The sequence below is a fragment of the Ruditapes philippinarum genome, unplaced genomic scaffold (assembly GCF_026571515.1).
Source record: "Ruditapes philippinarum isolate M1 unplaced genomic scaffold, ASM2657151v2 ctg1316_1_1_1_1, whole genome shotgun sequence".
NCBI classification, from domain to species: domain Eukaryota; kingdom Metazoa; phylum Mollusca; class Bivalvia; order Venerida; family Veneridae; genus Ruditapes; species Ruditapes philippinarum.
In genome coordinates this window covers 191,961-264,049 of record NW_026858836.1, presented here as the reverse complement: position 1 = coordinate 264,049, position 72,089 = coordinate 191,961, and the positions used below count along the sequence as shown (strand labels likewise).

Genomic DNA, 72,089 nt, shown 5'->3' with positions numbered 1-72,089 from the left:
TCTATAATTTCAATATTGTATCATCAAAGGTCTAATGAAATCATACGGTAGTGTAAACACAGCTTGACGTATAACATGAATATACCGGTAATGATATAAACACCTTTCTGCCGGCTTTGAAGTTTCTAAAAGTTTAATTATCAGTGTTTGATTCGGTCTGGTAGATACCGTGGGTGTCTAAGTAATAGAAAGAGCACCGAAACACGAGGCTATCTGAATTGTACGAGGGGGCGTAGCCCCCGAGTATAAATCAGATGGCCGAGTGTTTTGGTGTTCTTTCTCTTTTGTATCATAGTCAAACATAAAAACACGTTCCCTGTGGTCACAATTTTAAACCCCGGGAAAAAGTAACCAATGATCGAGCATCTGGATATGATATTTCTGCCGCTTTCCCTTTCTCTGCCGTCACAATATGTAAACCCCAGCAAAAATGAGCCAATCAACGGGCATGATCTGGAGTGCGGGTAACTGATACCTGCACTCCAGTTACCGCACTGTGCATGTATATGTATACGATTTAACTCTGACACTTTTTCAACAGAAAGGTCCCCAAACTATGATACAAGTGCCCATCTACACCTATCCAAGTCTTGAATGCAAGTATCATATTCTCTTGTATTGGATAGTGTAGACACCCTACTTGAATGAGTTTTAAAGAGAAATTATGTGACATTCAAGAAGATAATTCCTTGCAAGAAAGTTAGAACACGTTCTATTTTTCTACAAGTTTTTGGCTGTCAAGACACTGATAACACCGGTTTGACACAAAACATGTGCCCCGAAGGTGTGATAGTGTTGTTTTTTTTTTATTATTTTCTGACTTTTTTGTTACTGATTCAGTGTTCATGATCTGTAAATTTTTAATAAATGTATAAAATATCTTGGTCAGAGGATCATATCAATAAACTGATACACAGAAGAGCAAAAAAAAAAAAGTTTTTCAAGTAGTCAAAATAGAATTTAAATGATTTTGTTCATTTAGTGAATAACTTTCATCAAATAAAGAACTTGCATCAATTTATCAGCTCAAAAAATATTTTTCTCACATTTTCCATTATTTTGTAAAGAATGTACACATTTCAATTTCATTTACTCCATTGTTTTTAGCTAATTGCATCATTTTCCCGCTTTTTTATTCACATATTTTACAGAAACATGATAGCATTGCAAAGACAAAGGTATAAATCCTGGACAATCTTAATTAGACATTCCAGTAAAAATTGTGCCTGATTAAATATTGAAAGGGCCATTTATTTAGCTTATCTTAATGTGACATGTAAGAAACTTGAATAGGTGTAGACACGGCCTAAGAACAAAACGGCTTAAGTGAAAACGTGCACGACTCCATTTAGTACGTGATGCGATATTATATAAATTCCAAAGAAAAAACTATGCAAGAAATATCTTGAAAAGTTTAAAGGTAATTGAAAATTGTTATTAAGTTTTGTTGTATGTAATGAAAGGGTAACAGCCGACTGAAGGAATTCCGTTTTTCTCGATTTTACTCCATCCATGTAAATTAAAACAACAACAACAACAACAACAACAAAAAAACATTATGACTACTACAACGAATCAAATAAAAAATTGTATGCAATGGGCAATACATTTTCCTTTGATACCGTTTTACATTTAGATAATTCTCTTAATTCATGTTAACTGTTTTATTCTTTTTTTCATGACTTTGATGATGTGTTGTTGTGCAAATTAAAAACACAAGGTAATGCATTATTTCTGTCAACCATAATTTCCAGAAACCTTTCATGGAAAACACAATTATCTCAAGAAAAACACATAAAGCTTAAATTTTCGTCTCAAATATTAGAAAAAGCCACACCATTTAATTTGTATTAAGTGTCAAATAATTACACATTTCATTACAAAATTGAATTTTTCTTCTATAATGTTTTCAGATCAACAAAAAACGGAAAAGAGATTGTGCTAGCGTTTTTAAAAATTGCCGGTCGAACGAGGAAAGGCATTTTGTAATTGTAAAATGAATAGACCTAGGTATAATTGTGTTTATTCATGAGAGAAAATAAGGGGTGCAAAATCTCCCACGCCCCGTAGCCCCGACTCAAGCAGTTCTTATCCTCAAAACTAAAATATTGGAATTAATGATCCCGAAGGACCAGATAAATATCAGAAGCAATATACAGGGCACGTTTTTGCAGCTGCCTCACAGAACATGACTACCACTTGTGTGAATATATCAATCTGAAAAGGGGAGATCCCTTTATAAGAGCAATGCCACAATTTATTTTTCGGCCGAAGGCCGTCTGATTTCACCTTGCCTTCCACTAAAATTAACAGTAAAGAAATGAATAAGACATAATTTTTATTGGTCATTTTAACACTAATAGCGATTGATACTTTAGAAGAGCTTCCGTTATAGGTAGAGGTCTGTTCGATTTCGCGAAGGCAAGAAGTGTTGGAAAGAGATATAAGAATAAATATAAAAACACAATAACGATATTTTCTAGATGTTTCTAACAGCTTTTCAATATATACATGAAATTAAATATGACAGATCGCATTTTGATACTTTTGCGTTCAATTGGGTTTCTCTTCCAAGCTGTTCTAGTCATTATATTCTCTTCTCGAACCGGGCATAAGACGATTGAAACGAACTTTCGACTTATTTACAGTTGCAAAATTATCTGTGGAATTAGTGTACAGTATCTACTAAATCTTTGTTTTAAAATAAATTCCTATTCAAATCAAATTCTATTTTGATTAAAATCAAATAATGTAAGTAATATTGTTTAAATCTAAGATGACAATTAATGGGGAAAACATTGCGGGTAAAAATGCATTGAAATAAAACTATTGAGGACGAATAAAATGTTCCGTTTGCGGTTAGCATAGTTAGTAGTAGCTTATCCTATGCAAGTTAACACGTTTGACTTCGGCCGAGTATCTTTTTAAAGATACTTCTTGTTTCTTATTTTTTCGTTAATTAACAATATTCTGTCACATTGAATAATTTTGTATGAATTGCAGTGACAATATTTTTCATTGACGAATATATAATTTACACAGCATACAATAATATGTTTGCGAATTTATAACTGACGTAACAAAGTTTCATGAAAGTGTTCGTTATGTATTTTAAAGAAAGTATCAGTAGTGTTGCTTTAATATTACTATTAAGTAATATTATCTGTAAAAGGTATTCCTGATTTTAACTTAATATTAATAAATGTTAATGCTTGACGCTAAAAGATCACATGATTGTATTATATGTTATTTTGGTTTTGGAGTGATATATGTGGATATATTACCTGCTAAGATTTTATATCACCCGAGCCGTCAGGCGAGGGTGATATTTTATCTTGGCAGGTAATATATCCACATATATCACTCCAAAACCAAAATAATAATTTTATTACCATCCCCTGCCGAGTTTAGACGATTTTTTAAAAAATCATTGCTGGTTCAAATGAAACGTCGAAATAAGATTCCCTTTAGGGTACCTCTGCATCACAACATGACGTCACATAAATACATGACGTATTTTCCCGTACCTAACGAATGTAAACAAGAGAAAAGGAGTAGTCTATTGAACGCACTTTTTTGTAATTAATATCAAGCTTTCACAAGGTCATATTTGTTTTCAATACTGATGGGAATATGTATCATTACTCTACTTTGGTAAATATTTATCATTTGACAGTTAAAAAGTGCTTGTAAATCGGAATTTACACCGCGTAAAACCGAACCGTACGCGCATCACCTCAGCGCATGTTGTTTACAACGTTGGGTACCCAACGGGGAAATTTAGTGTGTATATTACCCGTCTGGCTCGGTTATATCAATTTATTTCGGGTGATCAATATCCAATCAAAAAGGCGGAAAAAATCTGGAAGGGTAATAAATCTTTATACTTATTTATGTTATTACATCGATTACAAGGAGTTCGTATAGTAAGCTCAAGTTGGCCACAGTCAAAAAATGATCAACAAAATAATGCAAATTATCTTAATAAAGAGAGTTGAGAGAATAAAGAATGTAAATTTGGCATAATAATGCTCATCTCTTTTAAACATTTTTATACACGCACACATTTTCATTTACCGAGGAAGAACACCGTTCTAATTATTTAATTTCTTATTTATTTACTTCTTAACTATTTATATTGTCAAGACTTAAAAACCGCTTAACATGGTTCTACGGGTGAACGAGTGTTGTGCTTCTGTGGTAGATTAATTTTGACAAACCGATATTAATGTCGATAATATTTTCAGGGTTGTAAGACGACACGAACAATAAACAGATATTTTGTTTTGTTTGTTTCATTTTTACGCCTTTTCCCAACAGTATTTCAGTCATATAGGCGGGTAGTTTCCTGTAGAGTTATACCAGTACTAGACTACCTTACTCCGCGCTAAACTACCAAAGCATCTCGGGGCGTCCGTGGCCGAGTGGTTGAGGTCGTTGACTTCAAACGACTTGCCCCTCATAATTATTATTACAATTTCTTACTTATACGTGTCAACTGAATCACCGAGCTTGCAATATGTTCAGTAATGTAGTTGAAGACGTTCTTAAGGGATAACGTTTTACTCTGTTTCAAAGTTGGAAACAATATAGCCGAAACTTTTCGTAAGAAATATTTTTAAAGGCTTAAAAAAAGAAGTCATTTCCATGCTATTATAAGTCCATCCATTCCATATATCCTTAAAGATCGTAGTAAACAAACAACGATTACCACTATTATTAAATATCAGATATTCCATGCAATGAATTAGCAATAAGTTGTCTTTTAACTAAAAGTGATAAAAAACTGAACAAAATGACATTTCCGTACAAAAAAGCTACACATCGGACCTTTTTGCTTAGCCTAATCAAATGTCCGTACACGTTTGAGAAAATACATTTTTTCTACATGTATTTGGTTCGTTTAAGGATCATTGTTTGATTATATATCCGACATGCAATAAGGAAATTCTCGAATAGTTTCTTTTATGCTTAAATAATGTGATTTATAAGTTATGTTGAATATTTCACGGATCGGCCTTGTAACAATTTATTTGAAGAGACAATCTAAGACATTCCGTTTGTTGCATTAACATTTCGTGCTATCAATGTCAGTTCTCTATCTTAACATGAAAAGCTTAACATTTTTCATTTTGTACACGTTTATGTCAAACTGTATTGTTCGGAATGATGACAATTTAAGGTAGTCAAGACAAGAAACAACTTATACATTGCAAGTTATTTATGGAATTGTCATTGTAAATGATATGAGAAACAATTCTGTTATACATATACATGTATATCTATATTGTCATTCTTCTTAAGTTATAAAGGTAAATCGCAGGCAAAGTAAGAACTAACCTTTTTGCCTTATCTTAACATGATTAAATTGTTATTAAAGTTTATTATATAATTACAACCTTGTATCATCAAAGGTTTAAATGGAATATATGAAATAACATTCTCTTGCATGACTTGACTCACTGTACATAACAAGAATGAGCATTTAATGGTAGTAAACATTTTCCGCGCCGACTAAGAAGAAAATAATGTTCAATTACTTATATATAATTCGGTCTAGTATGATAAGTGCGCGCAAATCGAAACGAAAGTGCAAAAATTACAAAACTTAAACGCTTGTTAGAACAAGAGGTGGTTTTAACTCAGTTTCAAGAAAAGAACGAAATTGTTAAAGTTGCTTTTTAAGTAATTGATCTTTATATTTTCTTTTCTAGTTAATAGAAATACCAGGTTTAAAATATTCGAATAACTAGTACATTTATTTACTTACTAGCAACAGCACAATTAAGCTGTATCAAACCGTTACAGATGTAAATAATTTAAATATAAATTAACTTACGATTTGAATTGTTTAATCTGATAATCATAATTTCTTTCAAAATTCATATGTTTAAGATCCCTTTGAAATTATTTATATATAAAAGTACTAATTCTTTTGTCAAATGGTTGTGCCTTTTCATTTTTATACGAACATTACAATTATTGAATTTGCTAGTCATTCGTATTTTACAATGTGAGCAATTACACAGCCTACATATTACTTTTGTATAAAATACATCTATCAATAAATTTCTGTAATTCATTGCTCTGGATAACAACATTGATAACCGATTACTGAATTATGAACATTGTTAAGGAAAGCTGTATTTAGTGCAAGAAACACATAAAAAATACAAGCTGAGCATTTAAAAGAATCTGGTATGAAACGTTAAACTAGTTAAACTAGTAAGAAGGTAAGAAAGAAGTGTATAAATACAAAAGTTAATGTAAATGAATACTGTCATATGACCATTGTTAAGAAACAATATAGTAGTTTGGGATGGTTGGTTCCTGGGAATAAATGATATCTGAAGAAAATAGGTGTACAATGACAGCCCTTCTGTCACGTGACATACAATATTATTCATATGGCAATATTGCAGTTTAGAACTGATTGTACAATTCAGGGACAATTACTTGCCTTGGAAATGGAATACAGAACAGACAATGCACATCGTGCATCGATATACACCTCAACTGATTCCAAGTTGTTCACAGATAATCAAAACACTTTCAAATATTTGACGACAGTAATATTACAACAACATTATAAGATCTACCGTGAACGACAAACGATAAACATGTATGATCATTGCCTTTTCGCTCATTTTGTTGTTTGTTAAATTTTAGTAATGAAACAAAATGTTTTTAAATGTTGTAATATGTATATCTAATTAAGATTATTGGTTTTACTTTTGAAACGGTATGCTAGTTTGCTTTCCTGTCCACTGCATTTAAACAAAAACATACCAAAAAGACAACAAAAGGTCTCCATAACAAACAGCAATATACATGTAAATTGAAATAAAGATAAAGCTGTTACTCAATCGGAACATAATTATTTATACAATTTCAACCTTCTTTACTAAATGGAATTGATATTCGAAATTGTGTATAAATTCGAAATTTTGATGAAAACAAAATAATGCATTGTTTCAGGGAACAAGTAATGCGCATTAAAGGAACACATCAATGGTAAATTTATTTGAGATAGCATTCATAGTAACGGAGTTAATGAGAAATTAATGTTATTAAAACACACACGGTTTGTATTACGGTCTTTACTATTGTTAATCAGGAAATTGTCACACTCTCATTAAACGACAATATCGAGGATGTAAATTGGATGTAATTCTTATATGATAGATTAAAAACTAGGCCAAACTCTTCTACAGCGTTTTAAATCTGTATACGTACTTCATGTTTATAACAACTGTTGAAAGGAAATTTCACTTTATTTAGATAATATGTATTACCCATATGAAAGTGCAAAATAAACAAAGGTGCGGAAGCAATCATGATAATAGCCAACAAATGAAATGGACCGCATAAATAAATGTTAAATGGTATTAAATTGCAAGCCTGTTTTTAATATAATAAAAGACTTAATACAATTATAGGTCTGTTAAAATGCTATAACTACATTTTGCCAAACAAAAATTGTTTTGTTGTGATAAATGCTTCCGATGGATCACTTCGTTTCCAGATTTTTTTAAACTTCACAACAGCAGGTGTCAAGTTGCTGTGTGGCAGCTGTAAAGAGTTACCCCGTACTTCACTTAAGTGTTATTACATTTTTCTGGTCCTTCGGGGGGGGGGATAATTGATGCCAGCACCATTAAACGTTGAGAATTAAGTACAGCTCAAGCCGGTGCTAGGGGGTGTGAAGGATGATGCACTTTTCATTATCCCTCATTTACAGACTCAATCAAACTAAGTCTGCAATTTTCATATAATTTTGTTGTGATTAATGCTTCCGAGGATCACTTTTTTCCAGATTTTTGTTTTTTTGTAAAATGAATCTTACTATTATAACTATTTGAGAAAATCGTAATTTTGATCCTAAAATGTATTATTTAAATATTTATAGATACTTACACATTAATGGCAATCAAGGTTGACACTAATTCAGGGACTCAATTAAGCTCATGGTCTCAGATATTAAATAAAAGATCAAATTATTTTCAGATTGATTATAATTATTGTTTTGTAAATAAGATTAATATCATTCAAAGGATTTTTCATAATTATTATTTATAAAGAAGTTTTGAGATGACAAAAGAGAATGCGAATACTTTTCCTTTGAAGCATTATTAAAGAAGAAGAAAAACGTTTCATTAAAAGACATTTGACATCGTTTTCTTTCGTTAACATTACACACCTTTCCTATTTCTATTTTCCGTTAACAACAATTTTAGAACAGATGCCACATGTGTCGTTCAATTATCAGAAATAGTTATTATTCAAATTTAAGGCATTACTTTACCATTCAGAACAGGGGCCACATATGTTGTATAGTCATTAGAAAGAGTTATTGTCCCAATTTTAATGCGTTATGTTACCATGACACAAAGTAAGAATTCAACTTCAGGAGATTAAGTAAATTTTGAAGTGTTACAAATATTTTACAGAGGATATTTCAACACAAGAGAATATGGGTGTTAAAAATTCGTCTATTTTAATCTTTGAGTAACTGTTATATATTGTGTGTTTAGCGATCTTTGTTGCACATGTTCCATCTTTATTTCATAGATTTGTGTATGCTTATAATGGAAGTACAATGTTAGTTCTTTTGCAAGTCCATTGTATCCGCAAACAAATCATTGTGATTTACACAGCACTTGTTCTGGTTACTTCACACCTGAACAAGCACCAAAGTGTGCTTCCTGTAATCTGAGATGGCTTTTTATTGTGATCGTCACGGTATCATTGGCATCTGTAGGTTTAATTAGGAAATGTTCAATTATTTGTTTGAAAAATGTATCTATACGCAAAATAATTGTTTCGTTTGTTCCAGAAAAAGAAAATTATTGACGGAAGGAAAGGTAGTGCTACGAGTCAAATGTTGATTAAATGTAATGAAATGACCATTTCAGCATTAGTTATTAGTACAAAATCAATTCTATGTTTGATTTGAACAATTGACATCAGCTGCGTTGCATTTAAGACTTTATTTTAAAAGGCAATTATCATTTCTTGCTTAAAAGACACCTAACACGGTCTTGTGAATTTTATAATGACTTACAATTTAAAATGCGTGCTTAGAAACTTTTATTTTTTTGAACACAATTTATTTGAATTAAATGTATCATCAATATGTGTTGTGCACCTACTCAAATAAAGCGGGAATATGATGCGCTTAACCTAAATCAAAGTGCTCTTAAACGCAATATATAGCCTTCAAAGGCGAAAGAAAAGCTTGATGATTTCAAAATTGACATCAAAATTTTAAATTTAACTCAAATCAATGTCGAACAAGAAACTTTATCTTATGTCCGCTGACCTTAAAAATGTAAAACACAAAAAGGAAACAAGACTTATAAATCAAACATGCAACAATTCTTTATAACTATAGGTGCTAATAAGGCAAAATGTGTGTATCATATGTCTTGTTTGAATCATTGAAAATTGTCTCGCAGTGCTTTCGACAATTTATAACATGACGATGGAAGTAGTCACCGAAGAATTACTAAAATTGCTAACAGCTCTTAATTCTCTATTTTTTTAAAATAAGATTGATATTCTGAAAATTTAAAGTTTTTAATAAAGATCCCATAGGGCAAGAACATTTCTCGTTCAATATTTGCAATTATCATTGTGATAGTGGTAAGAACGCTTAAGGCTGTAAAATGACAGAACGGAGTCTACACCATATTATATAATGTTTGTGCTGTTGATGTTCTGTTGGTAATTTAGCACTACATTGAATAACAACGCTATATTCAGTATAGTATAATTACGCATATATTGCTTGAAGTAGATTAATAAAAGTGAAAAGTAATGTTAAAATCTAGCCAAATATTTATAGATAATTATAATGAGAATCGCTTGTATATTCATTTGAGTTGCGGTATAATAAATAAGTTCATTTTCATTATTTGCTTGGAGAAATAAATGACATTAGAAACATATAAATCTTTCATTTCTCTTTCCTCTCATTAACCATAGAATGGAAACACTCTGACCTAATTTGTTTCTGATGTCAAATAAATTCCTTGTAAAGGACAACAATGACGCCCTTTATGGGTTATATAAAAGCCGGAGTACTTCCAATTCTAGTAAATGAGTGGAAAAGATATCTATGTTATTCATTTCTCCAATCAAATTATCGGTCAATATGGATGACACATCTCAAATGCATTGTCCTTCAAGACATTTGTCTAATACAAATAGTTTATTTGCTGCTATCAAAGAAAAGTATTCTTATTTTGAAAAAAGAAGATAAGCAAATTGAAAGTTCCACGGTCCTTGGTTGTTAATTGATTAATCCTAAAATGGATAGGTATTAGATTAGATAATAATTTTAAAGTCAACTGAACAATTCAAACGATGACTCAAACTTCGGAAATAATAACACTTGCTTTTATTTAGGTACAATACGAAACCATATCTCTTACCGGAATAAACTATGTATAAGTTGTAAGTCTTGAAATATTTTTCCAAAATTATTTTCCTAATTTTTATGGCACATTGAAATCAAAGTACGTTTTGAAAGTTAAGAAAGTAGGAATTTTCACTAATACATGTATGCAATAACGTTTTTTTACACGTTTTAGGGAAATTACATTATAAAATTTTGTGAATCGTTGTTAAGAAATAGGAATTTTACTATATGCATAACGTTTTACATTTAGAAGTTAATTAAAATTTGTGAATGATATATAACATGTATGCGTTAATTATTTGCGTTATGAAATAAAACAAAACATGCCTAACTATTACGTTGTCACATACGTATGGAATCCAAAAAAGTTCTCTAAATACATATTACAGAACTACTTCCTTATTCTTTGAATTACATTTACAAACACTGTATGTAACAATATGTTTAAACTAGTATTTAGAGTAAGGGCCACAGATGTCGTTTAGATATTTGAATGGGACTGGATTACTTGTTTGGTGTTAAGTTTCAAATTATAACAAAAATAAAGATATTTTTGGAGTGTGACTTATATTTTACAGGCATGCTTAAACAATTGTAGGTCTTCGATATTCATTAGTACTTTTATTGATGTTGTGTAAAACGCTCATCATTTAAACGTGTCATAAATTTGACACCCCCAACAGTCTTACTGAATTTTTAGATCTTTAACTTTTTTCTTTTTATTCCATTTTATATATGAGGTGGTTTGTTCCTAGGAGACGTTTTTTTATCAGTAATACTGTCCGTCACAACAACTGTATCATCTTTGGTATTTTTTTATCTGCAGGTTTACGTCAAATTGATTTAAGATTGAGTTGAATTCTAAAACCGTTAAGCACTGACAAAATAATTAGATAGAAACGATTTGTTGAAAGCTGATAATGATTTTGCGGCTTTCAGTCTGGAAATTGATTTCTGAATTTGATTGCTTATAAAAACCTGGTGTTGTTTATTAACAAGATCTTTTTCTTTTGCCCTAACAAGCCCGTAAAAAAATATCTGATAAATAAATGAGAACGGCAAGGTATTATTCAATATATAATTATTGTTGTTTGCCGTGTTATTTTTGTGCATTTTTATTGTTGAATATAGCACAAATGGCCGTAATAACAACAGCAAGAAATAAAATTAAGCGTTTGCTTGTCAGTAATAAACACTTGCACAACTGTGATGCTTTATTGTCATAACAAACACTGATCTTCATGTCTTAAAGGCCCATTATGCCCCAGAAATGCTTTAAATGTTATTTTTCAAGAGTTTATTTTTTTTATGTCCTGTTATAATTGCAAGAAGTTTACTTATTATCCAAAGGCCAAGTTCCTGAAACATCTTTTGCTTCTGTTGCTTTTATTTAATTGGTATAGTAACAGTGATTTGGAATTTTGTATTGAAGTCAAAGTACTACTTTGTGAACATTCTGCTACTTAAATGTCAAATAATTTTACATTCATGGATACTTTTTCCAGGCGAGTAGTATTTAACATGCTCTAAAACTATTATTTAAACACATTAAAACTCCTGTTTGTCCTTTCTAAATATGGAAAAATGTCGTTTCTGGGGCATAATATGCCTAATAATTATTGAAACTCGCTCTTCAATAACCCATTTTGAATTCAAATACACATTCATTGTTACCTCATTATTTTCCTTTTCTAAACACATTGTCTTACCAATTACCACAACAATTGAAGCATATATATCATGATTAATTTTCACACATTTGCAAAAGTTTCATGCATACTGATTTATTTCTAATAAAATTAATTAAAACAGGTATATCACTATATCATGTAATATATACATATTAAGCTTACATATATTGACCACTACTCATTTAAACGAAACGTACTTTTGAAAAAGAAAGAGGTATAGTTATATTTATCATTTTAAAAGTGCTCTATGATTAATTCTTATGTAACTGTATGTTTATGTGAATAAAAACTCGGAATCAGAATAACTTATTTGATTTCTTTTAATCACGATTATAAATCTGATGTTGAAAGACCTAACGTTGAAGCAACGAAGTGTCATTCTGAAAATTGAACAAGCATTTTAACTAAATTTTACGTCACCAATGTCTCATGGGTATCTAGAGAGTCAGCAAAATGCTTTAAATATCATTTGTCTGGTTATATACCAATACGCAAATAGATTTCATTGTTTTATGGACGGAAGGCATAGCAAAATGTACTTTAATTAAAGGTTAAAAGAGGTTATGGATTGTTTCTTTTTTCATTTGGAATATTTTAATCTTGTATCTACCTTATAGTTCAATTTAAACAAAATAAAACTTGTATTTCGAAGTTATATAAATTTAACATTGAAAAACGCTTTGTTTTGTTTGCTTTCAGAATTGTTCTAATCCATTCCCTGACTGAGTAGACACATTTTGGTAAAAACATGAAAGACATTGTTAATCATTGCACCCCTCATCTGATCAACTGACCAAATTCCCCCTCCTTTCTTCGCCATTGTGCCTTGTCACGCTCTACTGGATGGCTCACCGATGTGGCTTGGTCATGTCGTTGGATGCGTCTTATCATTCCTCTTAGTGGCGGTTTAAAGACTTCGGACAAGAAAAGAAAACAATATATATTTATTTTCTGTTTATAGTACTAAAGGCATCTTTTTAGTTTATAGATATTGGATTACCGGATAATTGTTTAAATATAGAAGTTTTTAGCTGAATTTAGTGCAGCACTCAGGTATTCTTGTAAGTTATATCGAGCCCTGATACACGTGCTGGTTTAATCACCTTGTTTAATCAATCATCTTTTTAATCATGATCTTATGTGGCAACATATCTCACTAATCTTATTAAATTATGTACCCGCTAGGACAGTCACATTGCACTGTCATTTAATCACCATGTCACACACCATGTATATTCGCGTACCTTTTAAGTCTAACAACATGTTCTATGATGCAAGTTCTCGGTCATCTATCTATTTACATTCATGAATTCACCCATTCACTCACTGTTAAAAGCCATGTTATGTATATATCGGGACACCCATCTTGCAAAAGCATGTGTTCAACCTCTCGTTCCTCTTTTGAACACACCACATTGTACATAATTTCTAACTCGACCATTAACCTTGTACAATCATGTACTCGTTCGGTCAAACATTTGTAGAAAACAGAACTCAAATTTCACTCAGCCTGAAAAAATAGAGAAAGGAAGAATCCCTAAAGAAAGCCCAACACGTCATTCGGTTTGATTGAGCCTGTTCATGGACGGTACTGTCAAGTGCAAACTACCGTCCACGCCCCCTAGCACCGGCTTAAGCAGAATTCAAAATTTAAACATGAAATGGTAAAATTCTGAATTAAGAAACATCCGCAGATGTGTTCATACGGCGGTTATCATGGAACCTTCAATGTGACACAGTAGTGCCATTCCATGAAAAGCGGCGTATGGTCCCCAAGTAATAAAAAGCGTGTGCCCTAAACGAGAAAACAATGGGCGGAACTAAACAAAATGGAATTTTGAAAGGGGATCAGAGGTTATGAAGCCTGCATATCACAGATAAGACGTCAAAAGACAAAGTTAAAAAGTCTACTACAAATGATTTTTATGCTATAACATTTATATAGTAAATAATTGTAGTCTAAGATGACTTTTTTGTATCTGTAATGTTCTGATATAAAAAACGTCTCTTATAGATCTTATTTTACCGGTCATATATGTTTTACTAGATTAAATTTTATACTCGTAATTTATACTAATACTAATGCGGCAATGTGTAATGATAGTTTGGAAGGGAAGGGAGTACAAAGAGCTGTTATTTATAATAACTTGATAAGATGACTCCTGAAGTCTTCATTTAAACAGTTTTGAAGATAATAGTCCCAGAAAGTTCTTCGCACTCTAGCAATTTATGACATGAAACGTAGAAATTCAAAACTCATATTTTTCTTATATTTTGTTTACTTATTTCTAACTTTTTTAACAGTTTAATGCCAAAGGAACGCCTTTGAGTATAATTCGAATCTATTAGGAATTCTATTTACCTCTTATTTATTTCGATGGGCTTTTGTTCACCCATATTCAATATGTTATAAAACCAAACTTAACCAAGTCATAAATTGCGTGACAAACATATCTCATGACGAAATGGAAGTGTGCAAATTGTATCACAAAATTAAATTATCGTGCTCATTTACTCCCTTGAAAAGTTTAACGGCACTTATGAGGCTTCTGTTTATATAATGACCTTACAAAAGCATGTCCTACATTTGAGATAATTTGTATTCAATAGAAGGAACATATTATTGTCAGTGTTTTGTTTATTCGTATTCAACTTTACAGCACAATTTGGCACATCGACCTAAGATTTTCTGATGTTATTGCAAATATAGTCATTTTCAACTCAGAAAATGTATACTTCATTGTTTTTTCCGTATTCGACCTTCCGTTTTGCCCTATAAGTTACGTCATTAACAAGGTTTCGTCGCGTTATCAATACGTTTCCCCATAGATAAAACATCACCCATTTGTTTTGTTTAAGTTCTTTACGCATTTGGCAGAAGGTATATAGTAACTGAGAATCTTACAAAAACAACATAAGTAAACAATTTTAGTTGTAAAAAGATGTGTCATTCATTTGTTTGCGGGAATGTAACTTCTTACAATAAACTGACTAGAATAACTCACATTTGCCATATTTCAAATAGTAGTAATAATAACTTAATATATGATAAAAGATATACGTAATTCAATTTCGATATGAATGTATTTGTTTTCGAAAGACGAAAGAACCAACACAACAACAACAAATAAAATAAAAGTAAAAAACAACAACAACAAAAGCGAGTTGTATTTCTAACGCAAATAAAATAAAATAGACACGTCAAGTTTTCATTTATGTTCAATAAAAATGCATAGGTATTTTCTGTTCATTTAAAATTTCATTGTTAATGCATACTTCCTATGAATATTTCTAGTGGCATATTACGGAAATGCTGCTACGGCATATCCCATGTACCCATTGCATTATGAAAGTTTAGATTTTGTGATACTTTTCAAGCATTCTGTATCTTTCTGTGAGGTAGTAAGTCGATTGGTGTTGTCGCACATATGTTAAGTGATTATTCTTTGGGCTGCTATTATTTCATTCGTAGGTAACATTCTTTTGTAAAAAGAGTGTGGGATTGTTAGCTTATTTTTTTTATTGATTATATAAGTTTGAAGCACAGTTAATATTAATTCTATCACTTAAATTCTGACAGAATTAAACAAGTAAACGTGTTAAAAATCATTTGTATTATTACTTTTTATGGTCAGGAAATATTTTTAATTTGCAAAGTTTCTTGAATTTCGCCTGATTATTCTATATAATAAACTATTCATTATATTTCGAAGAATTTTACATCATTTAATCACGATGAATATAATACTTTAATGACCTCATTTTTTATTATATTATTATATTTTAGTAATAACTTCCACTCACCAGTCAGTTTAAAAGTGAAGGTTATTAGAAAAGTTCGCATTTCATTTTTGGAGCGTGTTCTCTTTTATCCTTCAGCTAGTTATGTCGTCATACATATTTGAAAAAGTGGACGAAATGCTTATAAGACTTCAAATGCAAAATATTGATGTGCATGCAATGTCAATTGTCAATGTTAAACCAGAAACAGAAAGAGTTAATTTCTAATTTTTGATGACTGTTATTCTTCTTAGAAATGAAATATGCACAAAAGCAACAATCATGATAAATTAAACCTTATCGTGATATAAATAAAATGCAACAATATTTTTGTTGGTTAAATTAATTGCATCCTAGTTTGGCCAACATTTTATATTATCCATGACGTTAACAGCATTGGTGGAAGTAGTCACCGAAAAATAGCTAAGCCTGCTTACGGCTCTTTACTATCAAATTTTTTATAGTATTGAAATTTTGAAAACTTGTTTTCAAAGAAGTACCTTGAGGGTATTTGTTTTCAAAGAAATTAAGGGCAGGAACATCATTATTGTGATAATTGTAAGGAAGCTCAAGGCTAATGATTCACTCTACGATTAATTACAAACCTTACGTTAATATATCTACTATCAGGATAATGCAAATAAATTTCTCGAATTCTGAAAGGCTTAAAAACTATGTATTAACCTTGAAGAACTGAAGCACGCATAAATTACAACATAGTACTGCTTAACTACGTGTGTAAATAAAATAAATTATAATTGCGTACTGTTCTTAATATCATATATTTCGATTCAAATGTCATTAATTCAAAACAATAGTTTCACAGCTATGATCACTTTCTACTTGATTTATGTTTTATTGCGCAACGTTCGCATAGTCAATGGAATTGTACTTTATTTCATTAACAACTTTGCCGCCGGAAAAGTTTGCTTTAATAGAGAAAGATTCTCCGTTTATAATGAATTGATTAATGTAAAAAGTAAACTAAAATCTCCGTTAAAGATTTCAAATTTGGTTGGTGAAATACATCACTGGAATAGGGAAAAAACGAAAACATTTTCCACGGAATACTAATTTGAATTGTAATTATAATTAAGTCCATTTTTATTATTTGATCGGGGAAATAATTGACATAAGAAAACATATAAAGATTTTATTTGTCTTTCATGTCATTAACAAGAAAATGGGGACACTCTGACCTAATTTGTTCATGACGTCAAAGAAGTACGTTGTAATGACAAAAATGAAACCTTGAAAGGAATATATTCAAGTCAGAGTTTCTCCAAATTCTAGTTAATGAGAGGATAGAAATATAATATCTTTATATGTTCCCGATTGTCATTCATTTTGTTATCCAAAATGGGAAAAAATTAGTTAGTTAGAAAAAAACGTCTTTGGGATTTTTTTTGGCAAACATTTTGTTTAGAATAATTTTCGTCGTCATGAGTAAAATCTCTTTTTTATGTTTTTTTTTTCTCTTTTTTTGTCTTTTTAAAAATTTCTGCAATAAAAATATTTGTAAATATATCATGTAGCTGTTATAGTTTGCTCGGTGTTTAATTTAATAAACTTCTATATAACTATACAACACCTGTCTGCTATATGCACAAGATAAATAAGGGAATCCCATTCTTAAATCTTCAGTATTGTGAATCGTTATGAAAACACGTTATTTATATGACACTGTATGATGAAACTCAAAAATACTTATACACTTGTTTCAGTTTGCTTATATTTTAACGTGTTAAAAGGTGAATAAAAATGCAATGCGTTATAAAATGAAACAATCAGACCTATCTATTTACACATGGTCTCTTCTCATACGTATATAATCCATATAGCACTATAAATCCATTTTATGGAACTACTCTCTTATTCTTTGGGTTACATTTACACACCCTCTGTAAAAGTATATGATTAAAGAAATATTTAGAGACAGGGTCACAGCTGTCGTTTAGATATTTGAATGAGATAGGAATACTTGTTTGATGTTAAGTAGCCATTTATAACACAAATATATTTTTTATGAAGTGTCACTTATATTTTACAGGCATACTTAAACGATTTAAGGTCTTCAATATTAATTTAGTATTTTTTATTTATATTGTGTTGAAGGTTTATCATTTAAACGTGACATTAGTTTAACACCCCCGGCAGTGTTATTGTATCTTTAGACTGTTCATTTCTGTGGATGTGTGTGTTTTTTTAAAAAATCATTTTTAGTGATGTTTGCATATATGAGATGGTTCGCTCTAAGACACATTTTGATCTGTAATTAGGTCCGTCACTATATTACCATTTATAATTTTTCTAACTTTAGGTTCACGTAATGGTCGATATGATATTGTATTCTAAACCCGTTTAGCACTAATAATAAAATTAAAAAGAAACAATTTGTTTAAAATGTTTTTGCGGCTTCCGGTCAGGAAATTGCTTTCTGCAGTTTTAAAAAAACGTGATGTTCTTTTATTCTTTTGATTCTGCCCTTACAAGCCCTTAAATATACAATTCGAACAATAAATGAGACCAACAAGATAACATTCAATAAATAATTTATTGTTTGCCATGATATTTTTGCATTTCTATTATTGAAAATAGCACAACTCCAGTGATAACAACAGCAAGAAACGAAAGTAAGCGTCCGCATGTCGGGAATGAACACTTAAATACACAACTCAGATGTTTTATTTCTTCCTGCCTTGATCACTATTTCAAGTTTTCTTCTTCTTCGTTTACTAGGTTTCAAAACAAATTTTTACTCATAATTTGGTCTTTGTAATAATTTACATTTCATCACAATTCAATTATATATAATAAATTTTTATATTTGATACATTTTAGCGAATTTGCAACACTGGCATAGAATACCGATTTACATTTATTTCTTATACAATCAATTTAAACTGGAACATCAAACCATCATAAAATATAATACATGCAAGGCTAGAAATCTTGACCACGGAGAATTTCACGAAATGATATTTTTTAAAGAAAGGAGTAAACAATTTTTTTTATTAATATCTTAACGTGCTTAGAGTTTTATCTCTTACCTTTAGTATAAACGCAGTGTGAAGGATTTGTTCAACACAAAACTTCAAAGCGGCATAGCTTTTTGATTTTTTTAAGCATGGTCGTAAATCTGCTGTAGAACAGACAAAGTGTTCAAGAAAGTTGAGCCAGCAATTTAACTATGTTCACCAGAGTCTCTTGGGTTTCTATAGAGTCAGCAAAATGCTTTCAATACAATTTGTTTTGTTATATATCGATAATTACGCAGATAAATGTCTTTGTTTTTTGACGAAAGGCATAGCAATAGTACATTATTTGGTTTAAATAGTCTATTGGACTTTTGGTACAATATAATCTTAGATTTGCCTTGTTAACATTACGCAAAATGACATATTTTAGCATATTTTAGCATTTTCTCTACGTCACATAAACTAAATATTATTAAACAATTTTCTCAGACAAACAGACACGTTTTGGTAAAATTATGAGAGACCAAGAGTACATGTAATTCCTGGCATGAACTGTAATAATTTAAAAGTCACAATGCTCTGCTTCTTGTTGGTGGTCATCTGTCGCTGGGTTTTGGTGAATAATGGCATTACATAAAATATTTCATCATTTCATTATTTTGTTCATCCAACCTCCAATAATTATGTTGATTTATACGACTGCTATAAAATCAAATTGAACCGTGTCATAAATTGCGTGACAAATGATTCACCTAACGTATCAGGAAATGTTCAAATTGTATTTCCACATAAATCAAATTCTCGTGCTCATTTACTCATTTGACAAGTTTAATGACACATATAAGACTTCTGCTGTTCACATAATAACCTTAAAATAAGTAAATTGTGGATTTACTTTCAATTCAATGTAATGAAAAGATTCTGGTAAGGGTTTTGATTGTTCGTAATACAACTTTTCAGAACACTTTTGCAAATCACCCTAAAAGCCGCAAGGATTATAAGAACCTGAAAATCTTTCAATGTAAAAATGCATAAAGAGAGTTGGAATATGAATTAATCTTATTAATATCGGTATTCTTTTGACTGAAATCTCCAAAAACATCTACTCCCATATTCCAGAAAATCAAAGTTGTTATATATAACTATACGTTTTCTGATAAAAATTGGTCATTTTCAAGACATACATACGACAACAATGTTTTTACGTACTTACGTTTTGTTTTGCACGTTTTCGTCATAAATAGGGCATTGTCGTTGTGTTCTAGGGGAAAATATCCCTTTTGTTTTGGTAGGATTTCGTTTTTCTATTTTATTGCCACATCAGTGTTATTTCTGCCGTGTGGACGCCGTAAAAAGTCACACCGTACATATTTTTTTTAGCAAAGATGTTATATTTTTGATCATTGAAGATCGTTAATACGACATTATTGTATGTACATGTTTGTGGTATTTAAGTTCCTTCTATTTGACATTTTTCAACTTGGGTTGTTCCAGTATTCCTACTTGAATACTGTATAATCACTCTTAGGATATGCCGTCTGCTTTTTAAATTTGTCTTTTGACGTCTGATCTTTTATATGCAGGCTTCATAACCTCAGACCCCCTTTCAAAATTCTGTTTTGTTTAGTTCCGCCCATTGTTATATGGCAATCGCGTTCTTTTACTTGGGGACAATACGCCGCTTTTCATGGAATATCACGAAAGTGTCACATTGAAGGTTCCATGATAACCGCAATATGAACACATCCGTGGATGTTTCTAAATTCAAAATTTCACCATTTTCGTGTTTAAATATTGAATTCTTCTTAGCTGGTGCTAGGGGGCATGGACGGTACACTTGCACTTTCCAGTACTATGAATAAGGCCTGCAACATTTCAATTTCTCGTTTTGGGCGATCTTTAGGGATTCCTTTTTCTCTATTTTGTTTACGTGTGTCTGAAAAAACCATAAGTGAGCAACTACAGTTACGTTGATTGCCGGCACGTGGGAGTACAACTCATATTATCAACCCTGTAGAATATTTTATATTTACAATATAATATGTCTTATACATGCATGTAGTTCTTATTTGTAGAATAAATACGTTTCTGCCCTAGTATGACAAAATAGCAAACAAGAGAACCATACATGCACGTACATTTTGAAACAGACGACAGATTCTATTTTAATGCGAATATTTTGAAGTAATAGATGTGTCATATTTTTATTATTGTTTGATTAAAGTGCTCAACTGTTTCCTGAATTGTATTAGTTTCATTGTTAATGCATGCTACCCATGACATTTTCTGGTGACATATTACGGAAATGCTGCTGCGACATATGCCATCCATTTGTTTACACAATGAGCTATGAAAGTAAGAAGATTTTTGACACTAATTTTGTCGATTATCCTGGAACATTTTGTAAAACTTAAATGGACAGGCAGTACGCACTATGTAATGTCGTATGCATGTTAATAGTTTGTTCTTAGGCTTCCATCCATTTATGTATGATATATTATATTCTTTTGTTGTACGATTCTAGGATTGATTGGTTATTTTTCGTTACTATTTGATAATATTTGAGCAAATGTAATTGTAATTAAATTACTTGAACCAGACACTGTCAAACAATCATTGGTTTTTACAAACGTTTTCGTTATGAATATATCACAATTTTTTATTGCTAGAATATTTGTTATTTTGCAGAAAATATAACCTGCGTCCTTACAATTCGCCTAATTATACAGTATAATTTGTTACTCATTACATTCCACAGGATTTTAAAGTCACTGAATCACGATGATTGTGATAATTTCATTTTGTAACGTTATTTTCTTGGGTATATTTATTAACTTTACTTCCCCTGTACAATATAATAGTGCAACTTACGTTATTGGGTAATTGGTAAGAGTAATAAAACATTTTGAATCAATTGCCGGTACTGTATCAAAGGCCCCAATAAACAAAATATATACATAGGCATAACCTGACGCAAATATAATTAGTTATAAAGATTTATCACAGGTTATATGGCCCTATATAAACTGTTGTTTGAAATATAACCCGAGCCGCTAGGCAATGGTTGTATTGCAAATAACCGTTGATATATGGTCATATAACCTGTCAAAAATCTTGATTACTTATAATATTTGCGTCAAGTTCTACCTATGTACATATTGCAGAATATCTATAACGGATTTATAATACAGCAAACATCCTTTTTCAGAAAATGTCAGATTTCTTCATAAATTGACAGCAGCCGTGTATATAAAACTACACAAAAGGCACGATTATCCAATGAAAAGTGAGTTTACAAACGTGCAGTATTATAATAAATGACATAACATGTTTAATCCATTTATTCTTGAAAGGCTGCAATAAAAGTGTTGTTTTATTAGTTCTCAAAGTTCGTATTTCATTTCCAGATTGTGTCCTCTTTTATACTTCAGCTAGTTATGTCGTTATAGCTATTTTAGTTCAACAGTTATAACCGAAAGATCTACGTTCAAAGTAACACTTTTATAGGGAAATAACTTGCGTGATGGCTACGTCGTTTCGAAAAATATAGTGTTTTAACATGTACTTTTGTTACATTGAAATCAAAGGTAAAATATAAATGTATATATTTATTAACACATTTAAGAGGAAAGAGTCCAGCTCTGTTTATAAGGTTAAACAAAAAATACAGAAGAAACATTAAATCAATACGCAATAACAATATAATTATACCCATCGCTTAAGAAATATCTTTTTTAATATCAAATTATCACAATGGCCTATTAACAAACACTTAGGTGCTATACAAACCAACGTTGTGGCATGTTATGTGGTTTTGTGGTATTTGTCTTCTAAATCGAATATATTTGCAATAACAAGTTTGGTAAATATTTCAGAAATAAAATTTGCCACAGATCGAGTATTTAGCCTGAGAAACTCATTTTAATATCATTGAAACAATTTTGAATATTCATAAAACTCCTGCTATAAAAGATTTTGTACTCACAAAAAGCTTAATTCATTGGTTTATATTTGAAAATAATACAAAATATATATCTATGATAATTATATAAATCTGTTGTGTGTTATCTGATTAAAATTCATCATTTATTTGTATTATAATTATTCTTAACTGCATTATATCTGGAGAAAACATAATCAAATTGAAATATAGTAAAGCTGTAATTGAATGTAATGTAACAAATTAATATATATCAACTATTCAAATATGTAACTTGTTATATGTGGCACTTTCAATTCCGAGTGATGATGTTACATTATAATTTGGCTTGTAGGAAAATTAAAGATTGTACTCTCAGTATACGTTGCATCTGAATTTATAGTTCTGAATTATTTCTCAAAATTTTTTCATGTTATATTATTTTATAATAATACACAGGTACTGCTTTTCCCGCCTAACATTTGTCGTGATCCTCGAGGTAATGTTATGCTAGGAAGAGGATCGGTGTCGCCCCAAATTGGAAGCGAGCTAAAGTCATCGTCTGGTTCCTTTATCCTTTTCAATTTGGTACCGATCAGGAAAAACGTTGTCATCTTCCCTTTGCCTTTAACGTCTATTTCGCCACGGCAACGAAATAGATACTCCTTAGAGTCTTGTATGTTCCTAAAAATAGAACCCAACACATATTTCTTATACGCTAGGGAATAATTTTCTTTTTTGTTTGATTTTAATTAAATAAAAAGTGATTTAAAAATCAAATAAAATAACTAGTACAGTGCTGTTTCATTTAGCTTGTTATTTCATATAAAATGTTTATCTTGTTGTTTTTATAAAAAATATCACTCACTTAAAAGCAGAGCACGCTATTTCTTCTCATTATCATGCGCGTCTTCTTTTCTTGCTCACAGTATAAAACCAACTACTGCCATTTTATGTATATATCAATGAAATATATGAAATATGTTTATATAAGTAGTAGATTACTTACTTAAACGTCGTTGGACTGACATGTATACGCCCAGGAGCACCGTGACTCTCCATACGTGAAGCCGTATTAACGGTGTCTCCGAATAAACAATAACGCGGCATCTTTTGCCCAACTACGCCTGCAACTACTGGCCCTGTGTGGATACCCACTCGAATCTAAAAGGAAATACACTTAAAGTCATTTTAAGTAATATATCTATTACAGTTAAGGTTAATCTTGTTAATGAACAAGGGGAACGCATACATAAGCCAATAACTCACTCGATCATTTGAAATAAGTGGATTTTTTCTTTAAAATACAAAAAAGAATCCATACACGCATGTATGATTACTGGATTATTTGAAATAAGTGTTTATTTCTTTAAAAATACAAAAAAGAAAACCAATACACGCCAGTTGAAATGAAGAACAAAATCACAAATGTATTTCAACAAAAGCAATTTCAATACATATACAACAAAATCACACCTGTAGTGGTTTTCCAGTTGCAGGAGATTTGACCAGTGCCGCTTCGGCCACCATATCCATTGCAAAGTTTGCAACTGGTTGCGCATGCGTAGTTGTTTTGATTGGTACCCCGCTTACAATCATATATGCGTCGCCAATAGTTTCTACCTAAAACGGACAAGAAATGTGTCATATAAAGTTATTATCATCTTATGAGTAAACCAAACACATGATAAATTATAACTGAAGAATATAAGAAAATCAAAAAGATTGTCGGTGTTCTTTTGGTTATTGCGTTGCCCTAATATTGCCGGGATTCTGTGCGTTCCCTGAACATTACTCATACTCTCATTATAATACCAATATAAATATGCTGAATATATTAAGATAACGATGAATGTGTCCAATGAAATGTTTACCTTATATACCCCATGTTCAGTAGATTTTGCGTCAAATCGATTGTACAGATCATTGAGCATTTGAACTATTGATATAGCCGGACATGCAGAGGCTATATTTGTGAACGTAACTATATCACTAAATAGAACTGTCACTTGCTCGAACTTCTCTGAAGAGAAGAAAATAAAAAATACGAGGTCAATGATAAAATAGTTAATTTAATAGATAAAGATGTCAAAGCAAAGATTCACCTGCCAGAGCGAAATGCATGGCAAAAAGTTGAACGGGCATACTGGAACAAAACATAGAATTAATAACCCAATCTTATTATGTTGCTCCTATAACTTTTAATCTTGAATTGAAAGAAGAAATCATTATTTTTAAATAAATTTTATGTAATGTTTTGGACAAAGTGATAGTTTACTTGTGTTTGGAACTAATCGACTAAGGGCTTTTTCTGATAATTACATATCGTGTATCTATCTTTTTTGGACGTAAAATGCTTGTTGTAAATGTGTACCTGCAGCCACAGGTCTTCCATTCTTTAACTCGATTGCAACTTTTTCTGGTAACATTTGATATAATAAAGAATCTGTCTTCTTCTTTTCCTCTTCTAGAGCTTTTGATGTCTTTCTCAATTCTATCGTAGTTTCATCTAGACGTTTACTAAAACAGGATAAAAGACAATTTAAATGTCGTTCGAAGTGAATTCTAAAATAATACCAAAGGCCGTTGCAAAATATAATCAGTATAATAGCAGGGTAGCGCATAAACTAAAAGGTATGCTGTTACGCAATCAATACTTTATGCTTTGGGTTAAGAGTTAGGCATACTATTCTCAAACAAAGGAAATGTGATAAAAACCAATTTAATATAAAGATGATAACGTGGACATCGCACGTTCATTTAAAATAAATAATAGTCTCCATACATTCAGAAAATAACAAATTAAAAATTAAAACATATTATCACCATTTTTAAGTACTCCAATAATACCTTACTTAAACGAAAACAACAATTATTATGTTCCTGCTTTACTAATTATCAAGAGTTTGCATGAATTAATAGATTAAAGCATATGTTTACAGCTTAAATCCTATAATTCATAGTTTTATGTTGATAGAATATAATGAAATATTTCTAAAGACATACAATCTTATCTTTAGGTTAAATTCTGTTATTACAGAAATATTGAAATTTAGTTTTTGTTATTGAATATGTCTTATTGCAACTGAATTCTATCTTTAATATATATTTATCAAAAAGGGTATTATAGAAATAATAAGTATTTATAATACAAGTATATCTTTAAACTAATTTCTAGAATTATTAAATGTTTCAATCCTGACGTCTTCACATATTATTATCTTTTTGTTAGATATAAACTTTTATTAAATGCCAAGTTTAGGTAAATGAAATCAAATTATGCTATTCCAATGATAAATTAAGAATGTCTCTTCGGATTGACCTAGACAGTATAATATAGTGCAAATAAACCAAAATCAATTGACATTGACATGGGACAAGAGTCTTACGCAATGTCAATTTCTGCAATTCTCTGTTGGTTAAGTAACACCAATTCTCTTGTGACATCATAAAGTGGAATATCAGCTAGGTAAACATTCATCTCCATCAGCTCTGTCAGACTTGATAACCGTGGAGAACTAATGAATATCATATGTTTAATGTCATCAAGCCACATCATCTGACCTAAAATAAAAGCAAAATACCTTTTGAAAATGACCATTGAAAATTCGGCTTATATTCAGTTCTTCCATGTTAATTTTACAGGAAGTCAAACTGTTTTCAGACGGTCTTCGGTCGAAAAAAATATTGATATTTTGTAACATTTTGATTTTTTTAAATTACATGCCAGTAAAACATTGCGACTTTTATTACATGTATGTTATTTATTGTTTCACAGAAATGTGTTTGTCTATATGGAACGCATCAATGTGACGTGAACAATACCAGGTTTGTCCTAACGCAAGCAACATTCCAAACGTGTCAGTCTCCATGTTTCACAAATATCTATGTTATAGCACAATTAATGCAAAGTACAAGTCTAGCTTTTGTTAATATGACAAGTCTAATTTTGTGGTTATACCGGTATATGTCACAGAAGAAAAGGTTATAAATTTATGAAGTGTAAGTCATATTTTTGTGGCCCATTGAATATTCTATTCTGAAAATATGAAAGTCTGCAACATTTGGTTTTGACTTTATATAATGTCCTTTACAAGAAGTGAAAGATATATATTGTAGGGTCAAATATGATAATTACCTTTTAATATCAACGAATGTTGTGCATCCCCATTCTTAAGTACCTTTTTGCTAGGCACTTTGACCTTGAGCATAAATACTGCATTGATGAACATTCTTATATTTATCACAGACATTTTCATCCTAGGATGAGTTAGCTCAAATATATCACACATATCTTGGTCATTAATTTGTATACGTAATAATCTCTGTATCATCATTCCACATTGCTTGATTGACAAGTTGTGATCAAAGATTATATGATATGGAAAAGCATTACAAAATTGTTCAGCACTTATAGAGAACTCAGATGGAAATGATGGTTTGAATTCTGTTAGAGATTTAGTATCGTCTTGTCTCGTAAGAACTACACGAAATGTAACGTGTTCCTGTGTTTTTCCACCGGAAATTACTTCCTGAGATTTTTCAACGACGCTGATTTCAGCTTCCTGATTGTACAGGTCTCTAGCAACTGCCCGAACAAGCCCTGGAAATATCGAAACGAGAAATAAATGGGAAGAACAATTTCTTATTTCTTTAAATGATCTTTATCATGAAATTCATGCATTTTTATGAATACAAATGCACAGTAATATCAATATGGTCCCTTATATAAAGAAAATTGGATATGATTTCAAGTGTCTACGAAATGAATTTTAGATTAATAAGCTGCGTGAACAAGAGAGAAGTTTTTATCGTAGACTTCTTTCTCTTAAGATAAATTTACCTATTTGTATTGGATCTCTGTTCAGACATGTTCAGACATGTTCTGTTCGTTTGTTTACTTTTGCGACAAAGAAGAGATTATTTACATACAGTCTTGTTTTTGTAATGAAAGAAAATAGAAAGAGAAATTTCAGCATTACCTAAAACAATTGGATAGAGCCCAGGTCTTATTGTATAATAATGTAATGACAAACTTCCGTCTTCGTTTGTTTCACATCTGAAAGATAAACATCAGGCATTTAGGTTGTATTATGTTTTTATTACGATAGCTTTTGTTACTACTTACATGGCTCTGGAACGGTCATCTGTATCACTCAAACACATTGCAATAATAAATATGACAACGACATTTTAAAACTGTAAAAACAATCAAAGGTATATATAATGCCAATGTAACTTCAGATCTAATCTAGTTATGACTAAGTTACAAAATAGAGAAAAATAGAATCCCTAAAGAACGCACACAACGACAAAATTGTAAATGTTTCAGACTCGGTTTGTTTGAGCCTGTTCGGACGGCGCTGGAAAGTGCATGTTAACGTCATCTCCCCACAGCACCGACTAAAGCAGAATACGACATTTACATTGAAATGGAACAAGACTACGTGTATTAGTGTTTCGGTTCTGAATTCCTCGAAAGTCGAGAGAAAAAAGTAAGAATTGTGCAGAAAACCACTCGATTTGTTGGTAAAAAACACTTAAGCAAATATAAATCAACTTCGTTATACAATAAACCCCTAGAAATATCCAATTAGCAAGCAACGAAGTGATTTTCCTGAAAATTGTCCTGTAATTAAAATTTGCTCGACACGGTCTCATGGGCATCCTAAGAGTAAATCAAATTCTCCAAACAGCGTTTGTTTGTTTAATGTATCTGCACGCAAATAAATGATTCTTACACATCATAATCTTATTGATCTGAAGACGGATCGAAATACCATTGTTGTTTTAATAGCAGTGTAATCTAATCCTAAATTAAATCGAGAAAGCAAATTGCTATGGCCGATATATTTCAATATAACGTCCCTAATATAAACAATATACGTTTGAAGATTTTAGAGTTCACATCGCGTCACCTTGGCGCAAAAAGTACTGTAACTGACATTTTTGAAATTTTACAGGAGACACAAAAAACTGATTTGTTCATTTTGAGTAAAGCCTTTTAATTCCAGACAATAATGTTAAAATATCATTAATAAGTATTATTAAATTGGTTTTAAACATTACAATTATTCATTTATGGATAAAAAGTAATTAGACATTCTTCTACACTTACATGACTTTTTGCACTGTGATTTTAAATGCAAAAAGTGATGTAAGTGCACTTACCATAGTTTTTGCACTAACTTTAATTTTAAGTATCGAAGTTACTGCATTGCATAGACATTGAAAGATGTTTATTACAAACAAATTAATTGTAAGGTTTGTTTAAAATAGGTCATTGTGGATTATGAACCACATTTAATACATTAAACATATGAAAGGAAGTTTAAAAACTGAATATTTTGAAAATTAATTTTAAACAGTAACAGTAAATCCAAAGCAGTTTTTTTTAATTTCAAAGTAAATGTAAGCATTAATCACAACAAAATTACATGAAAACTGCAGACTCACTTGATTAAGTCTGTACATGAGCAATAACGAAAAGTGCAACATCCTTCACGCCCCCTAGCACCGACTTAAGCTGTACTCAATTTTCAACACTTAAAAGTACTGGAATCAATGATTACAGAGGACCAGAAAAAACATAACAACACTGAAGTGAAGTACGTGACAACTTATTAACCATGGTTTTTACTGTTGTCATTTTCTAATGGTACAGTTTATTTATGTATTTGTTATAAAAAGGGGCATTTAGAGATCTATATATCATAATATCTATGTCTCAATAATATCCAACCATCACAGGGATGTAGACTTTGAGATTTTGGATAAAACCACTAGGAATCGAACATTTTGGTTGGATGTAGTCGAGATTTTGGATGAACCTGCTAAGAATCCTAAACTTTTCTTGTCCAACATATCCCAGTGAGATCCTTTTATATTATATCTCATGAACAGACTTTAATTTTTATAAATAATTTTGTTTTCATTGCTTCTTCTTTTCAAATTTTGATATATTGAGTTCAAATTGTCTTATTTCCTGCCACCAACCTTTAAACAATTTATACGCCATATCACTATCATTGTTTAATAGCTTTGATTTTATATAAAAATTCAGACTAATTTTTGTGACATAATGTAGTTTGGGTCTTTGAAAATTGAGATTTTCTGTTAATTAAAGTGTTTTAACATGCACGACATAGAGAATGAACTGAGTCATTCTAATTTTTGATAATAGACCCCGTTCTATATGTATGAATGTATGGGAGTTGTAGATGCACCACATTAGACTTAACATACTAGCAATTATGGTTTTGACCAATATATTATTGAAACAGATTACATGTCTTTGTCTGCCATGTTTTTATAGAAATTAAAATAGAAAAGATAAACCAATGTTACCAACTGTTTCTTTCCAGGGCTATAAACAGTGAAATTGCAGTTACATTTTTATAATACAGTTGTCCTAATATAATGCAATAAGAATGTAAATCTTTTAAGCAAGTTTTTTCTTAATTTTTATAATAAATAATTGAGTAAACAATTGAAAAAAAAAATTACTTAGAGCTGTCATCAATAGAAATGATATTGATGTGTATCGTTGATAATTGTTGATCAGTACACATTTTAGAAAATCGATAATTTTGATTTAATAATTTAATGTCTAGAAATTATGAAAATTCAACCAAAACAATATACAGAAGCATATTTCATGGCAGTGATGACAAAAAATTGTTAGCAAATATAATGCAATAGGCATTTGTTTGAAACAGGACACATTTATGAAAAGACCATGTTTTTACTGAAAGAATTTAAGCAATTATGGAAAAGTAGTACGTAATTATCAATATATTTGTGTATCATCAAAATTTTTTCATCAATTTGTTTTTCCACCGAATCAATAACAGCTCTTATATTACTTGAATCATTTAAAAATATCAACAAAATTTGAATACTGAAATATTCCTAGCTATATTGTTTGTTGTTAAATTAAAATGAAACATTTTCTTTAAATGTTAGTTTCCTAAAGTAGATTTATATATAAAATTTGTATTTTAGAAATAATTTTGCTATTTAATAATGCAGTAGTGAAATATTTTAATGCAGTTACAATACTTTTTGCATCAAATTATTTTCAACTTATCTGTATAAACATTGGCGCAAAAACTCATGTAAGTGTACTTACTGTAGTTTTTGCACCAACAAATTCTGAAGCTGCACTTACATTTTTTATTTTTATGCCAAAAAAGTCATTTTTTATCAAAATTCAGCTTCTAAACTTCAGAGACTGGTGAAAGTTTGTATTTCTAACCAAATAATGACAAAAAGTGATTTTCTCAAAAAATGTCAGTTACATTACTTTTTGCTCCAAGGTGACGATCGGTGATCGCGCTATTCAATCTGGAAAATGTAATTACAATTTTAAGTAGCAGTAATATAAGGTGAAAAAATTATGTCAAGTTTGAGTGCCTATTTCAGTTATTATGCTTTTCTGTCTGTAATTATTCTTTAACTGGCTAATCAGATATTGAAGTCACATTTTTATGCATTCCATAAAAATTGTACGGTGAAACACGGTTAAAGCGGGCTCGTCGGAACCTTGACATTTTGTACGCTGAATGGTCAATATAAAGAATAGATGTTATATGAACAACCACTATATACTATATAGCATATAATGTTTTATGGCTATAGCACAATCAACACAAATTACAGAATGATGTAAGAGCGATACCTGAAAGAAGGTGCAACGATATTTTTGTAGGTAAGCGCTAGCAGGGCATGTAATGAGTCTAAGTTCTGTATAAACGATTTAAAATTTCCACCAAGAGTCTTCAACATCTTATCGTATCCATGACGGAGACAATACTGAAGAAAATAGTCCCCAAAAATTTCTAGGACTGCTGGTAGTTCAACACCTGAAAATAAAATTACACTTACATTTAACAAGCAAAAATTAGTCTACAAATGCTAACATATTTCAAGAATTACATCTTTTAACGAGTAAACCATATTTTCTTCGTTTATTCAAAATAGGCAGAATAAAAACTCGAATGTCGTGCAACACTATTAAATTGAAAATGTTACAGGTTAGGGTTGATTGAGTCTGTTCATAGATGGCACTGTTAATTGCAAGCTACCCCTTATAGCACCGGCTTAAGCATAACTCAAAAATAAAATACCAAACATGCAAGTAAGTCGTCTAAATGTGATAAAACTATATAAGAAAACTTTATGCTTAATATTAGATTAACGGACATTTTATTTTTGAACTATTTGTTTAAAAGTTATATGATATTTTTGCAATAAAACTTAACTGCATTTTCACTATATTTTGTCACATTCCTAACGTTTAAATAGTTATGGGTGGCGGCGAGTGGCTAATGCGTCGGACTAGTAATGTAAGGATTGCTGGCCGCATGGGTTCAAACCCCGTCAGGGGCAAGCCGTTGTTCCCTTAGTGAGCAAGAAACTTTACACTTATTGCTTAGTACTGGTTGGTTCCAGGAGAGTGTACATGTATCAATAAGCTTATAGCTTCCAACACACTCGAATTAAAATAATCTTATATAAACTAAATACCTAACGTTTCACAAACTGCTCCTATGAGTTTAAATGTTACAGGATCTTCGTATCTATGGAAGACAAGAAAATGATCATGCTCGTCTAAACCAGACTTCTCCCTAAAATTTCAAAAATAAACATGATATTATATATTGAGCAAGTTATAAAGTTGTAAACTGGTTATTTTCACACAATTTATTTAGGTGCGCTTATCACTGTCTGAAGATTTTTTCCCTACTTTTTATTTCAATATTTTTTTTGAAACGCATATAATGTTTTTGAAGGTGATTTTCAAAAGCTGGATTTCTGTATCTGGCATCAGTCCAATAATTTTCCATTTTGATTATAAATCAAAATTATAGCTGGTATTATAATGGGTAGTTCGGTGAACGATTTAAAAGTCACATCATGCCTCAGAAATCAATACTTTCTTATTGTACATAAATGTCATACATTTTTAATAATGCTTTGGTAATGGATTAAGAGCATGAAGTTCGTTAAACGACTCAGACAATAGGGCAATACTTGCAGAAATGCGTCGTAAACGTAGGAAAATGTAAACACAGTAGTATTTTGGCTTCCATACAAAATACTAAATCACTGTAATTACATCGATTGCAAAGAGCGAAAGAAAGCAAAGGATAATCCTCATATGGTCAATGAGTAATTTCTAGAAACTGTAAACAGATACCAAATATTCGAAGGTTTTTTTTAAGAATTAAAATTATGGCATTACAGGAGATAACTGGGCCTTTAAAGAATCATATTCTACATGTATATTAATTGTACATTTATGTTTTCGTAAAACGTATTAACTTCGGAAAGTGAAACAAGCTCTGTACTGGTATCAATCTGACTTACAGCACGGTTTTCCAAGCTTCTGCACCAAATTTCTCCTCCACTAATTCACGAACACACACGTGTATCTGTCCGTACTGAAAGGAAATGAAAAAAATAGATGCCTTTACTTATTACATAACATACAAAATGATTTAGATCATTTAAAAATGTCTCAACAATTAAATTTCTTCGGCCTATACATAAGTTAATTACGTTGACCTTAAAGATGCTTACATTATGGGATCTATTTCACCTTAATTATTTAACAAATCAAATCAACCACAAATAAAATACAAACACACACTAATAATCACATATCGTCATTTACGGCTCCCTGATAAATATAAGACCTTACTTGCAGGGTCTACATAAATGTGGGAGCCTATTCCGTACCACGCATACCTGATGTGTTTTAACAAGGTAAATGTTGGTGCACAGGCTGCAGAATTAATGCATGTATGCAAAAGTGGGTAGGTATATACCCAATATAAGTTATTTTTATTTGGGTGTACTTATACACAATTAGTCAATCAAAATAAAGACACAATCTATATACAGTGTAGATGTTAAATAGAGAAAAAAAAAGAATCCCTTATAAAGTCCAAAACGGCAAAAATAGAAAGATGCACTTGTCTACCATGCATTTGTTCTACATTAAGACTTCATAAATGCCTATATATATACGCTTTCTATGTCTTGATAAATTTAAGTAAATTATAAAGTATATTACAGAACATTTTAGCAGGTTATGTACATACGTGTATTGTCAAAATATACAGTTAGTCTTCGCGATATCACACGTAAAATTATGTTGATATAATTTTATTCAATGATAAAGAAAAAAGAATTACATACAGCTGAATGGAATTGTTATTTGTGTTACTAAGCTTGCTTTCCCGTACGTGCCTTGAATTATCAAAGTGTTTCACAAAATCAAATTATTTTCCTCATTTACTTTTTTGATGACCATTATGTAAAAGTCTTACAAATAAGACATCTGCTATTTGTGTAAATAACCTAATCAACCCTTAGACAAAACCTCCCCATAGGCCAGTGTCGACCAAGACCTTTCAATATTCCGTCTGTGCATGTTTAGAAATTTTCACAAAATGTTTGAATGGTTTTGTCAAGAATAATGTTAAGATATTTAGCGTGAAAGGGGTTAAATGCAGTCATGTAGTATTCAAAAACACTAATCATGAGCTATTGCACATTGCCTTTTTTACATGGTTCACACGGTTTTTCATATAAACATAGTCGTTTAAAGTATTTGTTCCGGTTAACTATAAATATGTGCAACTCTATCTGTGTAATTGATACCAAGTAAGTTTTAGTATATCAAACGGTTTTGGAAATAAACGAATCAAATATTTTAAGACTTAACATTCATCAAATGAATAAAAAAAATTAAACAAACTTCCCCTATGCTCTGTTTGGGAGAATGGTAGCTGTAAAATACTGATTCTAATTATTTCGAATCTTTGTCGCTTTCTTCTTGCTGTTATTTCGTTAATGTTTATAGAAAGCACATTTGTTTTAATATTTTATATAAAGCTTAATGTCAAGTGTAATCAACATGGTTATGTACAGTTGAAAACTCCATTGTTTTGTTTTTGGTTTAAATAATATTTATTTCATTTTTTCCATATTTACATAAATACATAAATAGCATTCATGAGTGAGTAGAAAGCTTAAAGCTTATATTAAACTCTCTTGTTTTTTGAATTCAGGAACGAAGACGCCTTGTCAGAGTCGGTGATTGCATAAAATTTGAAGATATCAACCAGGACTACTAGGTTAGGAAGTCCCAAATTTTAACATAAAAATGCTATAATAGAGCTACCATGCATATGAATGATAAAAACTAGTCTCAAATTTAACTTGATGTGTGAGTGAGATTGATAAAAATGAATTCAGATATCAAACGTACAATAATTTCAAGACGTAATAACCTTAAAATTTAGTGTACACATGCTTGTAAAATGCATTATATTTTGATAAGAAATAAAAATTCTAATGTAAAATTGCATCGTTCTATCAAGAAACCGAAACTAGTAACATTGAATGACAGACAGTAAATCAACTTACCATTTCAAAAATCCTTAGTCCGCAGCGTTCGGAAGCAGCTTACATAATTCCTCAAGTAATATAACAAAAATTCGTTTAAATCAAGACATTTGCAAATACAATTATCACTTCTCTTTAGTCATAGAACTGGTACAAGAATATAAAGTATTGGACACAGAAATACTAGTCATCGTCAAACTTATACCCAACTCTCAGTTATATTTCAGTAGTATTATCCAATAGGTATCAGCAATGAATTTTGTTCTAAGCAAAAGCCTCCTTCCATATACTTAGTATTCACGTATTTAAAGTAGATACCTCACAATAGTGAAATTACTTATTCGGTGAAGCTCTTTTTGACACTAACATAGTCGTTTGTTGGCATACTAAAGGATGAATCTATGTCGGAACATGTTCCTGAAAAGATAAGAAATATTGGTATATTATATTTATTTAAAGTAAATATTGAAGATGAAAAGATTTGCTTTAATATAAATTGATATAATATTTTAATAAAAAGGGCTGCCACTTTATCCATACAGTAGTGAGTACTGTATAACTTTTATTAATATATTTAGTATATTTCAGTTAAACGAGTATATCATTTTAAAATAGTTTTAATTAAATGTACCACATATTTCCGCACTAAAAGTAATTAAAAATATTTCAAACTTTTACTCTCTACAACTTAAGTTTTTCACAAACCGTTTGTATCATCTAAGCATACGAACCAAACTTTCGCAGGACATAAATAATTTATTTTCAAATGGTTGATGAATCTAACTCTAATCATAAAAACTGTTACTTTACGTTCGTTGTGAATGGTAGTTTCCAATATAATATTGAGTAGCGAATGTCCTATAACAAAGCATTGGCGTAACAATAACTTTACAGCTTCACTAAAATGAACATAATTCTCTATTTTGACCGTAACGCTGCGTTTTATTACTCATTGCTGATTATTTACTTTGAATAGACGTACAGTCTTACATTTTTCTACCATAGCAATTTATGTGACACAATGCGCTGCTTGCGGAATTGTATATACACTTCACTTAAGAAGCTGTCGATATAAAAAGCGCAAAACGACATGATCAAACATTATTATTTAAACTATAACTTTTTATGACTATAATATGAGTTATATCAAACAATTGAAATAAATTGTCTAATGTTTTATCAATACTTTTAATCTTATTATATAAAATACATTAAATTTATGTTAATATAAAATATATTTTTTTATCCTAATATAGATATATTTTCTTAGGACTCATAGCAAATAAGTTAGGATACTGATCTTTATTTGTTTTGTTTAAAATGGCAAAGATGTCAACTACAATCATGCGAATTGATGTTGAATGAAAACATGATCTTTTGACCCTTAACTAATGATCTTTTGTTACATTTGGTGCAGAAAATTACCGCAAAGAGGATTACGAAATGTTAAAAGTCTTATTATTACAAAGTTAATTAGATTATGTTAGACAAATACTGATATAATCTTTCCTCCTATTGATTTTGTACTTTCTTTTTAACAATATTACCCCAATTTTGGGAAACAAACTTTTAAATATTTTTTCAGCGGGGTTTTTTTCCCTTCCCAAAACCTAAGAAGCATAAAATGTCGGGCATTTTAACTTTAAAAGCATATTATATGGGGCAACTTCACGAAAAATAAAACCCCCCAAAATAATTGTATGCGTCTTTTTCTTATCTGAAAGCAAACATTCTGTTTTAAAACATTCTTTTTCCTTTCTTGTATTCACACTCCCAAATTTTTATTTCCCCTCAGGGGTTTAAACAGTCAATTTTTGTTTGAAAACCGTACAAATTCCAAAACTTACTTCATGTTATTTTTTCTTTCATTTTAATCTTTTGTTTTTTCCCCAAACCCGGTAGGGGTTAAAAGACTAATATCGCAAAATCTTTTGGTGGACTTGAGAATTGTATCTCCAAATAAAACAGACTAAATTAAAACCCAAAAAGAAATTAAAAATATATGGTTTTCTGCCGCCCAATTAAATTTCCGGATTTATTAGTTACGGGGGGGGTGGGGGTTGGGGTTCCAAAATTTATTTGTGTTTTTAAACAACATTTTCCCAAAATTCATCTTTTTTTCAAAAAAATTTTGGGGAAATTTTCTTAAATTATTGGGTTTAAAATTTTAAATAAGTCCAGCTAATGTTTTAAATCAGAAATTAAAATGTTAGTCACAAGAAAATCAAATATTGTTTTCTTAATTTTATTTCCAAATAACTCAAGACAGAAAACTATTAATGCGTCAGATGGTATTTAGAATTGTATGAAAACAAATAACAGATCTATTTTAAACAACTTCGGGAATGTTTTATGTGCAATTAGAAGTTTGCCTTAAAATATAGATTACGAAGAAAACGTTGTGCAATTTATAAACAAATCAAAGCAAATATATTCCAACCAAATAAGCACCGACTCATGATGAGATGAGATAAAATTCTTAATTGTAAATGTTTTACTTTAATTTAGAATATTCTCTATTCTCCTATTTGTACTTAAACTCCTCTTGAATAAGCATTGAATACGTTTTCTTTGCTGACATACAAATAGATTGAGTTTAACTTATTAGTATAAAGACACTAAGATAAAAAGATGAAAGTATTAAAATTGTTTTCATTTAATGCTTTATAACTATATTTTAATGTTGACATTAAATCTACATCTTGAAAAAACAAATTTATATTCAACTATAAATATTTTCATAGATCGTCAGATAAAATCTATCACAAAGAGAAACGTTTCATCGTTTTGTTGTTGCTTAAACTGTCCTTCTGGAAAAGAATTCTTTAAAGGTTTGATTTTATGTACTTATCATTTTTATTATTTCATGATAAGTTCATTAGTATATTGTATTATGATATAAACAGTTGATTCAAGTGCATGGTGAATAATTGTCTTAATGGATTGCTCACATGAAAAGTTGAAGAAAGATTTTAATGTGATAAAATGAAATATATTATATATATTTCATTTTATCACATTAAAATCTTTCTTCAACTTTTCATGTGAGCAATATTTAAAAATGCAATATTCCTTTACGATAGTTTTATATGATGAGAAGATTTATTACTTTTTTCATATCAACTTTCGGTATTTGTCGGTAGAATATAGAAACATATTGATTATTGATGAAGTTGAAAATTACTTAGCGCTCTTTTATATAACTGCTGCTTATTCAATAAGTGCAGTTTAATGACACGTAAATGACTTAATTAGTTGAACTGGTGCAAAATGTAGGCCTTGCTTGAGTTTTGCTTTTTAAGTTTTGCAAATGACATTTCTATTTCTTCCGTAAATTCTTTTTATAAGAGATTCCATGTGTGTAGAAACAATTAACATGTATAAGTATAAAAAGCATAGCAAGAAATAAATATTATTTAAAGTGTACCAAGATAAAAGTTTCATTTCTTTGTATTTCTTTAACACACTGAAATTGTGAAATGAAATGTAATGAACTAATTTATTGGATAAATTTCACAAAATGTGACCAATTTTAGTTTCCTCCTGGTGATTTTCGAATAATTAATGTATCTAATTTGTTCGTAAAAACAAGAAAATTTATAAAGCAAGAAATTAGAAAATATATTAAGCAATTAAAATTTTCATTCGTAGCATAGAAAGTGTATCGGGATTAAGCAATAATCACTTTAGAAAAAATATCTACGTAGTTTTAATAAACTTAATAATATATGAACATAGTTGTGTCTATTAAAATGTCTCCAGTATAATGTAAGACCGTTAAATCTTTATGCTCACAATTGTTATCCAAATTATTTGTCTAAATGTAGAACTAACTAAATTTTATCATATAACTCACACACTACAGCTTAGTGACTACAGCTTAGTGTTAGGTTCGCAATTTTAAATGATTTTGTGATGTCGTATATATTATCGGGTTCATATTATTATATACAATGACATTATAATTTAATGTCGGTTATGTTAAGTGTTGAATGCTTATTACAAAACGTAAAATCCCACCTCTCCCTTACAAATGTGTTTTTACAGATTCTTGGATATCAAATTTATCTAAAATCTTTAAAATGTGAACAGGCAAAAATTCCCTGGATAAAAGGACAACAGACAAAGTTCCATAAACAAACATAAAAATATCGTTTTATGGAATAATTCTATTCTACATGTTTCGTTTAATGAAATGCATGATAGAGTCATTTTTTTTACATTTGAGTACTTTACAAACAAAGTAACTTTCTTTAGTAATTCAAAGTAGTTGGACAGAATCGTGTTTATATGTACTAGTTAACATTATTTTGATTAACCAGTCAAAGGAACAAAGGTAGACAAAATAATTATAGACCAATTTCAGTACTTCCCCTTATATCTAAAATAATTGAAAAAACATTTATCAGACCACTTAAAGCTCTATTTAGAAACAAACAATTTACTTTACACTGCTCAATCAGGTTTCAGGGCACATCATTCATGTGAGACAGCTCTTACAAATATAATTGATAATTGGATCAGTGCTCTGAATGACGGCAAACTTGTCGTAACTGTTTTTCTAGACTTATCAAAAGCCTTTGATTTAGGAAACCACCAAATTCTTCTAGAAAAACTACCTTTCTATAATTTCTCTTCACATGCTATTAACTAGATAAGATCTTATCTATCAGACAGGTCACAAAAAGTAAATGTGTCTGGTGTTTTATCTGAACCAGCTGAAGTCGTCTCAGGAGTGCCTCAGGGCTCAGTCCTTTAGCCCCTACTATTTTTGATATACATTAATGACATCCATCTTCATGTTAAACAGTCAACTACTGATATGTTCGCAGACGACACTTCCCTAACTTCTACTGGAAGTACTTTAAAGGAAATGAATGATAATCTTCAAACAGATCTTGATAGTGTTAGCACATGGTGTAGGCAAAATGCAATGATATTAAATGCACAAAAAACTAAGGCCATAAATTTCTCTATAAAAATAAAATACTAAATAAAAAAATACTGCTTCATCTACTCTGCACCTTTACAACAAAGACACTGAGGAGTCCATGTTGACAAAAATCTTAAATGGAAAACACAAATTCAAAATATTATTAAAAAATGCAATTCACAGCTCTATTTGCTTCTCAGAAACTGATATGTTCGCAGACGACACTTCCCTAACTTCTACTGGAAGTACTTTAAAGGAAATGAATGATAATCTTCAAACAGATCTTGATAGTGTTAGCACATGGTGTAGGCAAAATGCAATGATATTAAATGCACAAAAAAACTAAGGCCATAAATTTCTCTATAAAAAATACTAAATAAAAAAATACTGCTTCATCTACTCTGCAGCTTTACAACAAAGACACTGAGGAGTCCATGTTGACAAAAATCTTAAATGGAAAACACAAATTCAAAATATTATTAAAAAATGCAATTCACAGCTCTATTTGCTTCTCAGAATCAAACAGTACCTTGATCTCCATTCAAGAAAATGCTTATATTCTGCCACATATTGACTACTGTTGCACTATTTGGGGAAACTGCAGTAGTGAATTACTTTCACAAATTGTCAACTTTCAAAAAAGAGCTGCAAGAATTATTTTAGACAAAAATTTTGATACCCCATCAAATGTTTTACTTAAAGAATTAAACTGGGTGTCTTTTGACAAAAGAATTATGTATAAAAAGGCAATCCTCATGTATAAATCTATAAATGAACCATCCTTTCCTGTTTATATGAAAAATAAATTCCAAACAGTAAATGACAAACATGACTTTAACTTAAGATCTATACAGAATGGAAAACTAACTGTACCTAAGCCAAAAACATAATTTTTTAGAAAATCATTTAATTACTCTGGGTCTGTGGTATGGAACAACATACCAATAAATGTTCGAAATTCTGATACCCTGAGGAAATTTCAAGCCTCCTATATCCAATGGCAATTTTCTTACTAATTGTTTGTACATATTGTTTCCAAAAACAATAATTTAATGTATAATATAAAAAGTATAATAAAAACTGTTATTAGAACAGCCCTATAAATGTCAAATTCTTCAACGTTGATCTACTTTTTTGTACTTTCCATGCTGAAATTATGAAAATGTCACTTCTCTATGTAAGAAAAAAAAATGTTTACTTATTTATTGTATTGATATGATGTTTATAATGTACATATTTATGTTGTCTAAATGTTGATTGTGATTGTATTTCATGTTGTTTTGTATATACTGAGGCCCGCATGGAAGATCGGGAAACTGAATGTGTTAGCCTCATTAAATAAAGTCGTTACTTACTTACTTACTTACTGTTACTGACGTTTTTCCATATAGTTGTGTAAGATTGTAAGCGGATAAATCAGGGATAGACCATAATTAATACTGTTTAATTAGTAGGAGATGTACAATAAATTAATTCTAACATGACTTGCAAGTTCGAGGAATACACAAAGTAGAAATGTATACATGCACTACGTTATGAACACTGCGGGCTGTGCTTGTACATAATGTGATTGAATGTAAATCAGAACCGTAGAAAAACTTACCCAACATCATATTATGATATGTGTCGTTTGAATACATGTATATTCAAATATTAAATATACATTAAATTACTATAAACCGAAATCAAATAAGTTTATGTCTCTGATTTAACAAACCACTGATATACAACATTAACTAACATTATATTTTTGCCAAGAATAAATATTGATAAAATTTTGTCAAAACCAAGCGTTTGTTGATAATTTATATTGCTATGAAACTTTTTTTAACCGATACCGAAATACCAGTCTATGCTTAAGATAAGATTTTGTTTCGCATTTAACAAATGCTCAAGAAATTCTCTTGAATTCTTATATAAACATTTTTTTCTGTTATCTGTTATTTTTCCAAACATTTGCATTTGAAACATAAAAAGCCATAATTTAATAAGCATTGTTGAATATATAAATAAATTGTAATGAAGATGAACGTGTGTGAGTAATTCGTCCGAGATAATTCGTTTCTATAATTGATCTGCGAAATTTCGAGGATTCCAATAATATTTGATACTGTCGTCTTTAACTAAAGCACAGAACGACATGATTTGTACATTAAGAATAATACTATATTGCAAGTGTATGAAATGGTAGCGAGACTTAGAACGTTTAAACTAGATACATGTACCAATGTGACACATCATAAATATTCCCGTAACTTAAGTCACTGATTTAAATGTTTCATAGTTTAAATTTTTAGTTTTACCTTTTTGGCACTAAATATATAGAATCTATCGGAGTGAATCAGTGCCTTATAACGAACCTGTGAAATATGAAATCAAGCATTGACTAAAGTTAATTGAAAATAGATAGACATATTACACTCAAATCGCAAAAAAAATCTATCAAAACCTTGATTATTCAAAATAAATATATCATATTATTCTATTTTACTACCATTACTAAAGTGTTTAGTCCTCAGACTTTATATATTTTATCAGACTAAGGTGTTAAAACAATGTTTCAGTGACTCATTGAAATTACATATTGCATAAAATAAACGTTTAACGTATACCATTACAACTAAATGGAATAGGAGTTATAAAGATAAAAAAATCAATAGAAAATAATGCCAGTTGCAATAACAATTTCATCATAACCGCAGGTGATGTATCGAACATTTTGCTTCATTTAGATAATAGTAATGATTAAATGGATATTAAAAATATGATAGATTCTTCAATGAACCATTCTCTGTGATGTATGTTTGAAATGGTATACCGATAAATTTATACAAACTTATGTTTAGGGATTTTCTTTCAAATGGCACAATTTTTAATTTTTCTTATGTAACATTTCTCATTCTTTACCTGTTAAAAGTCTTATTGTCATATTAAAAAATGTATGTTTTTTGATAAATAAGTAGTGTTTGAATGTTTGGAGAAGCTACATTTATAACTATATTTGAATTATGATATAAACTACATTTCTGGTTACATCTTAGAAAGCATGTACCGTAACGACTAAATTCAAAATTTAGTATAAATACAATATTCAAAATTTAGTATAAATACAATATTCAAAATTTAGTATAAATACAATATTTAAAATTCAGTATAAATACAATATTTCGACAAAAATATTTGATTATACATGAAACATACAAGTCATGTACCCTTATCGAAGTAATTTGCAACGGTCAGTGTATACATACACTTAAACGTCAGTGTCGCTATATTTTTCTGGTCCTTCAGGATCATTGACCCCAGCAATTTTAAGTGTTGAAAATTTTGTTCCGCTTAAGCCTGTGCTAAAGGAGTGATGAACGTTGCATTTTTTACTATCCCTCATGTACAGACTCAATCAAACCAAGTCTGCAATTTTCATGTAATTTTGTTGTGATTAATGCTTCTGAGAGATGACACATTCTCCAGATTTTTATATTTTTACAGTCTAATTATCTCATTATACCAATCAAATGAACGGTTTCATAACTACAATAACAAGCTGTAATTTTTGTTTATTAAATACTGATATTTAACATATAAAATCTATTCAGTTGTTTGTATATCGAATGTATGAACTTTGACAATTTGTTGAAAACAAGTAAATAAGAATGTTAAAAGATAGATTTAAAAATCACATAAAGAAATATTGACATTAAAATCTGAATGTGGTCTTCACCTAAATAAATGTTTGTGTAAAGTAAATACTGAATTTATCAATTAACTATGAAAATTACTTTAACCGTAATTGCCCTCTGAAAATATTTACATTCGATAAAATAACAAATATTGCTGATTTACAAGTGTATTAAAGTTTTAAACCTTCGTGTATATTAATTGTAGGTGAAATATGGAAGTTTATTTGGAAATTACTTAGTTTAAATTGAAATAATTTACGCTAACATAGTAAAACTAAAACAACTTCGCAGATTCTTCATTTTTAAGTTGATCTGAATTTAAGAGATGAAATTACCTGATGAAACAGTTTGCAAATTTTAATGAATATTAAATAGATGATTAAACTAAATCATAACAAGTCACTTCTCTTCAAAGTGGATTAATTATTTTTTATATTACACAGAGCGTCTGAAATATATTTGCATGATTATTTGATTCAGTGCAAGTTCGAAAAATAAATTTCACGAGACAATACTTCTATAATTATTGATATGAATATTTGATGTTTTTATGATTTCAATATAATTTAATGTTATATTATTCAAAACGAACCAAACTTTAATTTTCTCCATGCCTTTTGATGGCGTTCTTAATGACGTCAACATAAATTGAAGTCGTCATAACATTTATGTTGAAAAAAACCTTAAAGTGGTAAAGACTTTGTAACCTCGCACTTGTTTTCCTTTTTGCACTTTTCATGTCCTTTTTGCACTTTTCATGTCCTTTTTGCACTTTTCATGCTTTTGTTGCACCTTTCATGTCCATTTAATGACGGACTGTTTTTCTGCTTTATTTTCTATTTGCGGATTTAGGTGTATGCATTTTATCCGCATTTAAATATAGTCCCTCATTGAAACTACATATGGTAACTTCACTATATTAGTCATAGTCTAAGTCATAATAAACTATACATTGATATTTCAGTATTCTACAAAGTCTAGTTATTGTTTCAACATATATCAAGGTTACAGAGTAAACTGTTACAGATATTAACCACTGTAATAATTTGCATAACAATACATAACTTTGCAGGTTTTTTATAAAGAGACATAACACTAAGTGTATGAATATTTGGGAAAAAAATGTAGCTATTATAAAGGGCATTTTGATGTATAAATACAAACAAGAAAATAAATTGATAGAAATCCATAGAATAAACATGTAATTAAAGACCAATAAATGCAATTTTCTGCTGATTTTTTACTCTAAGTTGATAATATAAACTTGAAAAAGATAAAAAAGATAAGTATTTTTTAGGAATGAAAATAAATCGTTTTTGAAACGAGTAAATTTTGTCTGATTTAAAATTATATCGTTGTTGTCAATGTATAAGGTATACTTGTAAGTTTGTAAGTTTTTACACAACGTGAAAGAAAATACGTTATAACTAAATATTTGTTTCGCAGCCAAATTGTAATGTGACACTTCTTTGACATAATTCCACCGTGTATTATCGTTATCAATCAACGTAGCAGCTTTATGTTATTCCCTGCGGTCTGGAGACCGCAGGGTATTGGTACGCGTTTAACTTTTGAGGCATGGAGGAGCACGTGACCTGTTTTCGGTACATGGAGGAGCATGTGATCGGTAAACCGTATATGATTGGTTAATTGACCTTTTCGAAAACCCAGCTAAATACCGTTTGCCGGTACGTTACGGATTTACCTGTAGGGAATTAGTCCGAATTATTCCTACGAGGGTTGTTCGGGAAGTTCTGAGAATTATTTTATAGCACACGTTGTAGTCTGGTTAGCGTAAATATAAATATATACGCATTTATTTCAATATATACTGTACAGTATCTGAAAATATCATCATCATACACACAGAAACTAAAACATAATAAAAATAGTAAATAACCATATAACAAACACTCGGAGCACGCCGGATTTAGCTCAATACAGGATTGGAGCAGTACCTCTAGACGCTTGCAGAAATCATGATCACAAAATAGACAAATATAGTTTTTTTCGCATATTTTTACATTTTTCCTTCATTATCGCACTTAATTCGGTGTGATAAGATGAATTAGACCTGTTTTAGTTCATTCCGTTGGGTAAAAAGGCAAGATTTTAGCATTTTATCATTCAAGCGCCTTGTCCGGTATATACCGGAATACGGTATTTAGTGTGGTGCTCCAATCCTTTTTTTAGTCACAGCCGAGCACGCCGACGTCATTTGCAACGTTATGCGACGTTAAGGTCCATCGATCGTCGCACTTTTTCAAGGTAGTCACCTGCAATTTCGATGCATTTCCTGTGTCGGCTGATCCACTTATTGTATGCTTCCACGTAACAGCTATCGGTAAAGGACGAGACTATAGCTTGCGTATGCTTAACAAGATCGTCAGCTGAGTCAAAGCGTTTTCCACGCAGCTGTGATTTGAGCTCCGGGAACACACGGAAGTCCATCGGAGCGAGGTCCGGGCTGTATGGAGGGTTTCTTCCTTCCTTAAAACGAGCATGCCATCTATACACTGTAGCCGGACTGCATTTCTTGTATTTTCCTGTAGAATTGATCATTTTCATTGTTTCTGTGGAAGACTTTCCAGCGCAACACAAATTTTCACGATGCTTCGCAATTCAACGTCACCTATCGACGTCATGTGGTTTACTCAGTGGCTCTGGGCAACAACTTTAAAACAATGTTGATCCGTTGAGAATTTAAATAACGTTATGATATTTTCAGGAAATGACGTTATGACGTTCCGCTGCTGACCAGCGTTTTCGCGCATTTTTTACGTTATCAAAATTACGAAATATTATTAGTGTAGCGCGTTATACCTTTCTTTAGAGTCGGACTGCTCCGGTGCGGCGTTAAAGTGTTGCTATGGTTACTGCTATTTCCGGCTATTGCCGTCTGATTCTATTCAATTTTTAGGAATAGTTCCGTGATATGCTAATCTTAGTATGTGCAAAATATTACGTCTTAGAAACAAAAAATATAGGAGATATGACAAAATTCCCAGAACTTTCCGAACAACCCTCGTACATGTAATTGAGAACAAAAAACTATTACGTGATATTTCAAATTTTCTATAATTATTTTACCGTTTAAGGTGGAAAAACTTGAATGATGCGTTTGAAAATTATCAATGTTTCTTTAATAACTATCTCAAATTTTACAAACAATAAATTGTTGATACTGAAAATCTACACAATTAAAATATTCGTAGTGTATGGAGATAGAGATATTTTCTGCGTAAACTGGTGTGTTTACTTTATTTATTTTTTGCTCGGAATTATTCATAAAATGGTCGGCCTATTTAATCATTTTCTTAAAGCTGCATGCCTCCAGATGAGTCAAAATATTTCAATAAATTCAAACTTGAGAAATATGTACTACGATTTTGGGAAAAGTAATATGATTCAAGATTCAAGTAATATTTTACATGTTATGTGCGGTTAATGACTGATTTTTTGAATATTTACAACTATATTTCTACTGCGTTACTAACGCAGTAAGGGCTCTTTATGCATATTTTGACAACTTTTTGGTAATTTACGTTGGTAATAAGTTTCATTGATAATGTGCAAATTGCTTCATTTTGGTTATTTTTACAATATTATACATTCAAATACATTTTCAAAATTTTCATGAAAATTAGCGTGAATCTGGAGGCTGCTTTAAAAAGAAATAATTGTTTTATGTTCGACCTTCTCCGGTCTTCAACGGTCACCAGTTTCCAAAGACATTCTTTTATATTGATCGATTATTGTCAACTATATTCCTGATACAAACATTTTATCCCCCCCCCCCTCCCCGCAAATATTGTTGAAAATAGTTAAATGAAATATCTTTATACTTATCATTAAAATGTTCACCGCAGGAAACCATTTTACTTGTACAGTTACTGACGTTATACAACAAGAATATTCATAGTCTTCTAGGTTAAATCTTAGCATGTCCTTATGAGATATGACTAGTTTATCACCTCCTGTGCGGTCATTCTGCATATTTGCACCATGCAAACGTAAACACAAGCAATAAAAGTAGCTTATTCCTTCGTACATTAACCCTTGCATCAGCATTGTATCTGTGTTATAATAAAAACAGTTTTGAGTTCTATTGAAATTTGATAATAACTTTGCATCCTGACGAAGTAAATAGATTTAACTTCATTCATTACAAGTAACAAATAATTCTCACCCATGATTTACATGACGCAATCGTAAGGTTAAGTACATGTGATAAATAGAATATTATATTCGTGTAGATTCAATCCTCTATATAATTCATATTTATCGATTATTTTGCTAGGATTATAATATACGTTACTTAAGCCGTATAAAGCATAAAACATTGCTAATCCTTATAAATGAAATAATTGTTAATACTTTTGAGATGTAATCTCCATCATGTCTCATATTATGCCACTGAGAAAGAAATGTTTGTAATGTTCATCTACCTATAAAATCTTTTTAACTAATAATAAGTTTCGTACCAAATAATAAACAATCTCCGCGAAGGTCAAATCGAGATGATCATTTAATTACCTTTTTACATACATTTTAAAAGTAATATCAATATCAATTACTGTTACGCAAAAGTAAATCTAGCATATTATTTGAATGAGCTTGAGTGTGCAAAATGATTTATGTACGAAACACCGATTGCATGAATTCACGACTTCAACTTCACGTATTCGTGATTTCAACTTCACAAATTTACGATTTCAACTTCTCGAATTGAATTGGTGAAGTTCAGATCGTGAATCTGCGAAATTAAACTCGAGAAGTTTAAATCGTAAATTAATGACGTAAAATCGTTAAATCGTGTAAATAAGTTCGAATCATGAACTCAAGAAGTTTAAATCGTGAAATCTGTATGTTGAAAACGTGAATATACAAAGTTAAAATTGTGAATTCACGAAGATGAAATCGGGATTTCATAAAATAGAAATTTCGCCGCCGGTCTGTCGTATTAATGCAAACTAAATGAATAAAAACACCTGCTGCTACAGTTGAATAACTATAACATAAAAAAATGTGTATTAAACATACATCTGTTTAGTTTGAACATGAATAGTTAATATCTAATAAATACTACACAGCACTGGAAGGTCACTTTAATGCTATGATGTCCGAAGTACAGAGTGATATTTCTTATATTACATACACTTTTTCAGAACATAATGGTAAAGTTGGAAATCATATTACTTTAATAACATTTTAATTTTTTGTAAAATGTACTAACAAATGATGACAGCTTATATTACGTTCGTTTTTTATAAATATTCCTCGCGGTTACACGCCTCTAAATTCTAGCGATCCGACAAAAACCGCTCAGATGGTGACTATACCGTTGACGTCATCGTGAATATCATACTTTTTAAAGACCTGCGGACACTTATATAAATAAAGAATATAAGGTATAATATATCAGAATAGTATAGTATTGAGGACACACAGTATGTGACTGATCATAAAATAAGCCTGATAAGAAAAAAAATAAAGGGAAATAACTTAAAAATATTATAAGAGAGTTATGATTCCTTAGCAATGCACCTCTTCCTAATGAGATATAACCACATATGAAGTTTTGAGTTTTTCACTAATCTAGTTGTAGATTTACGTCCAAGTGATAAAATGACGAAGAGACAGACGGATGAAATTAAAGAAGAAAATCTGGATGAACAATGCCATATTTATAGCTCTTCCGCTTTTTAATGGAATAACATGTCAGTGAAAATATGTCATTTTTACGGAAATACTAAGTACCGCGGTAGTACCCAAGGGCACCACTCAACTTCACATTTTTGTTTCTACTTTGATAAAAGGTTTTGCCTTCGGTACTTAACTTTATTATCTCTATTAATATTTAAATCAATTATCTTCACTTGTGTATTCGTACTCCCGGAAAACAAGGCAATGCTGTACCATTTATTCAAAATGCTGTAATTTTATATTGTATGGTATTTGTTGATATCATGTTATCCCTGTTAGATAAACATTTGAAATGAAGAACAAGTTTCTCCGACTGCTTGACTAATTGAATATATTGGAAATCCATGACACATTGTTGGTCAAATGAAATGAACCGTGTCATGAAAAACCAATATAATGGGTTTGCGACCAGCATGGATCCAGACCAGCCTGCGCATCCGCCCAGTCTGATCAGGATCCATACTGTTCGCTTACCAACCCTATTACAAGTAAAGAAACTGATAGCGAACAGCATGGATCCTGATCAGACTGCGCGGATCAAATGTTGTTTTGACTTGTTTAGAGGAATTTAATTTAATTAAATGTTGTGCTTATTACACGGCAATATAAAGACGCTTATAAATGGTTAAAAAACCCGGAAACCTTCCGGAACGCCCCAAAACAGCAAAATTTAAAGTACTAGTACTGCTGGCTCGGTTTAATTCACTTATAACGTCATTTGTTCTCGTTCTGAACATGCGCTAACCTTTTCCTGTGCTGACAGTTAAATAACAATTTGCAAACTGCATTTTTACACTGGGATAATACAAAGTCACTGGTTAACATAGTTTATGTAAGAACACATAATAATTGTGATGCTGTTGTGAGCAGTTGACAAGTGAATTGTGCAGAGATCAGTCAAAATATAATGACATGAATACTGTTCATTCTTTCTAAAGTTTGATTTTACGCTTAAATAGCGTTTCAATATTTCTGTCGGCAATAAATGCTTTAGCTGGCATTATAATCCGTTTACTTCTACAATTAAAATTGTATAAAAACATGAAATAAATTTCACAAAACACGCAATATATATGCTTACAATGTAGGTGCTGGAAGTTTCAGTACATTGTTCTTACACTACTGTCTATTCTAGTAAAGTGCTAATCTATAAAACATTTTAAACAGGCATCAAGAGTTGCAATTATATTATCCAACCGATATTCATAATAATCCTTACCTATATATTCGATTATAAAGTAAATAGGGATTTAATAAACATAATTTAAAATGCTATAATGCTCATTTAAGGGTATATAGTGAGTGAATAGATGAGAATCAAAATAAGTTTCCTTTTTGTCATTATTCGTTTCAATTTTATAATTTAATTCGCATGAGCTTTAAATAACTCACATGATCCAAGTATCCATCGAAATTAACCTGTAGCGTTCAATTTATAAAAAGGAGTCGGACGTTTTTTTTATATGTTAGATAGATATAATTTATCCTAAACATTTTGTACTATCAACTTTGGTCAATCACCATATAACTATATTTGTGATACATCTGAAATTTAATACTGTAATGGATGAGCTACAATATATATATAAGGACACGTGGAATTTGTAAGAACATAAATGATCTCTATTGACAAAAAACCATATTAGGTCTCGTACCTCAGCGATCAAATTTTGATAAACTTTTATACATTTTTCAATTAATATTTAATGTCTCAAATGGGTTTTGCAATTATAGTTTAATTGAAAAAAGTGATATATTAACACCTTGATTGTTAACAATAAATGGCGGAATATTAATGTTTACATAAGAATGAATTTCATTCTATAGTGCCAGTCAACATATTGAATTGTACAACCCTCTTTACTATGTCGTCATTGATCCATGGATTGAAGATTAAATTACGTAATACAGGATTTCAAACTATGAAATGCTAAAGATAAAATGACAATTTAATCATAGTTTTACTTGAAGCTGAAAGTGTATAAATGTTATCACTAATTCAATATATTTGGTTTAATTGATTGATATTTATCTAAGTGCATGAAGATGTCAATTTTTCTGTTTGATTTATTGCATAGACATGCTTTGAAGTTAAATGAAGTATAGACAAAGTTTATTGTTATACAATTATTGTCTAGGTGCTAAACTTGATGAGGCAAAAGATGGGTAAATGGAATCATCTTCTCTTGAGAAAAATATGGCAATTTATTACAATTAGAGCAAAGCAGTTAAAAAGTAATACCTATAAAAGGAAAGGTCTCACGAGAGAAAAGAAATCAAAAATTAAAATATTGAAAATTGCAGAGTCAGTTTAATAGTTGTCAGCTTTTTTAAAGACTTTCAGAATGTATATAAGTACACTGCACCTACTGTTTGCTTTGATTTCACTGACACAGATAATACTCATGTTTCAATGATAATATATTTATATAAAAATCATAATTATATTGCATTTCATGTCTTGAAAATAATCTATTTATCTTTTAATCAGGCACTGACATTCTTTTCAACATATATTAAAAGGATACAATTAACATGATTAAAAACGTTTCTATATTCATCTAAATGATGAAAATACTCAAGGCAAAATGAATGTACTCATTAATACTTTTGAATGTTCGCGAAGAAAATAAAATATTTATGTAAGGTTTAACAATATTCGATTAGTTTTCCATAATAATATGCAGTATATCAACCAAAACTTAAATAAATTAAAACAATAATTATATGAAAAAAAAAGACTCTAGATTCTTTCCTTATGTCATTACCGTATATGCCATAAATAAGTCTAGTTAGGAAACAATAAACGTGCAGTAAATGAATTTGACTTTTCTCCCCCCCCCCCCTCATCCGAAATTTTTCGTACATATGCAGCAATATATTCTATTTAACGCTTGATTAAATGTTATCAATGTTATCGTTTTTACAGTATTTACAACATGAAAAACTAACGAAACAAAAACCAAACAAAAAAACCCAACAAAAAACATATTAAGAAATCCATCTTTTACTCTATTTGGCCTCATTTCCGTTCCAAAAGTTCCATTTCAAATCAATTTTTACACTCGAATACCTGTAGCTGTAATATAATGCAAATTCAGGGTTTATTTAAAAGTTTTTTATTTTACTAAAAGTGTGTCACCAATACTTAATCATTGGTTGTGTTAAAACATATCATTATACATTATTTAGTACCATATCTATTCTATTGCCTAGCGCACATCCAATATAGGTTTTAGAGGCTATGTACTCTTTCAAAATTCAGTATTGTACTCAAAAACTGTACACCAGTATTATAGAATTTTCAATTGCGCTAGGATATAAATCTTTTAACATTAGTGTTCTAATTTGTTACACAATAAGAAATGAACATCTTCTGTTGGATGGAGTTATAAACATATCGTACCGGAAAAATCACATAGTCAATAAATGCAGTAAAATTAGTCTTATGCCGTGAACATGCATTAATTCTCTTATAACGGATGTGCAACATATTAAAAAATACAAAAACTATTTTTAGCAGCTTCTTAGCAAAAGTTCAGTTGCTAAAAACACTTTAAAACGCTCAGAATAGGTATAGTGGACATAAATGCCAATTTCATTTTAAAATAATTTAGTTAAATTTTCAAGTAAAAAACCAAATGTTTAAAACTGTATTAATTTTGGCAATTAATGCCACGAATTTAACAAATATGTTTTGTATTATAACGCAAGGATAAAACATGCAAAAATCTTTATGTCCAAGATGAGATGTAGATTGCTGCATTCTAAGACGTCCTCTCTTTTTTTAAATCGATATTTAAAGATATTCTGTGCACAACTTTGAGTAATATACCTTTATCGTAGAAATGTATTGACACCTATTAAATTCTTACTTAATTATCTTATTTGAATAAAAGTATATACAAACTGTGTATAGGGAACTACAATCCATAGCCAAGTAAAGATGGTATTTTTAAAAAAGATTCTGACTTTGTGTGAAGTCAAAACACGTTTATTTTATTTATTTGATATTTAAAAGAGACTGTATAGCAATTCTAATATTTTCAAGTTTAAAAGTTTAGCATAGTATTTATTATTAAAAATTATGATTGGCATAATACGGGCTGCCCCAATTTAATACCTGTGTGAATATAAATACGACATTAACCATGATCCATATAAAAACAATTAAATATATTAGAGAACAATCACCACTCTAAACATAGCAATAAATGAGGATTAGATGGTCAGCAATCCCTATGAGAAATTCGTTTCTGTTGTTTATTTGCTTTTCCCCAAAGGTTCTAATGATAGTTGATAATGCTGTCATTAACGATTGATTAAATTGTATGACACGATTTTTGCATTCATATAATAGAATATCGCATGCATAAAATACGAGTCATTTAGTGTAATCAACAAGGTTAATGTGAGATGCTAACACGTGATGTCATGTTAATTTTACTTTATTTCGTAGGCAGAGTGGAATTCTTGAACATTATATACTGAACCGACTTATAATAGAAATTGAATTAAGGCATTGTTATATATCAATTAAACGAACTATCTTAATATGTTATTTATTCATATAGGTTGAAAATAGTGTTAATGTTTTCAAATTTACTCTTTTCTTCGGGAATAAAGAACTTAAGAACCTAATATGATTTAATATGTCTGAAAATATTGTATTAAGTATGAAGCATTAAAGTGAATTTCCAATACAAATTCAATGCGCTTTCCCAAAAAGTAGCTGGAAAATGATAATTAAATCTTATGATAGTTATTTTTGCACCTCAGATTTATGTAAATTTTATTTTCATTTGTCCTTAAGCCAGAAATGCAGCGGTATCTACATTAGTTACGCTATGGTTAGAATAAACAAACTTCCATTCATAAAACAGAATAATACCTACTGACAGAAGATGGTAGATTTACTATCTTTCATATTGTGTTTGAATTGTTTGTTTTTGTTGCTGCTATTTATTGAAATTTCCCCATCCATTTCATTATCATTATCAGAATTTACATTTTTCAAAAGACGAAGAAGTTGCTTCTTGTTTTATAATTACACTGAAGTATATTGTTGATTTGTTTTACAATACAGCTGCATGATATCTTGGTTCATGTTTTTTATTTTATTTCTGACACGATCATCAAATAATTCAGATAATTCAGCACGCGTGCGTGTTAGAAATACTGTCTTGTATGACTTATATTTAGCTTATCAAATGTTTATATTTTGTTAAATTATTTTGTTGATTCACTATTAAAACAGAATTTGTTACATGCACTGATATCTACAAGGTGTTAACAGTTATCTAACAATTCATTTTTTTTCCTAAAAAGTTATCAGTTCTTTATACTTTAGTGTCATACAATAAATATAACTCCAATTATCATCATATTAAAAATATAAATATGCTCAAGTGATATTGGATAGTTTTCCCAAGAGATAAACTATTATTATAACGTATAATAAAAATTAAATAGGTACAGCGAGGCTCATAGAACACACCTCATAGAACACATCTCTTACAACACACCTCATATAACACATCTCTTAGAACACATCTCATAGAGCACATCTCTTAGAACACATCCCATAGGATACATCTCATAGAACATACCGCATGGAAGGAAAACATTTAATAGAACACACCCGATAGAACATATCTCTAAGAACACATATCTTAGAACACCCTTCCCCATGACACAATCCAGCCAAACTAAACTATGGTAAAGGGACCCAGTAGAGCATCGAACAAATAGCAAGAGAGGACACAAAGGGCTTTAATTATTAGTAAATTACTAGAAACAATAGTGCACTTAATTCGTTTAAGAAGAGCTTTCTGTAGAATGGACACTGAATACAACGCAGTGAAGAGATAAAAAGAGATATCTTAGAATTTTTTGATCCTTAAATAATTATACTTCTTGAAATAATGTGTTCGTCAAAAAAAATATTAAGGTTAAACGTCTGTTATTGTTCTTGCAAGAACATCAGAACCTGGAAATTTATCATCGGAATACTCTTTATCATTAATTGTTGATTGCTTATTCTTTTATTTATGTTTTCGATTCAAAACTTTTGAATATGATTGGATTTGAATCAATGGCGATTTCTTACCAAATAAATCAAATGTTAATTATTTCGCATCGTTCAAAGATGTTTAATAATTATTTAGTTTTTTCTGTTAACAATATATCAAGCTGGACGAAAAACAGAATATTATCTATATGTAGAATACTGCGTATTACCTTAGTTAAATTTTTGTTTTCTTTCATAAAGCTAGCATGCATTTAATTAACGTTACTTTGATACATTTATAGTCTTTTATGATTCATATAAAGTTGAAAAGATGAATGAATAGTGATTATGCTCTAAATATTCATAGTTGCCTTACTTAATCGTTAAAACCTATATAATTGATTAAAAGGGATTTGCACACATGAAGGACGTTTATAACAGTCACAATTTTAACGTTAGCCAATGCAACTTACATTGCTGATGATGTTTATAATGAAACGAAAGATATAATGCATCATTTGCTTTTTAATGAACAAATATCTTAAAGATTGGATGACAATTAATACACTTCATTTTCATGTCAAGTATCAGTCTAAAAGATTGATAAAGTCTCTAACAGAAAAAAGAGACCGACATATTTTGTTTGGTTTATAATTTCTGTAAACTTTCTTAATTCCCTGATTTTATTTGTTTCATATATTGAGATACTGAACAATACAAACATTATTTTTATTTCAACCATCTTAATAACACAGTGCTTTCTTTTTTTTTAAAAACTTTATGAATATGTCGTTAATTGTAGTTTATATTCTGACATGTATTCCATCAAACAGTCAGCAGAGTATGGTAGTCCGAAGTCATACTTGTTAAACAGAGACTTTCCGATCATAAAGAACGTAAACTTTTTGTGACAACTTCAGATTTTATGTTATGTTTATTGCCATTTGTTATATCAATCTTTTTAGAACATGAAACATAAAAATCGAATTACCTATTCTTAAAATATTGACCGATGCATTCACCCTACAAATGTTCAATACCAGTCAATCGGTTTGTTATAAATGTTATAATTTATAGAAAACAACTGCTTTCGACAACAGTATGTACTAAACTTCAAGAAGTAGAATGTTTGGTTGCTTTTTTGCAATAAGTATAATTATAGTTATTTAGTACTTTGTATAGATGTCAAAATACTACATTGTTTACATTTGTCTACTTTTATAATATTCAACTTTACATTAAGAGCTATGTTTTTCTTAAATCGTTATTTAAATATTATCATACTTATGTTTGCCCTTTTTGAAAAAAGGAAACAATTATTCGTTTCTGAGGTATAAAGTGTTTTTTAACATAATATGTAACTAATGAATACTGAGAAAACGCAGTACATACCATTACAGATACTTTCCTCCTATTAGTCGTATCAAATATCCACTTCAAGACCAAGTACAAACAAAGCTGTGTCGGTATTTAACTTATTTTCCAAAGTCCTCTCTGATTTTAAATTTCATTTATTTTACGTAAATTTATTATACAAGTCACCTCTGATATTGTACACACATAACAAGAAAATGATATACTCTTTCAATGCTCCATCGTGTAATATCATTGTAAAATATAGCACAGACAAAACAAACGTTTAAATGACTGGTAATACAATTACAGAATCCTATTGGATAATGCAAATGCCATGTAAAATCATGGTATATTAGTATGGTTTAAATCCTATGTCACGTTATTAGTGTTTGTGCCTCTAATTATTCCTATATTTATGTAAGACAGTAAATGAAAAACATGTCAATAAAAGCGACAAAGGCTAGATTTTGATATCAGGTAAAGAAATATTTGATTAAAATCAATATGCTAACATCACCTTTAAAGACGTTTGTATATAGCAAACAGTAGATATATCAATAAACAGGACATTTTGCTTGCGGAAACCAGTAATTGCGTTCTTAAGCTCTCATAATGGGTAGTTTATTTTAGATAGAATTACAAATTTATATACTTATTATAAAAGTAAACCAAGCGGAAATTGAATTTCGATAGCTATTAAATGTGTTTTATTGCTAATTAGATTTAAAGATTTTTTTTCAAAGTTTTAGTTACAAAACAAATTTAGGATAAATAAATGTTTTTCCGATACGAATCTTTCTTAGTGGTGAATTGAAAAAATGCTTAAATTTCTCGGATAGGTATCCCATTTGAAAAAAAATAAAAAAAAATTTTAAAACCAAAAAATTTAAATTTGAAAAAATTTTCGTCTTTTTTTTCCCTTTTTAAAAAATCACATAAACCCCCTGTACTGTCGATACAAGTTTTTTTTATACAAAAAATTTAAAACGCAACCTTTTCCCGGGGAGGTAAAGGTTTAATAAAAAGTATAAAATTGCAATGTGGGGGGAGATTTTGGGGTTTTCTTGTGTTTTAGGTATTGTTATAAAAACTACCCTTTTTAACGTGTGAGAATTTTACGAAATCACAACAAAGAATGCCCATAAAATGACAAATTCTCTAATTCTCTCAATATCTCAAATTCTGTTGTTTTTCTTTTAATTTTTAAAAGTCAGTTACAATTTTCAGTATTTCTATATTCTATCACGCTTAAATAAGTTGTTTGTTAATTTTTTTTAATGGCATTTTACAATTTATACACGCATCTATGGTAGTAAAAATTAATCACCATTATGGCAGTACATATCCCTGTTGCATACACTTGTTAGAGAAAGAAACTGGTATTTTACAAGATCAATAGTACTGATTAATGTAAATAAGGCTTATTCAGCTCACTCGTAAAGCGTTTGGAAATACTTGAGGGGAGTGTCCATGACCAGGCGTCTGAAACAGATCAACTTTAAAAAGATTTGAAAAACAAACAAAATGAATTAGATGAAATAAAGGACAAAATGCAATGTATTCGTGATAGGGTCAGACGAGAAACTGAAACAAATGACAGGCCGCAGAAACAACATTAGAATATATGGTGTTCCTGGCGATTCAGAAAAACAGTCCTCTCAGGAAACAACTACAAAGGTCGTGTCCCTTTTGAACGAAAAACTTTCAATGTCAATAACAGAAGAGAACATTGATATAGCACACAGGTTAGGGCAGTACAAAGGGAAAGATCGACCTGTTATTGTAAAAGTTTGTACGAAGACAAGTTAAAAATGAAGTTTTCGAAAAAATAAAGAGATTGAAAACAACAGATATTTTCATAAACCATGATCTCACGTGGTTGAATCAACAGGTGCTATCTTCTCTTTCGCCTTAAAGATACAAATGCAGTAAAAAAATGCTAGTGTACGGATGGAAAGATTTTTGCGACATTCATGGACGACCAAAATGGAATAAAACGATTTAAGACAAAAGAAATCAAGTTTGTCGATTTTGATTACTGGTTGAACCTTCCGTGGCCAGGAAAAGGAAATCCCAAATAGACTATTTAGAGATAAAACATGATAATATGGACAGCCTTTGACTTTAAATTGTTTTCTCCCTAAATAAACAGTTCTACGGAATATGAAAATGCTAAAACTTAAGTTACAATGATTTTAAAATAACAAATGTCTACATATACTTGACATTTAGCAAAAAAAATTGTTTTGCTTTTGTTGTTTATTTATTCAATCTTTTTTTGGTATAGTCTCTGTAATGATCTTGTCTTTTTTACCAAGACATTACCCTAGATATTTTTCATGCATATCTTTGTGTTTAGCGTGACTTATAATAATAAATAATAATAATAAAAACAATAATATAAGCAATAATATTAATAAAAATCAATATAATCAATAAAATAATTACAAAGATAGATTTTTTTTTTAGTATGTTTAAACATGTTTTTTTGTTGTTTTTTTTTAATCTCTCTGTAATGATCTTTTCTGTTTCGTTTTGTTTTTCGCTTTTTCGCAAAGACATTACTTTGAGGTTCTTTTTCAATATAACTTTAATTTAGTGATACACTATTCATTGTGCTTTAAACAATTTTGTTTTTGTTTTTTCTCCATCACTCTATTCATGCAGCACATAATAAATGCATAAATACTTAGAAGTCAGTTTTATAAAAGTGCATATTATGCCTTAAAGTTATATCTCTGCAAGAATCAACACTTAGCATTTACTGTATGCTTAAATATATATGATGCCCAAAATTAATATCTATTGGTTTGAACTGTTCTCTTTTTTTTTCTCACAATGAAACTTTTTTATGCATTTTTCTGTATATTTTTTTTTACTCAAAGTAAATTGTATACCATTTTTCTTTTTATGTTTTTTATTTTTCTAAGAAATAAATGTAAGCTTTTAAGAAAATATCAGACGCTTATATCTTAATTTTAGCTCGATTTTTCAAATTACTTTTTTTATTTAAGCTATATTTATTTAAACTGAATTATTCTGGTAAAAAGAAGACAGTGTCTTTCAAGCACTTGTTTATATATAGAAGAAAAAGAAGAATAGTCCAGCCATCTGGGTTCATTTTACTCTCACATTTTTGCATTTATACAAAATGAAAAATATATCCAGTCTATAAGTGATTTATTTATTTTTCTCAAGTTTTATACTGGGAACAATTGTCCTTTCTGTGTTTATTTTGTATATATGTGTGTGTGTGTGTGTGTCTGTAACTGTTTATGTATGTATGAATGATTTATTGATGTGTTTGTGTTTTGTTCACATTACCTTCCTTGAAGCATGTATTTTTTCTTTTTCAAATATACGTTTTAGATGAATTCAAGTAGCCTAAATATCCTATCTTTGAATTGTAGAGGTCTTAACGGTTCAAAAAAGAGAATTGATTTATTTAGATTTTTGAAGCAGAAAAATTGCAGTATTTACTGTCTACAAGATACACACTTAACGTTAAATATGAATAAAAATATATACTGTGAATGGAATAGTGAATGTTTACTGAGCCAAGGGACATCCAATTCACGGGGAGTTGCAATTCTTTTTAATAAAAATATTGAATATAATATTCATAGCAAACATATTGATAACAAAGGAAACTTTATTGTTTTAGACTTAACAATTGAGGAAAAAAGATTAACCCTTATAAATCTTTACGGTCCAAATACAGATCAACCAATTTTTTACAGTGAACTGTTTGATATCATTGACAGAATAGGAAACGATTCTTATATCCTGTGTGGAGATTTTAACTTAGTTCTAGATCCTGACAAAGATTATTACAACTATAAATTTGTAAATAATATTAAAGCTAGAAATTTTATATTACAAAATATTGATCAGCGAAATCTTGTTGATCCATTCAGAGAATTTTTTCCAAATCTGAAACAGATACACTTGGCGTAAACCGACTCCACTCCAACAAGCACGCCTTGATTTTTTCCTGGTAACTGAAACAATTTTCCCTCATGTAGAAAATATTAAAATTGAGACAAGCTATCAGTCAGATCATTCAATTGTTATATTGAAGATAAAGTTTAATGATTTTATAAATGGAAAAGGTCTATGGAAACAATAATATCCTTTTAAAAGATATAGATCATTTGAATAAAATACAGACAAAAATAGTTGATATTAAAAAACAGTATGCTTTACCTATATATAACCTTGAAAATATATCAGAAATACCAAATGATGAAATTCAGTTTACGACAAACGATCAGTTGTTTTTAGAAACACTTTTAATGGAACTGAGAGGGACAGCTATATCTTACAGCAGTTATCTTAAGAAAAAAGAAAGAAATGATGAAAAAAGAATAATAAATGAAATACATGAAATCGAATCAAACTTGTCAGACGATAAACTTAACCGATTGCAAGAATTGCAAAATAATCTAAAAGAACTTAAAAATATTCAGCTTCAGGGTTATCTTATAAGGTCAAGAGCAAAATGGACGTTAGAAGGAGAAAAACCTTCAAATTTTTTTTGCGGTTTAGAAAAACATAGTTACATAACTAAGACTATACATAAGATTCAAAAAGACGACGGTAGTATTCAAAATGATCAAAAGTTAATATTAAAAGAAATTGAAGATTTTTATAGAACTCTTTTCAGCAAAAAATCAGCATATGATGCAAATGATCAATTTTTACAATTTGTGGAAAATATAGATGCACCGGTTTTAAGTGAATCGGAATCCAATGTATTAGAAGGCTATATAAATTATGAAGAAGCTAGTAAAGTTTTACAAAATATGGCAAATAATAAAAGCCCGGGACATCAGGCTTTAGTGCAGATTTTTATAAGGTATTCTGGAAAAAATTTAGGTCCTTTTGTGGTAAGAGCTATCAATGATGCTTATACTTCAAATAAATTGTCAGTGACCCAAACACAAGGTGTAATAACATGTATTCCAAAAGAAAATAAACCTAAACAATTCGTGAAAAATTGGAGACCTATAACACTTCTAAATACCGTATACAAAATTGCTGCAGGTTGCATAGCGAATCGAATAAAACTTACTCTAGATAAACTAATAAATAAAGATCAAACAGGTTTCATCAAAGGAAGATATATTGGAGAAAATACCCGTCTTATCTATGATATCATGCAGTATACTGAAGAAAATAACATTCCTGGACTTTTCCTTTTAATAGATTTTGAAAAAGCTTTTGATTCACTCTCTTGGTCATTTGTACAGAATACTCTGTCTTTTTTTAACTTTGGTCCGTCTATAAAAAAAATGGTTTGATGTTTTATATAAGGATGCAACTTCTGCTGTTAATCAATGTGGGTTTTTTATCAAATTTTGTAAAAATAGGTAGAGGCTGCCGACAAGGAGATCCTCTTTCATGTTATATTTTTATATTATGTGCTGAAGTTCTAGCTTTAAAAATAAGAAATGATAAGATTATTAAAGGAATAAACATTAACAATGTAGAACATAAATTGTCACAATTTGCAGATGACACAACAATGATTTTAGATGGATCAAGTGCGTCTTTAAATAAATCTTTGGAAATCTTGTCAGATTTTGCACAACTATCGGGACTTAATGTTAATTTTGATAAAACTAAGGTTGTGTGGATAGGAAAAATGAAATATTCTCAAAACAGTATAAAAACAAGATGGAAATTGTCTTGGAATCAACATCAATTTAAAATGTTAGGCATAAATTTTCATGTTGACTTAAGTAAAATAATAGATTTAAATTATAGCGAAAGAATAGAAAATATCCGAAAGGTTATTCAAAATTGGAAAAGAAGAATTTCTCACACCAATAGGTAAAATTGCTGTCATTAAATCTCTTTTGATTTCATCTCTTAATCATTTATTCATTTCACTACCAAACCCTTCTGAAAATGTAATCAGTGTATTAAATAAGATGTTTTATGACTTTATTTGGCAAGGAAATGTAAAAATTAAGTCTTCCGTTATTGTAAAAAACTATGATGAGGGCGGCTTGCAGATGATAAATATTTCTGCCTTTATCATGTCATTAAAAATAACATGGTTTAAAAGAATAATCTCAAATGCTAGTTGGAAAAGTATTCTTTACGACAAAATAGATATGCAAAAGTTTTTTCACTGCGGAAAACCATTATTTTGATAAACTTGCAAAAGAAACAAACAATCTTTTTGGAAGGACACTTTTACAGCATTTTCACGCTATATTGAATTAATTCCAATCGAAAATCATTCTTTCGGAAAACATCCTTTATTTTATAACAATAACATATTAATGGTTCAAAAAGCGTATATTTAAAATCATGGTTCGATGCTGGAGTTTGTAACATAGAACACCTTATATCTGATGGAAAGTTTTTATCTTATAATGAATTTATAAAAAGATACAATGTCCAATCTAATATCTTAATTTTCAACGGTATGATTCTATCAGTAAAGCAATTTTTAAATAAATATAATATAATCTATAACATCCAACAGAAAAGCATTGGCCCAGACATACCGCTATACTTTAAAGATATTATATCAGACATAAATGGAGCAAAACCTTTCTATAATATATTAAATAAAAAACAAATCAAAGCCAACAAGTATTGAAAAATAGACAAATAACCTTAATTTGGCTTTTAGTGAAAAACGAATGGAAAATTATATTCGAAATGCCTTTTAGAATTACAAAATGTGCTAAGTTGCAATGGTTCCAAACAAGAATTTTACACAGGATTATTGGAACCAATCATCTTTTATACAAAATTAAGTATAAAGAAAGTCCTTTATGTTCTTTTTGTAGTAATGATGTTGAAAGCATTGAGCATCTATTTTGGCTGTGTCCCATTGTCAGAAAATTTATAAATGAATTTCTTAAAATAAATGAAGCACCCTTTTTATCTTTGGGTATAAAAGAAATGATGTTTGGCTATAATGCAAAGGATGATTTATCTAACGCAAAAAACTTATTTTTAGTATACTTTAAAATGTATATTTATCAGTGTAAAATGCTTGATCTTTCTTTATCAATGATTGCAGCCAAAAACTTTATAACACAAAAGCTCAAGACTGATAAAAGAGGTAGCAATCATAAATAATAGATTACCGAAATTTGAAAATGTTTGGAGTCTTTTAGAAAATTTATTTTTATATTTTAAAAAAGAAAAAATGTCAGCTGAGAAAATATTATTCTACACTGAAAAGTACTGTTTTTGAGTTTAAGTAATTAAGAAAAAATTCAAGCCAAAATAGCATGCTTTAGATTTTATATACTGTTGATGCTTTTGAAACTATTTCTTAAAAAAATACGGTTATAATTGCGAGTATAAATGCATGTGTCGTCCCTGTCTCTTTGTGTTTTTTGTTGTTGTTGTTGTTATTGTGTGTGTGTGTGTGTGTGTGTGTGTGTGCGTGCTTGCGTGCGTGCGTGCGTTGGTGTGTGTGTGTGTGTGTTATGTGTGTGTGTGTGTGTTTTCTTTTTGATTTTTTTTTGTAATTGTTGTTTTTTTTTCTTTCATTACATTGGTTCCACATCTGGTATAACCGTTCATATGCATGAAAACAAATAATTGTAAAACCATTGTGGGATGTGCTTCGACCAACAAATGGTTATATGACGAAGCGAATAAATGGGGTTTCCCCATGTGGGGCCTGAAAAAAAAAAAAAAAATAAGGCTTACTAGAATGACTGATTTAAATACATGATTATTAGTTTTAGAATGTAATCCCTCCATTGTCATTAGTTGATTATAACATAGAAACACAATTTATCCTTAAATAATAATTTTCCGGAGTATATAAAAATTGTTGTAACTTAGTTTGGAGATTTTTTTCATTGAAAATTAGTTGCAGTTAATTAAATGGTATAATCATAAATGCACAGTTCGTTACCTGGGCAGCGTTTTACTAACGTACTTACGCCTAAGATTGCGATAAGTGTTTTACTAAAAACTTGCGTAAGTAAGAATTTTTTACGCAAAGTTACGCTTAAAATTTGTTGACTTAAAACTTACGTAAGTAAGACTGACATCATCTATGAATAATGGAAGAGCAGGAAATCGAGAATTTTAGAGACGGTTGTGAGTGCTTATATATTTTAATGATGGAAGCAGCTCTAGAAAAGTAAATTCGAAGCAAGGAGAGGATAATGTGGCTTTATGGATTTATTTAAAATTAAATTTAGTAAAAAAAATTGTACGTACATGAAAGTTGTCCAATCAGCTTTTAGACAAAAAGTCTTTTAATTATATCAAGTAAATGAAGACGGAATAGGAGAGTATCTCAAAATGATGATGAACTTCATATGTTCATTAAATTGTATGATTTGCAAATGTACATAAAATTATCTGTTGCACTTATTTTTTATGGCAAATATTCAGATATCATTACTTCACAAAAAAACTGCAATGATGACTAAAATCGTTTAAATCTTTTGTTTGCATGTGGCGGTTATCAAGGGGTTTTCTTTACTTGATAGCTGTAAACTAGATAAATAAAATAAAAATAAATAAAGAGAAAAAAAACTATTTAAAAAATGTGGGTTATGTGAATAAACTAAATATTTCATATAAAAATGAGAAAAAAAAAACACATTTTCACTTACGGACATAACAGTTTTTTCACTTCTCAAAACAAACAAAAACCCTTTAAATATCTGTATATCATATAGGGTTTTCCTTTACTATAAATGCATTTATTTAAAATCGAGAAGAACCCCTTTGTGATGGATGGCTGTTGGCACAATATGCACTTAAAAATACGAATTACCAAGCAAAATTCCTGAGTATCCGTAGATGACTGTACGAAATACCAGTTTAGCCTATTTTGAAAACTTTTGCGTTCATTAAATATTACCACGCCTCCTAATTGACTTATTCTTAAACCTCTTCTGAAGAGTTACGCACTATTTTAATGCACGTTTAAGGAAAAACTTACGACCGTTTTGTGAAACAATTTACGTAAGTTTAAACGCAAGCGTAAAGTTACGAAAATACTTACGAAAAACTTACGCCATGATAGTAAAACGCTGCCCTATTAGTCCAGTTCGGGTATGCTCGTTGATTGGCCTACTTATTTAAACGACAGCAGGGAGAGGGTTAATGATAAAAAAATTCATATGCATATACTCGTTAATTGGTTACATTTTTCTGTGGTTTACATATCTTGACGACAGGGAAAGTGCTTTTATTTTGATAACATTAAAAAGAGAAAGAACATCAAATCACTCGACAATCTGATTTATACTCGGGGGCTACGCCCCTCGTACAAATCAAGATAGCCTCGTGTGTCAATGCTCTTTCTGTTTGCTATTACATATTAAACATTGGTACCTGTTTCTGCTAATAAAACGTAATTTCACAATTGCCATGAATAAATGTTGAATTCTGCTTAAGTTAGCGCTAGCAGGCGGGGACGGTAACTTGCACTTTTCAGTACCGTCCATGAACAGACTCGATCAAACAGAGCGAGCAGCATTTTCAATTTTGTCATTTTGGGCGTTCTTTAGGGATTCAGATTTTCTCTATCTTATTATTTTTCATATGAACTGCAATAAAATAGGGAGATTGTAAGTGAATAATAATTGATATTCAGATGTGAGCTATAAGTATATAAACAAACCCAGAAAAAACACTTTGAAACGAATATCCTCGATATGCATAAGTAAAATGAAACATATATTTAAAAAGTCAAAGAGTTTTCAAGCTGCTTTTTTCTTTCTACATGTTTATTGATGATGAAGTTTACAAAGATGTTGAAAGAGATTAGTTTAACACATAGCCTGAAGTGAATGTCGTTATCTGAGTATTGGAACATTTCTGATTGTTTCTGTATTTTAGGATTAAACACATTATAAGAGCAAATTAATAGCAATGATTTATCGTTCAGAATTATCTCGCGAGTAATTCCTTTCATAACAGTGCACATAGTATTTATTTAAAATGTCTATCAAAATTAGTCATCAAAATATGAATGAGGTTATTCAAATAAATCTAGCTAATTTGCATATACCTAAACAAGTACGATATTTTCTTTTGAGAGTGTTCTCATATACAAATTAGCAATTACCCCTCGAAACAAGCGATATATAGCTAATACGAGAGAAGAAGAGTAGATAAGAATACGGAATATGATTCAGAAATATAAGTAGGCGGTTAAATCCGAGCTCAACATAAGAAAGCAATTTACCATGTTAGACTTAGTGGCTGTAGAACGACACTAACTGGTATTCACATCTATATTTTTTCCAAATCTTTATTTTTATTCCTACTTTTAATGTCATTCATTCATGATTTTAAAAGTTAACATTTTGGCATGACATGAGCAGCGACTACATAATTATATTCAAATCCGATACACCAATATAGCTCAGTATTCAAATATGAAACAATTGGACAGAAGGGCGATTGTTTACAACTTGAAACTTATTATTGTCAGTATAAATGAATTATTTTCTTTATCTCTGAAATAGACTGTTGCATCTTGTCTCATCTAAATATTTTATATATAATATACTATTAGTTAATATAATATTTTTTTATTTTGGGATTAGCCTACGGACAAACTTAAGCAACAACAATTTCTCAGTTGATAAACTCTCAAATAATGTAAAAGTAATAAAGTTTGAAAAAGAAATTACATATTACAGAGATCTGCAATATAGTATCATTATATATGTGATATAAATTAAACATGCTTTAGCAATTTTTCTACTCGACTGCCATTCGGAAAATGTATTTTATAACCAATGAGCCGTCTAATTCTTGCATATAATTTCTCTTAGAACGCAGCTGATGGTAGAAACTCATTTTAAATGAATTTGCTATTTTTATATAGTTTTAAATATAAAAAGTGAAATTCAGGATGTTGTAGGTATCTTTTATTTATTTTTTGAAAATGCAACATATTTAAATTATTCAGTTTTATAAATTTAAGAAGAACACCCCTAAAACTTTCAAAACAAACACATCTTTTTTAAAGCTCCCTAAGTCATTAGATTTGTTTACCACTTTGACAGATACAGCACAGTAACAGCAAAGTAATCTACGAACTCTGACACAGCTGCAAAATCTATATAAGTTTCGGTTAGCGCCTTGTCTTATATAAATTTGAACCCTGTTCTCCTCTAATAACATTCGGTTTTGCACTCAACAACCATGTATAATGACCTCATTTTAGCAAGCACGTTTTTAACTGATATCTGTATTTACAATTTAATCAGCTGTACAATATTCTGCAAAAATACCAATTACCTCTTTAACAAGCAAATCAACTATTTGTGTTTGTTCATTCAAACCAGAATAGAGAAATTGATTACGCTGTTCCATTTATTGAACATGTTGTAATTTTATCAAGTTATTTACCAATATTATTTCATCTCTGTTAAACAAACATTTGGATTGTAGAATAAACATGGATAATGTACTCCCATATGAGGCGATAAGAATACTTTACTAATTGAATATATTGGAAATCCATGTGACAGTGTTGATCAAACCTGGAATCAAATGATTTCATAATATATACAAACATTTCAGAGGATATAATATATTTAATTAGTATTGCATATCAGTGATTTAGTCTTCTCATCTCAAAATAAATAAAATTGTATGAATCAGTCTGTAATCGATATAAAAAAGATTTGTATTTTAACAATGTTGACACAAAAGTATAAAAAACGAAAAAAGAAATAACGTTAATAAACATTCATTAAAAATCGGATGACGCTATCTTGAAAGAACTGTTTCACCTACTTAAATAGTCGCTGAACAATTTGTTAGGGAGCGGTTTATTTTTTTTCTTATATAATTTATGCACATTAAATAACACGGAGCTAAACTCCCTTCACATTTGAACGTAATAATATCGGCAATGTCATCTTATAAGTATATTACAGAAAAAGTACTAACAGTTAACCAAGTACAGTTTATGAAGGTGTGAGAGCATACTGCAGACAAATGATTCAACCAACTGGTTACTAACACATACATAATGACATGCAGCTGAAAATTAAGTATATCTCGATATTTACTCAATACAATATGTTGGTTTACATATCTTTTATGCGTTGATAAAATAACCTTTACATATCTTTTATGCATTTTCAACAACTGTAGGCAGTGTTATATTAGTAACTAATTTTCCGATTCAAAAGAGTTTTATAATTGAATTTCTTAAGGCAAGAATTCTCTGCTTTGGTTGAAATTTTTGTATAACATGTCATCGATAAAGTCGGTAAAAATATATAAGGTAAAGATAGGGTATTAAAGCACGCTGATGTTCCACGCAAATTTTCTTTTTCAACGCTTAAGAAAATTGGAAAATTCCTGCAAGAATATTAAACAACATTCTTCAATCAGCTTTAGAGAAATTCATATCTAAGTATTCGATTTGTTTTGATATTTAACCAAATAGTAAAATAATATCTGATCTGACGAGACTACACGATGATATATCTGCTGTAATTTGTCTGCAATATAACAACTTGAAATTAACCTCTTTTCTTAAAGAACAGTTTATAAAGTAGATTACCGCTGATTAACCATAATTTTAGATATCAACTGTAATTGCTAAAAACCACGTTTGTTGTAAAACAAATTGGACTTACCCTTTTTATGACGATTTTATTTCCTAAACTGAGTACAAATATGTATATTTTGTTAAATTTTCTCCATGTACTCAAATTAAAAATAATGCAGTTCCAATACAAATATGTTTCAATATTTTCACAACAGTTTTCATTTCACAGTTCTTTATCATTTATTGTCCGCAAACAGAGAACATTCAACTCAGTGTAAATTCGCTTAAAGTTCTTGATGCTCGAGAATAATTCTTAAATCTATTTGGTTTAACTAACTGTCCTGTACGCCTGTAACAATATTTATTTCACCGTATGAACTCGTATTGAACATACCATGCTAAACACGGAGGAATATCCATCGGTTAACTTTCTATATATCGTATAGTCGTAAAGTAAGAAGGCAGAATAGGGTAGATTTATACTGTCAGACTTATTCAAGGCCGATCATGACGGCATATTTAAAATTATTTGAATAACTCGCGATTCCGATACCTAGACTTAATATAAGTTATCATAAAAAGATACATAATCCTGATCTCAGTTGGACATAAACTATCGAAGCAAGACACGTTAACTCTTGGCCTAATTTACTTCACAATCAGATAGATCCGCTATTCATATTTGCAAACATGTCTTATGTCTTTATTTACTTTTTCTTATGAATGAACTATATCAGAAACAATTATACGTCAATGTTACTTGCTTGCATAAGCCTTAAATCAGATTTGAAGTCAAAATACAAGGTACTGTTAATTAAAATAAAACCACACACATTTATTTCATCCGCTCCAAAATAATTTGTAATACCGCAAAAATTGTAACTTTACAGATAAAGTTAAGCTTAATCACAACATGCAAAATGCTGTTATTGGTAGCGATTGATATATAACAACAATCGATACAAATCATTATAACATTGCTCATTATCGATAACGGTTAAACCTTTCATAAACGTTTTGTATTGTTAATGCAATTTACTAATGCTTTAAAGTATTCTCAATATAAAAACATTATGCGTTTTAAGTACGTTATAAAAAAATGCCATTTTGTAGGCTAGAAGTAATATATATAACTTAATGCTGAAAAAGTTGTTGTCATTGTTTATATAAACATTAGAATAATACTGTTTAAATGATCATCGGACGTTATCTTGAGAAAGAGCTTCTGTTTATAAAAGGTAATTACCTATCATTACAGACGAGAAAGCATATTAAACAACAGAATTTACAAAAACACATGTTATTGCAACAAATGAGAGTTTATTTGCCGTTAAAACTTCTCTACAACAAAATTTCAAAATCAACTATCGGTGATAATTGAACATCATTTTTTAAAACTCAATTAAGTTCTACGTAGGTTTAGACATTTTATTTAGAAAAAAACAACAACAAAAACTTGCGTTACCGAGGCTATCAGCAATTACGCTATTGAAATGTTATAAATCATAAATTATTTCGACACACTATATTTGTACAAAAAAGTGAAAGAAACAGATCAGAGTACACTATGTTTAATGTAAAATTTTTAACACAATTATAAAAAAACAACAACAAAACAGCTTACCGTGGGTTTGATAATTTATCCTGTAAAGATCTATTCATATATATAAATTCATAAACGTTTATTTCTATCCATCGCATTGAGTAAGTATTTCACGTTACAAGTCTTTTAAAATTAATCTATAACTTATTAAGATCATGGCATTTTAGAGTTCACTATATGATTGGTTACTTTACATAATATCAAGCAGTTGGTATCATTTTATCTGTTTTATAGCAATACAGAAAATAAAGTACGATTCGAGATAATATCCTACCACAACCTCTTCAATCGTTTGACTGTTTTTGCTTCGTAAATAGCGAAGCAACAAAGAGCAATACAGTCTCACCATAGTTACTATTGGACTTGTGGCATTCAGATACGGCAGCTGATCAAATAATATGAGAACATTGCACGTGAATGTGTTACATAAACCTTTTCTAGATTAAAGAGAAGCTTTGTTAAGATTTGACTTGAATTTATATTTTGAACCATTACATCATCATAACAATCATCACAAAACACTTCCTGTGTACAACATTGTCATCGTGTATCCCTATTTTTGGAATGATTTTTTCCTTATATTTTTTTTCTTCACAACAAGTAATTTCAATTCGAGTATAGGATCATTATGATTGAATTCATACGACACCTTTTTGAAAAGCATGGTCACTTAAACATAAAGTAAACACATTATAAAGGGCAATTTTAAAGAAGAAAGTGGTTGCTGATACTCTTAATTTTCTATCCCTATGAATTTATAAAAACTCTTGAAATATAATAATTATTGCATATTAAACACATTTCAAATTGTTAATATCAATTATTTATGGTCACTAAATTACTTTATTTCGTTATTGCTTTCGTTTGATATAATTCAATAAATTTATGTAAATAAGGATACAGTTTCAGAAATATAATAACACCACTTAAAACAACATCAATAAAGTCATTATTTTCCAGTTACCATCAAAAGAGTAGAAATATTAAAATCACAAAAACCTTTCAACACATTTGTTTGCCTTGTAGCTTTGCTTTTAATTCGCAATGTTTTTTCGAAGCAAAGTCAAATT

The 72,089-nt window shown here is 29.9% G+C and overlaps 1 protein-coding gene across 1 annotated transcript; it reads right to left on the bottom strand.

The window, feature by feature from the left end:
• Positions 1–22,226: 22,226 nt before the first annotated feature.
• On the bottom strand, positions 22,227–71,317 carry LOC132754440 (guanylate cyclase soluble subunit beta-2-like). The gene is made up of 13 exons (XM_060745068.1): positions 71,041–71,317; positions 35,230–35,625; positions 33,163–33,236; positions 32,320–32,420; positions 31,472–31,655; positions 27,774–27,850; positions 26,930–27,394; positions 26,181–26,355; positions 25,166–25,311; positions 24,666–24,814; positions 24,268–24,414; positions 23,801–23,955; positions 22,227–23,475 (listed from the first exon to the last, which is right to left on the bottom strand). Exons 2-13 carry the CDS (start codon positions 35,230–35,232, stop codon positions 23,235–23,237), a joined length of 1,917 nt encoding a protein of 638 aa, XP_060601051.1. The 5' UTR covers positions 35,233–35,625; positions 71,041–71,317; the 3' UTR covers positions 22,227–23,234.
• Between the last annotated feature and the right edge of the window lie 772 nt (positions 71,318–72,089).

What these genes read in the sequence shown, in the direction of transcription:
- LOC132754440 (XM_060745068.1), bottom strand. An exon ending in GAAGCTTGGAAAACCGTGCT is followed by an intron (nt 32,421 to 33,162) that starts GTAAGTCAGATT and finishes TTGAAATTTTAG; the next exon opens with GGAGAAGTCTGGTTTAGACG. An exon ending in CTGAACATGGGGTATATAAG is followed by an intron (nt 24,415 to 24,665) that starts GTAAACATTTCA and finishes TGTCCGTTTTAG; the next exon opens with GTAGAAACTATTGGCGACGC.